The 72,089-nt window shown below is 42.1% G+C and overlaps 1 protein-coding gene across 1 annotated transcript; it reads left to right on the forward strand.

Annotated features, from left to right (window-relative positions):
- The first annotated feature begins 18,719 nt into the window (after positions 1-18,719).
- PPP1R35 (protein phosphatase 1 regulatory subunit 35) lies at positions 18,720-56,996 on the forward strand. Its single transcript, XM_063449801.1, has 5 exons — positions 18,720-18,815; positions 41,053-41,253; positions 41,534-41,759; positions 41,836-41,948; positions 56,512-56,996. The coding sequence occupies exons 2-5, from the start codon at positions 41,083-41,085 to the stop codon at positions 56,683-56,685; spliced, it is 684 nt and encodes a 227-aa protein (XP_063305871.1). The 5' UTR covers positions 18,720-18,815; positions 41,053-41,082; the 3' UTR covers positions 56,686-56,996.
- The last annotated feature ends 15,093 nt before the right edge of the window (positions 56,997-72,089 follow it).

Genomic DNA, 72,089 nt, shown 5'->3' on the forward strand with positions numbered 1-72,089 from the left:
TCGCGAGAGCCGCGGCTCTCGCGAGACTTACACTGTGAGCTGACGGAGGGAGCTGCACGGACGGCGCGGAGGAGGAGAGAGCTGACAGGAGCTGCAGGAAAGGTAAGTAACATCTCTCTGCAGCCCCCACAGCCCCCAGTCTGTATTATGGCAATGCAAATTGCCATAATACAGACAATTGACTCGAGTATAAGCCGAGTTGGGGTTTTTCAGCACAAAAAACGTGCTGAAAAACTCGGCTTATACTCGAGTATATACGGTATCATCCAACCTCCAAGTTGTATTATTACTGCTCTTTAATCTATTGTGTAATTCCAGGCACACACTATCATGGTCTGACCATATTACTGGTTTGATTTCTACTTTATATGTTCTGTCTATCAGTTTTGAATCTCCAAAGATAAGATCTATTCGAGAATAAGAATTGTGGGGCCAGGAATACAACGTAAATTCTTTGACTGCAGGATTATTAAGTCTCCATTCATCAAATAGTCCTTCTCTTTTCATCAAGTTATTAAAAGTCCTTGCATTTTTTAGAACTTGTTTGTCCCAGATAGTTTGCTTTTCAGAGAACTTGTCTATTAGGGGATCTTGTGTGCAATTAAAGTCCCCGGCATAGATCTTTATACCTACTCCTACGTTCTCAGCCCTATTTAATACTTTTCTCAAACGGCTTATGGGATTTTTGTTGGCCAGATAAACATTAATTAGAGTAAAGGGTTCGTCATTAATTGTACAACCAAGAATGATAAATCTCGCTTCTAAATCTATTTCCATGAGTTTTATATTTATTTTTAGATCTTTTGCAAATAATATTGCAACTCCTTCCTTTTTTCCCTCCTCTCTAGAGGAACATATTTTTAAAGGAAAAGATCTACTGGTCCATCTTTTTTCATCCTGTTTACGCTGTGGCGAAACCGACCTCGCCACGTGTCCTTGGAGGGGGCTGCTTGCCCGCCTCTTGCCTTTGGACTATGGCCCTGGGAGATTGGGCCCTTTTACAAAACGTATTCGGCCCTAACAGAGTGCATGTCACTCATTCTGGCCCTTTAAACACAGTGGGGGCCATTCGGTACTTGCCCTGTGTGAGCAGTGATACCCCCAGATAGCTATGCCATGGAGCCTATTCATATAATGAAAGACTATGGGAAAGACTTTGGCTCCATGTCAATGAAACTGTATTTGTGTGGTCTGCGTGCCATTCACCTAATAATGTGCACGCAGACCTGAGCTATCTGGGGATATGTTACATGTCTGTGTTTAATGTATAAAAAGTAACTTTATATATTTTAAAACATAATCCTGTATTTAGGTCCCCACATGTGTAATGGAGTTTTGTCTTTGACCTGGGAGATAATTGGATTACTTCTCCAATTATCTCCAGGGCAGAAGGGAGGAAGACATGATGCATTGTGGGGATGTTTTACTTTTACTGTTTGAGCCAGATTTTGCCATGCTGCCAGCCAGGGCCCAAAAGATACTTTTACTAACTTTTGAACCCCTGGTCTGATTCATGCCATGATCCAGACCTGAGATTCTGCTTGACCCTAAAACCGATGTGTTGTCTCGTTTTTGGGGGAATTGGATTGTATGCTGACTGCCAGGAGTGTAAGCGGATTGTATGCTTTTCCTGTTCAGCTGATTCCAGGGTTCGTGTGTTTCCAGTTCGGGAGATTGGTGATTGCTGTAGCTGCTGGTCAATGGAAAAGGGGGATATCGCCTAAACTGGGTTTTATCCTCTTGTAAGTGAAACGGTCCGTTACAATTGGTGGCAGCAGCGGGATCGTTCCTACAGCCAGAAGGACAGCCACAGAACACCAATTCCTTGGAGTTACAAATTGAGGGCAACGTTAGCACTCGTGCAGCGCCCCTGGCAGCAGAGGTATCCAGCGACTTGGAGCAGACAAGTATGGAAGGCTCTGACGCTGAAGATTATGGGCTGGCCGAGGTGAGGCAGCGAGTGGCCCAGTATGGGGGTTATGTATCCCAGGGGATCTGGAAGCAGGTCATGGCTAAGCGAAACTCAAGGATGGACGGAGAGTATGCTCAGCGGAAAGAGTGTTACAGCAGCAGAGTAGAGGCTGCATCCGAGGAGGTTAGCCGTCTTCCCTTGAGGCGGCAGTGTGTAACCCAGGGAGCTAAAGGTGCCGTCCTTCCTCCCCAGCGGCAGAGTAAGTCCCAGGGAGCTAAAGGTGCCGTCCTTCCTCCCCAGCGGCAGATTGTATCACAGGGAGCTAAAGGTTCCGTCCTTCCTCCCCAGCGGCAGATTGTATCTCAGGGAGCTGAAGGTGCCGTCCTTCCTCCCCAGCGGCAGAGTAAGTCCCATGGAGCTAAAGGTGCCGTCCTTCCTCCCCAGCGGCAGTGTGTGTCCCAGGGAGCTGAAGGTGCCGTCCTTCCTCCCCAGCGGCAGTGTGTGTCCCAGGGAGCTGAAGGTGCCGTCCTTCCTCCCCAGCGGCAGTGTGTATCCCAGGGAGCTGAAGGTGTCGTCCTTCCTCCCCAGCGGCAGTGTGTATCCCAGGGAGCTGAAGGTGTCGTCCTTCCTCCCCAGCGGCAGTGTGTATCCCAGGGAGCTGAAGGCGTCGTCCTTCCTCCCCAGCGGCAGTGTGTACCCCAGGGAGCTGAAGGTGCAATCCTTCCTCCCCAGCGGCAATGTGTATCCCAGGGAGCTGAAGGTGGCGTCCTTCCTCCCCAGCGGCAGTGTGTACCCCAGGGAGCTGAAGGTGCAATCCTTCCTCCCAGCGGCAGTGTGTATCCCAGGAAGCTGAAGGTGCCGTCCTTCCTCCCCAGCGGCAGTGTGTACCCCAGGGAGCTGAAGGTGCCGTCCTTCCTCCCCAGCGGCAGTGTGTACCCCAGGGAGCTGAAGGTGCAATCCTTCCTCCCCAGCGGCAGTGTGTGTCCCAGGGAGCTGAAGGTGCCGTCCTTCCTCCCCAGCGGCAGTGTGTATCCCAGGGAGCGGAAGGTGCCGTCCTTCCTCCCCAGCGACAGTGTGTAACCCAGGGAGCTGAAGGTGCCGTTCTTCCTCCCCAGCGGCAGTGTGTACCCCAGGGAGCTGAAGGTGCAATCCTTCCTCCCCAGCGGCAGTGTGTATCCCAGGGAGCTGAAGGTGCCATCCTTCCTCCCCAGCGGCAGTGTGTACCCCAGGGAGCTGAAGGTGCCGTCCTTCCTCCCCAGCGGCAGTGTGTAACCCAGGGAGCTGAAGGTGTCGTCCTTCCTCCCCAGCGGCAGCGTGTACCCAAGGGAGCTGAGGGTGAAATCCTTCCTCCCCGGCAACAGTATGTACCCCAGGGAGCTGAAGGTGTCGTCCTTCCTCCCCAGCGGCAGTGTGTACCCCAGGGAGCTGAAGGTGCAATCCTTCCTCCCCAGCGGCAGTGTGTATCCCAGGGAGCTGAAGGTGCCATCCTTCCTCCCCAGCGGCAGTGTGTACCCCAGGGAGCTGAAGGTGCCGTCCTTCCTCCCCAGCGGCAGTGTGTAACCCAGGGAGCCGAAGGTGTCGTCCTTCCTCCCCAGCGGCAGCGTGTACCCAAGGGAGCTGAGGGTGAAATCCTTCCTCCCCGGCAACAGTATGTACCCCAGGGAGCTGAAGGTGTCGTCCTTCCTCCCCAGCGGCAGTGTGTACCCCAGGGAGCTGAAGGTGTCGTCCTTCCTCCCCAGCGGCAGTGTGTCCTGCAGGGAGCAGAGACCGTCAGTCTCACACCCCAGCAGCAGGACAAAATAATGAAAGGGGAGACAGCTGGTTCCCCTCTCCACCAGCAGAGAGAGTATCAGGGAGAGGAGCCTGTTAACCCCTCTCCCCAGCGGCAGTTGACAGTCCAGAGAGAGGAGCTTGTTACACCCTCTCTCCAGCGGCAGCCTAACCCACCGAGGGGAGATGTTGAGCCCCGCAACTGTGCAGATGGGACCGTAGTCTCTGCACTTACAGCCCAAGGGGTAGGGACGGTCGGTCCTGTTCCCCAGCCACAGAGCAGTGTAGCCAGAGGGGAGACAGTCGGTCTCTCCCTCCCACAACCAGGCTCCAACCAGGCTACTTCCGCGGTAGTACTGGCACCAGGGCAGAGTACCGCTGGTCTCTGCCCACTCAGAAGCCCACCAAGGCAGACTACCAGTCCCCCACGCAGCCGTGGTGAGACACCTGGACCTGGACAAAGTTCTCCTCTACCCAGGTGTAGTAACCAGTTATTGTGGGTGGGCTGTACTGCTGTTTCTGTTTTGTGGGTGGGTTGCTGGACTAAGCAGGGCACTGACCGGCAGGAGGTCAGATACCCTGTTAGTCTGGGGGGTAAAGGGGAGAAGTGTGGCAAAACCGACCTCGCCACGTGTCCTTGGAGGGGGCTGCTTGCCCGCCTCTTGCCTTTGGACTATGGCCCTGGGAGATTGGGCCCTTTTACAAAACGTATTCGGCCCTAACAGAGTGCATGTCACTCATTCTGGCCCTTTAAAGTGGGGGCCATTCGGTACTTGCCCTGTGCGAGCAGTGATGCCCCCAGATAGCTATGCCATGGAGCCTATTCATATAATGAAAGACTATGGGAAAGACTTTGGCTCCATGGCAATTAAACTGTATTTGTGTGGTCTGCGTGCCATTCACCTAATAATGTGCACGCAGATCTGAGCTATCTGGGGATATGTTACATGTCTGTGTTTAATGTATAAAAAGTAACTTTATATATTTTAAAACATAATCCTGTATTTAGGTCCCTACATGTGTAATGGAGTTTTGTCTTTGACTTGGGAGATAATTGGATTATTTCTCCAATTATCTCCAGGGCAGAAGTGAGGAAGCCATGATGCATTGTGGGGATGTTTTACTTTTACTGTTTGAGCCAGATTTTGCCATGCTACCAGCCAGGGCCCAAAAGATACTTTTACTAACTTTTGAACCCCTGGTCTGATTCATGCCATGATCCAGACCTGAGATTCTGCTTGACCCTAAAACCGATGTGTTGTCTCGTTTTTGGGGGAATTGAATTGGATTTTTTAATATGTTGTTCCCCTGAATGGATTGATTGTGGATATGTATTTTTATGTGAATGTGATGTATCGTTTTAAAGTTACAGAGTATGTGTGGAAACTGTATTTTTACTGTATGTAGTAATTATGTTAATTGCTTATCTGAGGGGAGGGGAGTTGTGGGTTGTACTGTTACTTGATTGGTTGTTTTATGCCTCCCCCTGGGTGTGTCCTGTATGTGCACAACTGTAATAAAAAGCAGGCTGGGTGTTCCAGACCTGAGATTCTGCTTGACCCTCAAACCGATGTGTCGTCTCGTTTTTGGGGGAATTGGATTGTATGCTGACTGCCAGGAGTGTAAGCGGATTGTATTCTTTTCCTGTTCAGCTGATTCCAGGGTTCGTGTGTTTCCAGTTCGGGAGATTGGTGATTGCAGTAAATGCTGGTCTATGGAAAAGGGGGATATCGCCTAAACTGGGTTTTATCCTCTTGTAAGTGAAACGGTCCGTTACATACGCCAGTGTGTCTCTTGGACCATAGCAATTTGAACAGTTTCTTTTTTCAAATAATCTTGAAAAGCTTGTCTTTTTTGAGGGATATTTAAGCCTTGAGTATTTATCGTTATTAATTTAACCATTGTCATATATTATTTTCTTGGGTAGTCTAGTGGGCTCTCGTGAACAATCAAAAAAACTAACATTACAATACATACATAAAACAACCTCAAGTACATTCACTATTTGAAGTATACTTTCAGTCAGTCTGAAGACTCTACTCTCCTTGGTGGGTCTTAATGCCCACTTTCATCCTTTGTGAGGTTACGGCAGGGGAGGCTATTTTTTAAACTCCTCAGTAGACGGCTAACCCTGTGTCAGTAGCCAAGAAGTTTGACTAAGCCCTTACTCAGTCCCAGGGCTGCCATCACGGCATGACAACCATAATGGGCCCGGTGGTCCTGGGGGGACCGGACTGCTCTGGGAGTCCCGGGCCCCACATTTCAATTATTGCTATCTATATGTGCACCTGCGGGCCCAGGCTACCTATACAGTGTAGACGGGGGCCAGCCAGCACCATCTTAACTTTCCAGCAGCTCCTGTGTCTGTAACTCTCGCGAGCTGCACGGCCTGCAGAGCGTTGTCATGGGTTACCATGGCAACGCTCTGCGCGGCATGCGGCACAGCTCACGAGAGTTACAGACACAGGAGCTGCTGGAAAGTTAAGATGGTGCTGGATGCCACCAAGGATGCAATCTCCCCCCTCCCTAGTCAGGTAAGAAGCAGGGAGGGGGGAATACAATTGTGTGTTAAGTAGATGTGATACCGGAGAAACTGACGGAAGCCAAGCACAGAGAGATGGACACAGGTTTCTTCAGGAAGGAAGAGATTCTTTATTCGGTTCACCGATCGGGACTCAGAGGGACTAATGTCACCAAAATACAGCAAGTTCTGAGCCCCGGACAATAGTGCAGGCTCCTTATATAGGCACATAACTCCTCCCATATTAAGCTCCACCCGCACATTCTCTTGACCAATCAATACAAATAAGAATTAACTTCCTGCTTGACCGCATGGCTTGTCCAGCACAATGGAGGAGGGGAATACTACATCCTGTATTCTCGCACATGCTCCGTACACTACTGATCGTATCTTGCCACGTGCAACCAACTGATCGATACGTCAGCATATGCACGTACACATGCCACGTGGTAATCTCGGCATACTAAATTTATTTTTACCGAGATTCCACCACATTCCCCCCTTTGATGCCTCTTGATATTTCGCAATTACTTGAGGCATCACTTAACCTTGGTTTGCATACACCTCAGGTTACCATGAACCAGACCAGACTTTTCCCATGATGTGAATCCCTCAACACTCCTCTTCCTGCATTGGTTCTCCCTGATCTAGAGCCTCGTATTTATATATGGACATTATCTGTGCAGCAGCCTTCCTTTCTGCTATATTTTCTATCAGGCTTTGCACAGACCTAACTACTAAGGGGATAAGACATGGCAGGAGTAGACACAACATTAAAATCAGTAGGACTCCGCCTACCAATGCCTTAAGCCCTCCAAACTGCTCATACCAGCTACCAAACCAACTGCTTGGATTGTACCCTTTCCATACCTGAGTAGGCACATGCGCTAGTTTAACCATATGGCTAGTAAGCTCAGCTATTGCTTGCCCTTCGTCATCTATCTGAAGACAGCAATTGCTCAGGTTAAACTTCCCACATACACCTCCCTCTACTGCCAATAGGTAATCCAAGGCTAATCTATTTTGGTACACTGCTGTCCTCATCTTGGTATTATGTTTTGCTAGAAGATTGAGCGCTTGTGAGGTCTCATTAGTAATAATCTCAACCACCGCCTGTAACCTTATAATGCGGTTGAGCATATAAATTGGGGTTCTATATCCAAAAGTACCATCCTCTGCCCACGTGGCTGGCCCATAATAATCTATAATACGCTGGGGAGGCCATTCATTATCTTCCCAGGCGCCTATCTCTATGGGTCCCCTTTTCTTCCTATGATTCACATCATACACTTTAACACCCAAAGTCTCACCTGTTTCAATAGGTAACAAGAAGAAGGATGGTTTGAGCATACCCAACACACATGCCCCTTCCCAGTCCTGTGGCAACTCCGAATAGGCTTTCTTACCACAGATCCAGTACAAATTTGCTGGGGCTCTCCAACTAGATGTGATGGATAAATCAAACCACACGTCCTTTAAATTGGCATATCTTGCAAACGGGTTAGATGGTTCTGAGACATTTGAAGCCGACCACCAAGTTGTATTCTTTGTATCATCATCATAAGCTTTTTGCCCTAGACAAGTTAACTCTCCTACAGAAGTATTATACATCATTCCTTTCCTCGCTATGCAAACATAACCTATGATGGAGGTCTTTAATCTCCACTCAGATTTACCTCTAACACTCATCTGATAATCGGCTTGTGAGGATATTAATTGGTCAACTGCCTCAGAACCGGACATTACCTCCTTTGCTTCCCAAGGCCATTGGTCTCCCATGTTAGTACCTCCACACACATAGCAGTTGGTAACATTAAGACTACCGGCAATACTTTCAGCTAAATCAATGAACAGGTTTTTAGCGTTATGGGGGATCTTATTATCTATACTCATCTCTTCATAAAAGGAATGGTATACCTGATGAGTTTGGGAGGTTACCGTATCGGTCTCTATCCCTATAAACAATACTGTCCCAGGGTCTAAACCCGTCCCGTATATTTGAAACCCAAATAAATTACCATATCTGTCTAAGAAGTGGTCAGGATTATTTATAAGAATATGGACTGGATTGCATTCCATAGACTTACAGTATGGATTGGTAGGCAACTTAGTCACAATCATATCCTTGTCTGCTGTCTGTCCCCAAGTTGCCCACCCCACACAAGACCAATATGGGCAAAAATTATAATCCCTATTTGGGCATCTAGGACTCACATACTTATTTTTACTGCTGGGACATATATATTTATCATTAGACCCATACGTTCTCTCCCATCTAAGATCCCCACATACGTTCCACGGCTTTCTACCACTTGATATCGCCTTACATGCATCAAATAGCAGAACACCCGAAGAATGTACAGATTCTAATACCGTTTTATTTATTAGGGTCCCCTGAGGATCTCCATTCCTGAGAGTCAACCAAATTGTACGGAGTTGATACTCCGGATTGAAGCACCTAGGTTCTCCTACCCCTAGATGGCATACACTATACTCTACATTTAGATATCTACACCTAGATACATCTCCTTTACATTCATATTGCGAATGCCAAATTAGGGTCTGGGAAACATGATTACCTGTTCTTGTAGTCTTAATGCATACCTCACAGCTAGGAGTGTCGGTACCTCTACCTTCCTGAATATAAAAATACATATAAATAAACATTATCATAAGCACATCTTTCGTCGGCATCCTCAGTCTTCGTCCGTGCGATGGCACCTCAGCTTCCAGGATGTAAGGGCTGCAGGGAATGGAGTTCTGCTCGTCTTCACAGGGGTCCCTTCGAGACTTTTCCTGACTTTTAAATCACTCGTTGGTGAGCGGACAGGCTTTATTATGGCCGTCTCACTCACTTACCAATCTCTGAAACAATAAAATTTGTAATCCACAATGTTCCTCGTCACTCCGACTGAGTCGTGCGCTTTAACCGGATCTTGCAGGGATTCTCTGGATCTGCTGTAGCTTGCCAAGAATCGACCGCTGCTGGTTTAACCCTGGAGTGATGTATCCACGGAGTTACTTCGGCCACTTTTATCGCTGTAGGGGTAGACAAAAGAACAACATAAGGACCTCTCCACTTGGGCCCTAACGGTACATTATTCCACTCTTTAATCCACACTTGGTCTCCTGGGTGGTAACTATGAACAGGGGGATAAATATTCACAGGTAATCTATCTTGTACCCATTTCTGTACCTCCTCCATAGTCTTACCCAACTCTACAACCTGCTGCCGAGTAATTCCTACTCCCAACTGACTCAAATCCCCCCTTAAGTTACCAAGTACGGGAGGTGGACGCCCATACATGATTTCAAAAGGAGAGAGGCCCATCCTTCTGGTAGGTGTACTGCGGATTCGTAACAGAGCTATAGGCAAAAGAACATTCCACTTAAGTTGGGTTTCCTGACACATTTTTGCCAACTGGTTCTTAATAGTTCTATTCATTCTCTACCTTACCAGAACTCTGAGGTCTATATGCCGTATGAAGTCTCCACTTTATACCAAGCATATGAGTCAGTTGTTGTAGGCATTGATGAACAAAAGCTGGACCATTGTCCGATCCTATAGAGCAGGGTAGTCCATATCGGGGTATTATTTCTCGTAGCAGGAATCTCACAACTTCTCCTGCTTTCTCTGTACGAGTAGGACATGCTTCTACCCAGCCTGAATAGGTGCACACAACTACTAGTAGGTAGCGATGTCCACCAGATTTAGGCATTACTGTATAGTCAATTTGTAGATCGGACATAGGGAGTCCCCCCATAAACTGAACTCCTGGTGGCTTTACTGGTCCTTGCCTTGCATTATTTTTAGCACACGTCACACATCTTCGTACAATGGCTTGAGTTAAGTTGGACAGTCTTGGTATGTAGAAATGTTTTCTGAGAGATTCTTCTGTACTATCTCTCCCAGAATGTGTCACGGTATGATAGTGTCAATGTATGATAGTTTTGGACAATTTCTACCGCTAGTGATGCTGGAATAACTATTCTCCCATCTTCTAACTGATACCATTTGTTCTCCAAATACTTTCCAGGTTCAGTCTTTAACCACTCTTCTTCTTGAGCTGTATAAACTGGAGTCCATTGAGACAGTGGGGTTGGTATAAGAGCAGCTATATGTTCCACATATTCCTGTCTTCCTGATTCAGCAGCACGCTTAGCTGCATTATCTGCCATCCGGTTTCCTTTGGTTACATCACCATCTCCTCTCAGATGCGCTCGACAATGTATAATACCGACTTCTTTCGGTTCCCATACTGCTTCCAATAGTTGTAGGATTTCTGCTGCGTACTTGATTTCTTTGCCCTCTGAATTCAATAGTCCTCTTTCTTTATACAAAGCTCCGTGGGCATGAGTGGTTAAAAACGCATACTTGGAGTCCGTGTAGATGTTCACTCTTAAACCTTCAGTCAATTGTAACGCTCGTGTCAGTGCTATCAATTCTGCCTTTTGTGCTGATGTTCCTTTTGCCAGTGGCCGAGCTTCTATCACCTTGTCTATCGTTGTTACTGCATATCCTGCATAGCGGATCCCTTCTTTCACATAACTACTGCTGTCGGTGTAATATTGAACATCGGGGTTCTGGATGGAAAATCACGAAGATCTGGTCTACTTGAGAATACTTCATCCATCACTTCCAAACAATCATGTTGACTTTCAGTAGGTTGTGGCAAAATGGTAGCTGGATTTAAGGTATTTACAGTCTCTAAATGCACTCTTGGGTTTTCACACAACATTGCTTGATACTTGGTCATACGGCTGTTACTAAACCAATGATTTCCTTTGTAATCCAACAACGTCTGTACTGCATGTGGGACTCGTACATAAAGTTCTTGACCCAGAGTGAGTTTATCGGCTTCAGCTACCAGCAGGGCGGCTGCAGCTACGGCTCTTAGACAAGGTGGAAGTCCGCTGGCCACTGCATCCAATTGCTTAGACATGTAGGCAACAGGTCTTTGCCATGATCCCAAGTACTGTGTCAATACTCCCACAGCCATTCTTCTTTGCTCGTGTACATACAGGTAGAATGGTCGTGTGTGATCAGGCAGACCTAATGCTGGGGCACTCATCAAAGCCTTCTTCACATCTTCAAATGCCGTTTGCTGTTCTTGAGTCCATAAGAAGGGGTCGTGTTCTGTACCCTTGATAGCTGCATACAGAGGTTTTGCCAATATCGCGTAACTGGGAATCCATATCCTACAGAAGCCTGCTGCCCCCAAGAACTCTCGCACTTGTCTTCTATTCTTGGGTGTTGGTATTTGGCACACAGCTTCTTTTCTCTCTGGCCCCATTATCCTTTGACCTTCAGAGATATGGAATCCCAGATATTTGACAGTTGGCAGACACAACTGAGCCTTCTTCCTAGACACCTTGTATCCTGCCTTCCAGAGAATGTGTAGTAGATTGTGCGTTGCTTGCTGACATATTTCCCTTGTGACTGCGGCTATCAACAAGTCATCTACATATTGTAACAATACACACTCTCCTGGGATGGACTCGAAATCCAGTAGATCTTGACTTAGAGCTGAACCAAATAGGGTCAGTGAATTTTTAAACCCTTGAGGCAGTCTTGTCCAAGTCATTTGGCGTTTCGAGACCGTTACAGCGTTTTCCCATTGGAAAGCGAAGATACATTGGCTTTCTGCGGCAATTCGGAGGCAAAAGAAGGCATCTTTGAGGTCTAAGACTGTAAAATAGGTAGCCCCGCCCGGAATTAAAGCAAGCAGGTTATACGGATTGGGCACAACTGGATGTATACTAACAACCGCATCATTGACTGCTCTCAAGTCCTGCACAGGGCGATACTCATCTGTACCGGGCTTTTGAACAGGCAGCAATGGGGTGTTCCAGGGGGAAGTACAGAATTTTAGGATACCATACCGTATGAACTTATCCAGATAAGATTGAATGTTCTTCTTAGCCTTCTGCGGAATGTGATATTGTCGTAGGCTCACTGGATAAACCCCAAGTTTTAGTTCGATTTTAATAGGTGGAATATTGCGGGGCAGTCCTGGTGGGTTGTTTTCTGCCCAAACTCCTGGTATGTTGAATAAGGATTCATCACTCCTAGGGTTTTGGCTAGTCAACGCTGTATAAAGTCGCCACTCTTCTTCCTTTGGTACGGATAATGTCATAATACCTGAAGGTCCATTAAACTTTAAGGATGTTGTTCCGTTTGGTAGGAACGTAATCTGCGCTTGTAATTTGGATAGCAAATCACGTCCCAACAATTGGACTGGACATTCAGGCATGTAAAGGAATTGATGTTTTACTACGTGGCCTCCCAAGGTACAGAGTCGACTTTTAAGAACCGGTTTTGCAGCACTTCTTCCAGTTGCTCCTATTACGGTAATAGTTCTTCCAGATGGAGGAGCAACTAGGTTAGTCACCACCGAATGTTCAGCACCAGTGTCGATCATGAATGCACTCCTTTTTCCCCCTATTGATACATCGACCATAGGCTCCGCTCGACCAAGGGGGATGGAGCCCGGTCGGTATCAATAGTCCTCCATGACCGTGTCAGCCAATCCTACAAAGTCCCTACCTTCTCTATCGCGGGACCTTTGCGCTGCGGGATAGTACCTGTCTTCTCTTACACTTCCTCTGTTACCACTATTACTCCCTCCGGGGCCTCCTCTACCTCTCGCTCTGCCTCTAAAGTTTCCATAACCTGCCCTGGGTGGGTCTCTCTCGTACTGCTCTCTTTTCGGACACTCGCTTCTCCAATGCCCTTCTTCTCTGCAATACGCGCACTGATTCCTACTCAGGGGCTCCCTATTCCACCTACTATCACCTCTATCTGGGCCCCGTCTATCTACGCCTGAGATCGCTACCGCTAGCATATCCGCCTTTTTACGCATCTTGCGCTCTTCCTCTTTCTTACTTTCTGATTCCCTATTCATGTACACCTTATTTGCTACCTCCATTAGTTGGGTGATGGACATTCCTGCAAACCCTTCTAACTTCTGTAGCTTGCGCTTAATATCCCCGTAGGCTTGGCTGACAAAGGCAGAGTTTACCATTCGGGAATTATCAGTGTCTTCCGGATCAAAGGGGGTATACAAGCGGTATGCCTCCAATAATCGGTCATAAAAGACACTAAGCGCTTCATCACTTTTCTGAATCACCTCAACTGTCTTCGACATATTTATGGCTTTCTTCCCTCCGGCTTTCATGCCAGCAATTATAGCATCTCTATAGGCTTTTAGGTGACGCATGTCTGCGCCATTAACGTTCCATTCGGGATCGGTATTAGGATAATGAGTTGCGGCCCATGCTGCTGGATTGGCTTGATTTAAAGTACGGGCTTCTTCCTCCAGTGCTTTAATAGCCGCTTGATTTATCCTAGTCCTCTCCTCATTGTTAAATAATGTCATTAGTAATTGCTGGCAATCAGCCCAAGTCGGATTATGCGTCGGAACTATCGAGGTGAACAGGTCGGTCATGGCTTGTGGTTTCTCAGTATACGAGGAATTGTGGGTCCAATTCAAGAGATCGGTAGTCGTGAACGGGACATATACGAAGACTGGGTCAGCATACACCATTTGACCTGTGGCATCAAGATAGGCTGACCCAGGATTCAAACGAAGAGGCATCTGATAATGTTTGGGTCGTTGGGTACCGGTCAGTTGTCGGGTTAGTATAGGGCTACGTGGAGGGGCGTCGGTTAGAGGTTCCGGTCGGGGGGTAGTAAGACATGAGGATGTAGAAGCTTGATTTTGGGGAACACAATAACCAATGTGTGAGCGCTAAAATCCCATGCAGATAATATGGCAGCGTTCACAAATACAATGCACAAGAAATTGTGAAAAGCAAAACAATAGTTACCAAAAAGAACGCGCTAAATTAATCTGTAAATATAAAGAAACAAATAATGGTGCAGACCATCTGGTAATAATAATATGGGGAAAAGGTGTTGTATGTAAAAAACTCACATGTCCCAGAGCCCTATCACCCCTGGCTCTGGGTTTGAAATGCTCCTTGGGAGAGGGGATATTCCCACACTGCAGGGTAGTCAGGAGGATATGTCCACTGATGATTCTGTTGTGCTGTATATAAAAGGAAGAAGGGCAGGACCCCCAATTGAATAGTATCACAATTCGTTTTATTGTATAAAATAGGTTAAAAACCCTTACTTTGGATGTGGTGGGTATAAACTCGCAGAGTCACCCACATAAAGGCATAAAACACATGTACTCGAAAAAAACGCTTCCTGGTTGTAGTCCGGTCACGTGATCGCTTCCGGGTCCGCCCTCCAATGACGTCCGTGTCACACGGACGTCATTGGAGGGCGGACCCGGAAGCGATCACGTGACCGGACTACAACCAGGAAGCGTTTTATTGATTTTGGGGAAGGTCGGTGAATAAAATATTCCGGGCCGGGCTAGAGGAAGCCTGACCGGAAGCTTGAAATGGCGCCAAATCGGAATAGATGGACTTAACAGGGGCTGGTGTCGGAAGGGGAGGTTTATTACGGCGTGGGGTGGATTCAGAGCTAGAGGAGGAAGTAGATGGGTGAGGGGGTGTGGAACTTCCTGTACTTGTATCACCTTCCTCTATAGGGAAGTAAGGGGGCGGCATAGGGATCACGGACTCAGGGGGCGTGTCCAAAATGGGCTTAACCGTAGTCCTAGTGGACAAACAAGTCCTGGCCACCATGAGGCGACATTGCTCCTCGTGGCATATCCGGATCCATCTTGGCGAGTCGTTTACGGCCTGCCTCCAACAGTCAATGTATGGAAACTGTCCGTAAAGTTCAGGCCTACCTGATACAGCCACGTGTACACGCTGTACCAGATTTGGATCTAAACTGCCACGTGGCGGCCATGCCGCAACCAAAGTAGGCCACTCCCTAGTGCACAAAGTGACCAAACGTACAGAAGACATTTTAACCCCAAAATCACATTTTGTAAATCCCTTTTTAAAATTCTTCACCATACAACCTAAGGGATCCAAAATCGTCGACTCCGACGCGCCCATACTTATCAATGGAGCGTCGTTGACAACGAATGCTATACACACACTCTATTCAACAGTCACACCCGTTTCTTTCGGCAACAGCACCACGTGGTACAGTTACCAAGTGAAACGTACACAATAACACGATAAAAAACACTCAGGGAATTCCCGTACACACACAGCTGTTACACCAGTCACTAAGTAATCAATATTATGCCCTTTGGCGAAACTATACAGTCACCCACGCTATAATTCTCTATATATGAATTACCCGTCTATAACACACCCCAGTAACATCGTCTTTTACAAACAGCAGTTACAGTACGATTAGCATAGGTCAAAGTACAATTTAAGGTCACAATACAATTATTAGTGGTTATGGTGTTAGACATGCAATAAACGACAATGATTAGTACTTATATACAGTGTCAGTAAATATACAGGGTTATGGTACCGTGCACTATAGTACAGCAACACACTATTAACACTCTCGCTAGACGGCTGAGCTCGCGCTATCTAACAAGATATACACGTTACTAACAATCTTTAACACATATACAATCCCAACTAAACTATTGGCCAGTACCTTGATGGACTACCTAAAACTATCTACATCCGTTTTGGTTAGCCACACTGCCCAAGCACCACATATAGCGAACTAGAGGGCGGAATTTACAACAGAACCCTTTTAGTCTTTCTACTCTATCAATAGTCTAGTGGGTTCCAAATTTACACGCCTTCCCACTTAGAAAAGATAGGTTGAGATCTAGCGGACCGAATTTACACAGACGCCGCTTAGTCTCCCGGTCCCTCCGACCTAGCGAACAAATTGTACACCCTAGAACGCTAGTCTAGACAAGACACCGGTGTCCGGCTAGGGCTATTTACACAGAACCCCGCCTGACTCCAAACCAAATCAAACGGTCTTACTAAAGAGCGTTCGATTGAGCGGTGCGCCTTCGCTCCTTCCCTCCGACAGAGGGGGCAGATTCCATACACAGATTTAACCCCTTATGGGCCTACCGCACAATCGGTATACCCCTAGTGGGTCCGCCGTCTAAAACAGTGGCCGTCTTATCTCCTCGTTCCTGAACCTGAGTTCACACTCATCGACGGGGACACCCCAGCACTTACTACGTAGAGGCCGATGATCTCCTGGACAACAGACCAGTGGCGCCGAGACGAAGGGAGGTCCACGCAGAAGTTCAGGGGTGCAGCCGTAGAGAACGTGGGCAAAGATAGACCGTCTCACGCCTCTGCTTCTCAGCTACCGTTGAACGATGAGCTTCCCGGCCAACGCACCAAATGATACCGGAGAAACTGACGGAAGCCAAGCACAGAGAGATGGACACAGGTTTCTTCAGGAAGGAAGAGATTCTTTATTCGGTTCACCGATCGGGACTCAGAGGGACTAATGTCACCAAAATACAACAAGTTCTGAGCCCCGGACAATAGTGCAGGCTCCTTATATAGGCATATAACTCCTCCCATATTAAGCTCCACCCGCACATTCTCTTGACCAATCAATACAAATAAGAATTAACTTCCTGCTTGACCGCATGGCTTGTCCAGCACAATGGAGGAGGGGAATACTACATCCTGTATTCTCGCACATGCTCCGTACACTACTGATCGTATCTTGCCACGTGCAACCAACTGATCGATACGTCAGCATATGCACGTACACATGCCACGTGGTAATCTCGGCCTACTAAATTTATTTTTACCGAGATTCCACCACAGATGTAACTATCTCCCCCCCAATACAGCCCCCTATTTTACACATTTACACACACTAAAACCACAACACACACACACACACTGCATTCACCATACACACACTAAAACCACAACACAAACACACTCTGCACTCACTACACAAACACACACTTTATCTAAAACACACAAAACTACATCCATTATACAAATGTACACTCTGTATCCATTTTACACACCACACAGACAGGGCATCCTTGTGGGCGGACTCAGAATGGGCCCCGTGGGCAGACTCGGGGCAGGTCCGGGGGGCCCAGAATTTGACCTGTGTCAGGGGCCCCAAAATTTCTGATGGCAGCCCTGCACACACACACACACACTGTACATTATACACAGTGAGTTTTATTGCTGGGGAGCTCTGTGATACACACACTGTACATTATGCACAGTGAGTTTTCTTGGTGGAGCTCTGTGATAAACACACTGTACATTATACACAGTGAGTTTTATTGCTGGAGCTCTGTGATATACACACACTGTACATTATACACAGTGAGTTTTATTGCGGGGGAGCTCTGTGATACACACACACACACTGTACATTATACACAGTGAGTTTTATTGCTGGGGAGCTCTGTGATACACACACAGTACATTATACACAGTGAGTTTTATTGCTGGGGAGCTCAGTGATACACACACACAGTACATTATACACAGTGAGTTTTATTGCTGGGGAGCTCTGTGATACACACACAGTACATTATACACAGTGAGTTTTATTGCTGGGGAGCTCTTTGATACACACACACAGTACATTATACACAGTGAGTTTTATAGCTGGGGTGCTTTGTGATACACACACACTTTACATTATACACAGTGAGTGTTATTGCTGGGGAGCTCTGTGATACACACACACAGTACATTATACAAAGTGAGTTTTATTGCTGGGGAGCTCTGTAATACACACACTGTACATTATACACAATGAGTGTTATTGCTGGGGAGCTCTGTGATACACACACTGTACATTATACACAGTGAGTTTTATTGCTGGAGCTCTGTGATACACACACACTGTACATTATACACAGTGAGTTTTATTGCTGGGGAGCTCTGTGATACACACACTGTACATTATACACAGTGAGTTTTATTGCTGGAGCTCTGTGATACACACACACAGTACATTATACACCGTGAGTTTTATTGCTGGGGAGCTCTGTAATACACACACTGTACATTATACACAATGAGTGTTATTGCTGGGGAGCTCTGTGATACACACACTGTACATTATACACAGTGAGTTTTATTGCTGGAGCTCTGTGATACACACACACACTGTACATTATACACAGTGAGTTTTATTGCTGGAGCTCTGTGATATACACACAGTACATTATACACAGTGAGTTTTATTGCTGGGGAGCTCTGTGATACACACAGTACATTATACACAGTGAGTTTTATTGCTGGGGAGCTCTGTGATACACACACACTGTACATTATACACAGTGAGTTTTATTGCTGGGGAGCTCTGTGATACACACACTGTACATTATACACAGTGAGATTTATTGGTGTATATAATTTGTATTCTTATTATGCTGGCTATGATCAGTCAGTGTTTATTCACTGGGAGCACTGGGCTGAACTCTAAACGGTTTCCTTTGAAGCAATAACCGAGAGTACTAACATGGCTGCCAGGCAGCACTGAGACACTCTGCGGGTGTACCAACATGTAGGTGATACCGGAAGTTGTAATAAACGTGCGCATCCTGCAGTAGTAAACTGTCAGCGGTTGCCACGGTAACGGACAGACTTTCCCAGCATCTCTATGGTTTTAATGGTTGGAGGATCAACGGGAACTGGCTTGTTCTCTCTTTAACTCTATGGTTTTAACGGCTGGAGGACCGAGCAGAGAGCTGGGTGAGAGTCTGACTTTATATATAATAATAATAATAATAATATAATATAAACTGATTATAACATGGGGAGAGATATAATATATAAACTGATTATAACATGGGGAGAGATATAATAATATAAACTGATTATAACATGGGGAGAGATATAATATAATAATATAAACTGATTATAACACGGGGTGAGATATAATATAATAATATAAACTGATTATAACATGGGGAGAGATATAATATAATAATATAAACTGATTATAACATGGGGAGAGATATAATATAATAATATAAACTGATTATAACATGGGGAGAGATATAATATAATAATATAAACTGATTATAACACGGGGAGAGATATAATATAATAATATAAACTGATTATAACACGGGGTGAGATATAATATAATAATATAAACTGATTATAACACGGGGAGAGATATAATATAATAATATAAACTGATTATAACATGGGGAGAGATATAATAATATAAACTGATTATAACACGGGGTGAGATATAATATAATAATATAAACTGATTATAACACGGGGAGAGATATAATATAATAATATAAACTGATTATAACACGGGGAGAGATATAATATAATAATATAAACTGATTATAACATGGGGTGAGATATAATATAATAATATAAACTGATTATAACACGGGGTGAGATATAATATAATAATATAAACTGATTATAACATGGGGAGAGATATAATATAATAATATAAACTGATTATAACATGGGGAGAGATATAATATAATAATATAAACTGATTATAACATGGGGTGAGATATAATATAATAATATAAACTGATTATAACACGGGGAGAGATATAATATAATAATATAAACTGATTATAACACGGGGAGAGATATAATATAATAATATAAACTGATTATAACACGGGGAGAGATATAATATAAACTGATTATAACACGGGGAGAGATATAATATAATAATATAAACTGATTATAACACGGGGAGAGATATAATATAATAATATAAACTGATTATAACATGGGGTGAGATATAATATAATAATATAAACTGATTATAACACGGGGAGAGATATAATATAATAATATAAACTGATTATAACACGGGGTGAGATATAATATAATAATATAAACTGATTATAACACGGGGAGAGATATAATATAATAATATAAACTGATTATAACATGGGGAGAGATATAATATAATAATATAAACTGATTATAACACGGGGTGAGATATAATATAATAATATAAACTGATTATAACACGGGGAGAGATATAATATAATAATATAAACTGATTATAACACGGGGAGAGATATAATATAATAATATAAACTGATTATAACATGGGGTGAGATATAATATAATAATATAAACTGATTATAACACGGGGTGAGATATAATATAATAATATAAACTGATTATAACATGGGGAGAGATATAATATAATAATATAAACTGATTATAACATGGGGAGAGATATAATATAATAATATAAACTGATTATAACATGGGGTGAGATATAATATAATAATATAAACTGATTATAACACGGGGAGAGATATAATATAATAATATAAACTGATTATAACACGGGGAGAGATATAATATAATAATATAAACTGATTATAACACGGGGAGAGATATAATATAAACTGATTATAACACGGGGAGAGATATAATATAATAATATAAACTGATTATAACACGGGGAGAGATATAATATAATAATATAAACTGATTATAACATGGGGTGAGATATAATATAATAATATAAACTGATTATAACACGGGGTGAGATATAATATAATAATATAAACTGATTATAACACGGGGAGAGATATAATATAATAATATAAACTGATTATAACACGGGGAGAGATATAATATAATAATATAAACTGATTATAACACGGGGAGAGATATAATATAATAATATAAACTGATTATAACATGGGGTGAGATAATATAATATAATAATATAAACTGATTATAACATGGGGAGAGATATAATATAATAATATAAACTGATTATAACACGGGGAGAGATATAATATAATAATATAAACAGATTATAACATGGGGTGAGATAATATAATATAATAATATAAACTGATTATAACACGGGGAGAGATATAATATAATAATATAAACTGATTATAACACGGGGAGAGATATAATATAATAATATAAACTGATTATAACATGGGGTGAGATATAATATAATAATATAAACTGATTATAACACGGGGTGAGATATAATATAATAATATAAACTGATTATAACATGGGGAGAGATATAATATAATAATATAAACTGATTATAACATGGGGAGAGATATAATATAATAATCTAAACTGATTATAACACGGGGTGAGATATAATATAATAATATAAACTGATTATAACACGGGGAGAGATATAATATAATAATATAAACTGATTATAACATGGGGTGAGATATAATATAATAATATAAACTGATTATAACACGGGGAGAGATATAATATAATAATATAAACTGATTATAACATGGGGTGAGATATAATATAATAATATAAACTGATTATAACACGGGGTGAGATATAATATAATAATATAAACTGATTATAACATGGGGAGAGATATAATATAATAATATAAACTGATTATAACATGGGGAGAGATATAATATAATAATATAAACTGATTATAACACGGGGTGAGATATAATATAATAATATAAACTGATTATAACATGGGGAGAGATATAATATAATAATATAAACTGATTATAACATGGGGAGAGATATAATATAATAATATAAACTGATTATAACATGGGGAGAGATATAATATAATAATATAAACTGATTATAACATGGGGAGAGATATAATATAATAATATAAACTGATTATAACATGGGGTGAGATAATATAATAATATAAACTGATTATAACATGGGGAGAGATATAATATAATAATATAAACTAATTATAACATGGGGAGAGATATAATATAATAATATAAACTGATTATAACATGGGGTGAGATATAATATAATAATATAAACTGATTATAACATGGGGAGAGATATAATATAATAATATAAACTGATTATAACACGGGGTGAGATATAATATAATAATATAAACTGATTATAACATGGGGAGAGATATAATATAATAATATAAACTGATTATAACATGGGGAGAGATATAATATAATAATATAAACTGATTATAACACGGGGTGAGATATAATATAATAATATAAACTGATTATAACATGGGGAGAGATATAATATAATAATATAAACTGATTATAACATGGGGAGAGATATAATATAATAATATAAACTGATTATAACATGGGGAGAGATATAATATAATAATATAAACTGATTATAACATGGGGAGAGATATAATATAATAATATAAACTGATTATAACACGGGGTGAGATATAATATAATAATATAAACTGATTATAACACGGGGTGAGATATAATAATAATATAAACTGATTGTAACATGGGGAGAGATATAATATAATAATTTAAACTGATTATAACACTGGGAGAGATATAATATAATAATATAAACTGATTATAACATGGGGAGAGATATAATATAATAATATAAACTGATTATAACATGGGGAGAGATATAATATAATAATATAAACTGATTATAACATGGGGAGAGATATAATATAATAATATAAACTGATTATAACACAGGGTGAGATATAATATAATAATATAAACTGATTATAACATGGGGTGAGATATAATATAATAATATAAACTGATTGTAACATGGGGAGAGATATAATATAATAATATAAACTGATTATAACATGGGGTGAGATAATATAATATAATAATATAAACTGATTATAACACGGGGTGAGATATAATAATATAAACTGATTATAACACTGGGAGAGATATAATATAATAATATAAACTGATTATAACATGGGGAGAGATATAATATAATATAAACTGATTATAACATGGGGAGATATAATATAATAATATAAACTGATTATAACATGGGGAGAGATATAATATAATAATATAAACTGATTATAACACGGGGAGAGATATAATATAATAATATAAACCGATTATAACACGGGGTGAGATATAATATAATAATATAAACTGATTATAACACGGGGTGAGATATAATATAATAATATAAACTGATTGTAACATGGGGTGAGATAATATAATATAATAATATAAACTGATTATAACATGGGGTGAGATAATATAATATAATAATATAAACTGATTATAACACGGGGTGAGATATAATATAATAATATAAACTGATTATAACACTGGGAGAGATATAATATAATAATATAAACTGATTATAACATGGGGAGAGATATAATATAATAATATAAACTGATTATAACATGGGGAGAGATATAATATAATAATATAAACTGATTATAACATGGGGAGAGATATAATATAATAATATAAACTGATTATAACATGGGGAGAGATATAATATAATAATATAAACTGATTATAACACGGGGTGAGATATAATATAATAATATAAACTGATTATAACATGGGGAGAGATATAATATAATAATATAAACTGATTATAACATGGGGTGAGATATAATATAATAATATAAACCGATTATAACACGGGGTGAGATATAATATAATAATATAAACTGATTATAACATGGTGAGAGATATAATATAATAATATAAACTGATTATAACACGGGGTGAGATATAATATAATAATATAAACTGATTATAACATGGGGAGAGATATAATATAATAATATAAACTGATTATAACATGGGGAGAGATATAATATAATAATATAAACCGATTATAACACGGGGTGAGATATAATATAATAATATAAACTGATTATAACATGGTGAGAGATATAATATAATAATATAAACTGATTATAACATGGGGAGAGATATAATATAATAATATAAACTGATTATAACACGGGGTGAGATATAATATAATAATATAAACTGATTGTAACATGGGGTGAGATATAATATAATAATATAAACTGATTGTAACATGGGGTGAGATATAATATAATAATATAAACTGATTGTAACATGGGGTGAGATATAATATAAACTGATTATAACACGGGGTGAGATATAATATAATAATATAAACTGATTATAACATGGGGTGAGATATAATATAATAAAATAAACTGATTATAACATGGGGAGAGATATAATATAATAATATAAACTGATTATAACATGGGGTGAGATAATATAATATAATATAATAATATAAACTGATTATAACACGGGGTGAGATATAATATAATAATATAAACTGATTATAACACGGGGTGAGATATAATATAATAATATAAACTGATTGTAACATGGGGTGAGATATAATATAATAATATAAACTGATTGTAACATGGGGTGAGATATAATATAATAATATAAACTGATTATAACATGGGGAGAGATATAATATAAACTGATTATAACATGGGGAGAGATATAATATAATAATATAAACTGATTATAACATGGGGTGAGATATAATATAAACTGATTATAACATGGGGAGAGATAATATAATAATATAAACTGATTATAACATGGGGTGAGATATAATATAATAATATAAACTGATTATAACATGGGGTGAGATATAATATAATAATATAAACTGATTATAACACGGGGTGAGATATAATATAATAATATAAACTGATTATAACATGGGGGGAGAGAGATACTATAATAATATAAACTGATTTATAACACAGGGAGAGATATACTATAATAATATAAACTGATTAGAACATGTGGAGAGATATAATATAATAATATAAACTGATTATAACATGGGGTGAGATATAATATAAACTGATTATAACATGGGGAGAGATATAATATAATAATATAAAGTGATTATAACATGGGGAGAGATATAATATAATATAAACTGATTATAACATGGGGTGAGATATAATATAATAATATAAACTGATTATAACACGGGGTGAGATATAATATAATAATATAAACTGATTATAACACGGGGTGAGATATAACAAACTGATAATAACACGGGGTGAGATATAATATAATATAAACTGATTATAACACGGGGAGAGAGATACTATAATAATATAAACTGATTTATAACACAGGGAGAGATATAATATAATAAAATAAACTGATTATAACACAGGGTGAGATATAATATAATATAAACTGATTATAACACAGGGTGAGATATAATATAATAATATAAACTGATTATAACTCGGGGTGAGATATAATATAAACTGATTATAACACGGGGTGAGATATAATATAATACAAACTGATTATAACATAGGGTGAGATATAATATAATAATATAAACTGATTATAACATGGGGAGAGATATAATAATATAAACCGATTATAACACGGGGTGAGATATAATATAATAATATAAACTGATTATAACACGGGGTGAGATATAATATAATAATATAAACTGATTATAACATGGGGAGAGATATAATATATAAACTGATTATAACACGGGGAGAGATATAATAATATAAACTAATTATAACATGGGGAGAGATATAATATAATATAATAATATAAACTGATTATAACACGGGGTGAGATATAATATAATAATATAAACTGGTTATAACATAGGGTGAGATATGATATAATAATATAAACTGACTATAACACGGGGAGAGATATAATATAAACTGATTATAACATGGGGTGAGATATAATATAATAATATAAACTGATTATAACACGGGGAGAGATATAATAATATAAACTGATTATAACATGGGGAGAGATATAATATAAACTGATTATAACATGGGGAGAGATATAATAATCTAAACTGATTATAACATGGGGTGAGATATAATATAATAATCTAAACTGATTATAACATGGGGAGAGATATAATATAATAATAATAATAATATAAACTGATTGTAACATGGGGTGAGATATAATATAATAATCTAAACTGATTATAACATGGGGAGAGATATAATATAATAATATAAAGTGATTATAACATGGGGAGAGATATAATATAATATAAACTGATTATAACATGGGGTGAGATATAATATAATAATATAAACTGATTATAACATGGGGAGAGATATAATATAATAATATAAACTGATTATAACATGGGGAGAGATATAATATAATAATCTAAACTGATTATAACATGGGGTGAGATATAATATAATAATATAAACTGATTATAACATGGGGAGAGATATAATATAATAATAATAATAATATAAACTGATTGTAACATGGGGTGAGATATAATATAATAATCTAAACTGATTATAACATGGGGAGAGATATAATATAATAATATAAAGTGATTATAACATGGGGAGAGATATAATATAATATAAACTGATTATAACATGGGGTGAGATATAATATAATAATATAAACTGATTATAACATGGGGAGAGATATAATATAATAATATAAACTGATTATAACATGGGGAGAGATATAATATAATAATATAAACTGATTATAACATGGGGAGAGATATAATATAATAATATAAACTGATTATAACATGGGGAGAGATATAATAAAATAATATAAACTGATTATAACATGGGGAGAGATATAATATAATAATATAAACTGATTATAACACGGGGAGAGATATACTATAATAATATAAACTGATTATAACATGGGGAGAGATATAATATAATAATAGAAACTGATTATAACATCGGGGGAGATATAATATAATAATATAAACTGATTATAACATGGGGAGAGATATAATATAATAATAATAATAATATAAACTGATTGTAACATGGGGTGAGATATAATATAATAATCTAAACTGATTATAACATGGGGAGAGATATAATATAATAATATAAAATGATTATAACATGGGGTGAGATATAATATAATAATATAAACTGATTATAACATGGGGAGAGATATAATATAATAATATAAAGTGATTATAACATGGGGAGAGATATAATATAATATAAACTGATTATAACATGGGGTGAGATATAATATAATAATATAAACTGATTATAACATGGGGAGAGATATAATATAATAATATAAACTGATTATAACATGGGGAGAGATATAATATAATAATATAAACTGATTATAACATGGGGAGAGATATAATATAATAATATAAACTGATTATAACATGGGGAGAGATATAATATAATAATATAAACTGATTATAACACGGGGAGAGATATAATATAATAATATAAACTGATTATAACATGGGGAGAGATATAATAAAATAATATAAACTGATTATAACATGGGGAGAGATATAATATAATAATATAAACTGATTATAACACGGGGAGAGATATAATATAATAATATAAACTGATTATAACAAGGGGAGAGATATAATATAATAATAGAAACTGATTATAACATGGGGAGAGATATAATATAATAATATAAACTGATTATAACATGGGGAGAGATATAATATAATAATATAAACTGATTATAACATGGGGAGAGATATAATATAATAATATAAACTGATTATAACATGGGGTGAGATATAATATAATAATATAAACTGATTATAACATGGGGAGAGATATAATATAATAATATAAACTGATTATAACATGGGGAGAGATATAATAAAATAATATAAACTGATTATAACATGGGGAGAGATATAATATAATAATATAAACTGATTATAACACGGGGAGAGATATAATATAATAATATAAACTGATTATAACACGGGGAGAGATATAATATAATAATAGAAACTGATTATAACATGGGGAGAGATATAATATAATAATATAAACTGATTATAACATGGGTGAGATATAATAAAATAATATAAACTGATTATAACATGGGGAGAGATAAATTATAATAATATAAACTGATTATAACATGGGGAGAGATATAATAATATAAACTGATTATAACACAGGGAGAGATATAATATAATATAATATAAACTGATTATAACATGGGGAGAGATATAATAAAATAATATAAACTGATTATAACATGGGGTGAGATATAATAAAATAATATAAACTGATTATAACATGGGGATACTTGGTATCCTGTTCGGGAGTTTGGGGTTCTGCAGTAGCTGTGCCTTTGTCTCTGGAAGGAGAAGATCTACTAAACGGCTTTTAACCCCTTTTATGCCCGGGGTGCCGTTACAGTTGGTGGCAAGCGGCGGGATCGTTCCTGCCGTCAGAAGGACAGCTACAGGAGACACCATTTCTTTGGATTTTACAATTTGAGGGCAACGCATGTCCCAGTACAGCGACCCTGACAGCACCAGGATGGAACCAGTAGTGGAGTACGATGAGGGGGTCATGGATGACCGTGATGCGGTTCGCAAAGGCATCTGGGTATTGTGGAGTACCAGCGGGACGAGAGATTCCCCAAGGAAGACCAGCGGTTGCAGAAGCGAGTAGCCCTGCGGATGCCCTTCCTGGGAGAGCAGCCCCTGGAGGAATGGGTGAAGAAATTAAAACACCTAGTATGGCAGGAAATGTGGCTAGAAGATGCCTACCAGGCGCTCTGGTGGTATGGGGCAGAGTACCTGCCCTGGACAGCCAAGCATGACAAGCCAGAGGGAGAGGAGTTTGATGGTCCTGGCTTGTTATGGGAGTTTTTTTTCAGAGCCCGAGTTGAGAAACCCTACACAAGCCCGGTTCAGTGATGTCTTTGAGTGGAGGGAGAACAGGTATGACTGGGACAACACTCACGAAATAGAGCAAGACCTCGTCCACCTGGTGACCCGGGAGATGGAGCTGGAACAGGGCTACCAGCAGCTGTTCCAATGCAGTGAGAAGGCTCAGCAGGAGAGCAGAGTGACAGACCCAGAGACCGACCAATTCAGCTGAGACGAAATAGTAAAGTTTTACTGGGAAGAACCCCAGGTGGCCGGTGGAGATGGGACCGAGGTCTCTCCACCGGTCCAGCAGGGAATTGGAAGCCCAGTCTCCATTCCCCAGCGACAGTATGATTTATTGGGAATTGGGAGCCCAGTCTCCATTCCCCAGCGGCAGGCTGAGTTACAGGGGGCAGAGATAGTTGCTCTTGTCCCCCAGCAGCAGAGTGAATTGCAGGGAATTGGGAGCCCAGTCTCCATTCCCCAGCGGCAGTATGATTTATTGGGAATTGGGAGCCCAGTCTCCATTCCCCAGCGGCAGACTGAATTACAGGGGGCAGAGATAGTTGCTCCTGTCCCCCAGCAGCAGAGTGAATTGCAGGGAATTGGGAGCCCAGTCTCCATTCCCCGGCAGTGTGATTTATTGGGAATTGGGAGCCCAGTCTCCTTTACCCAGCGGCAGTGTGATCTGCAGGGATTTCGGAGCCCAGTCTCCATTCCCCAGCGGCAGTGTGATTATACAGGGAGTTGGGAGCCCTGTCTCCATTCCCCAGCGGCAGTGTGATCTGCAGGGAATAGCGAGCCCAGTCTCCATTCCCCAGCGGCAGTGTGATCTGCAGGGAATAGCGAGCCCAGTCTCCATTCCCCAGCGGCAGTGTGATCTGCAGGGAATAGGGAGCCCAGTCTCCATTCCCCAGCGACAGTGTGATCTGCAGGGAATTCGGAGCCCAGTCTCCATTCCCCAGCGGCAGGTTGAGCTACCGGGGGCAGAGACGGTTGGTCCTGTCCCCCAACAACAGGACTGTTTAGCCAAAGGGGTGACAGTCGGTCTCCCCCTCCAGCAGGAGAGCGGTGTTTCTAAAGGGGAGACAGTCTGTCTCCCCCTCCAGCAGCAGAGCTGTGTATCTAAAGGGGAGACAATCTGTCTCCCCCTCCAGCAGCAGAGCTGTGTATCTAAAGGGGAGACAGTCGGTCCCCCAGGGCCGGAGCCAGGGTCAGAGGCAGGGCCGGAGCCAGGGTCAGAGGCAGGGCCGGAGCCAGGGTCAGAGGCAGGGCCGGAGCCAGGGTCAGAGCCAGGGTCAGAGGCAGGGCCGGAGCCAGGGTCAGAGGCAGGGCCGGAGCCAGGGTCAGAGGCAGGGCAAGGAGAGAGCCAGGGGCAGGGAGAGAGCCAGGGGCAGGGCCGGAGCCAGAGGCAGGGCCAGAGCCAGGTTCAGAGGCAGGGTCAGAGGCAGGGTCAGGGGCAGGGAGAGAGCCAGAGGCAGGGAGAGAGCCAGAGGCGGAGCCGGATCCAGAGGCAGGGAGAGGGCCAGAGCCAGAGGCAGGGCCGGAGCCAGGGGCAGCGGAGCCAGAGGCAGGGCCGGAGCCAGAGACCGGGAGAGAGCCAGGAGCAGGGCCGGAGCCAGGGGCAGGGAGAGAGCCAGAGGCAGGGCCGGAGCCAGGGTCAGAGGCAGGGCCGGAGCCAGGGTCAGAGGAAGGGCCGGAGCCAGAGGCAGGGCCGGAGCCAGAGGCAGGGCCGGAGCCAGAGGCAGGGCCAGGGGCAAGGAGAGAGCCAGGGGCAGGGAGAGAGCCAGGGGCAGGGCCGGAGCCAGGGTCAGAGGCAGGGTCAGAGGCAGGGGCAGGGAGAGAGCCAGATGCAGGGAGAGAGCCAGAGGCGGAGCCGGATCCAGAGGCAGGGAGCGGGCCAGAGCCAGAGGCCGGGAGAGAGCCAGAGCCAGAGGCCGGGCCAGAGCCAGAGGCCGGGAGAGAGCCAGGGGCAGGGTTGGAGCCAGAGGCAGGGCCGGAGCCAGGGGCAGCGGAGCCAGAGGCAGGGCCAGAGCCAGAGGCAGGGAGAGAGCCAGAGGCAGGGCCGGAGCCAGGGGCAGGGAGAGAGCCAGAGGCAGGGCCGGAGCCAGAGGCAGGGCCGGAGCCAGAGGCAGGGCCGGAGCCAGAGGCAGGGCCGGAGCCAGGGGCAGGGCCGGAGCCAGGGGCAGGGCCGGAGCCAGGGGCAGGGCCGGAGCCAGGGGCAGGGCCGGAGCCAGGGGCAGGGCCGGAGCCAGAGGCAGGGCGAGAGCCAGGGGCAGGGCCGGAGCCAGGGTCAGAGGCAGAGCCAGGGGCAAGGAGAGAGCCAGGGCCGGAGCCAGGGGCAGGACCGAGGGCAGGGCCGGAGCCAGGGGCAGGGCCGGAGCCAGGGGCAGGGCCGGAGCCAGGGGCAGAGCCAGGGTCAGAGGCAGGGCCAGAGCCAGGGCCAGGGGCAGGGAGAGAGCCAGAGGCAGGGAGAGAGCCAGAGGCGGAGCCGGATCCAGAGGCAGGGAGAGGGCCAGAGCCAGAGGCCGGGAGAGAGGCAGGGCCAGAGCCAGAGGCAGGGCCAGAGGCAGGGAGAGAGCCAGAGGCAGGGAGAGAGCCAGAGGCAGGGAGAGAGCCAGAGGCAGGGCCGGAGCCAGAGGCCGGGAGAGAGCCAGGGGCAGGGCCGGAGCCAGAGACCGGGAGAGAGCCAGGAGCAGGGCTGGAGCCAGGAGCAGGGCTGGAGCCAGGAGCAGGGCTGGAGCCAGGAGCAGGGCTGGAGCCAGGGGCAGGGCTGGAGCCAGGGGCAGGGCTGGAGCCAGGGGCAGGGCTGGAGCCGGGGCAGGGCTGGAGCCAGGGGCAGGGCTGGAGCCAGGGGCAGGGCTGGAGCCAGGGGCAGGGCTGGAGCCAGGGGCAGGGCCGGAGCCAGGGGCAGGGCCGGAGCCAGGGGCAGGGCCGGAGCCAGGGGCAGGGCCGGAGCCAGGGGCAGGGCCGGAGCCAGGGGCAGGGCCGGAGCCAGGGGCAGGGCTGGAGCCAGAGAGCCAGGAGCAGGGCCGGAGCCAGGGGCAGGGCCGGAGCCAGGGGCAGAGCCAGGGTCAGAGGCAGGGCCGGAGCCAGGGCTGGAGCCAGGGCCAGGGGCAGGGAGAGAGCCAGAGGCCGGGAGAGAGGCAGGGCCAGAGCCAGAGACCGGGAGAGAGCCAGGAGCAGGGCTGGAGCCAGGAGCAGGGCTGGAGCCAGGGGCAGGGCCGGAGCCAGGAGCAGGGCTGGAGCCAGGGGCAGGGCCGGAGCCAGGGGCAGGGCCGGAGCCAGGGGCAGGGCCGGAGCCAGGGGCAGGGCCGGAGCCAGGGGCAGGGCCGGAGCCAGAGAGCCAGGGGCAGGGCCGGAGCCAGGGGCCGGAGCCAGGGGCAGGGCCGGAGCCAGGGGCAGGGCCGGAGCCAGGGGCAGGGCCGCAGGGCCGGAGCCAGGGGCAGGGCCGGAGCCAGAGGCAGGGCCGGAGCCAGAGGCAGGGCCGGAGCCAGGGGCAGGGCCGGAGCCAGGGGCAGGGCCGGAGCCAGGGGCAGGGCCGGAGCCAGGGGCAGGGCCGGAGCCAGGGGCAGGGCTGGAGCCAGAGAGCCAGGAGCAGGGCCGGAGCCAGGAGCAGGGCCGGAGCCAGGAGCAGGGCCGGAGCCAGGGGCAGGGCCGGAGCCAGGGGCAGGGGATTCAGATTTTTCCTTTTTTTTTTGCTGGGTGTGGGTGGCCCTGGGTTTAGGGCTGCCTGGGGGGCAATTGCCTCCCTGCCCCCCTTCCCAGCACGCCCCTGTACATTACTATAGTGGAATAGACACTTACCAGCTACGTTTTTATTCCCTTATTTGGCTGGCGTACCCCCCCTGTTACAGTACTGTGTCTTTTCCCCTATTCTTTCGAGTGCCCCATTAGAACGTTGACACCAGCCCCTTAAGTGTGAGAACTGCAAGGGAAACAATAAATTAGTGCTTTCTCTCGGTGGCCGGCATTTAGTATATAACTGATTACGTGGCAGAGAGAATGGCGGCGATCTTGTCTCCCGAACGAGGGCAGCGGTACTTGGTTGTCGAGTGCCTGGAATTCTTTTTGGCCAGGCACTCGTGCGAACATCAGTAAACTTTCGATCACTGCCCGTTCCTGTTCCCGACCACCTACACGAACGGCGTTCGGGATATTTGTATTACCGAACAGGGGGAAAAAAAGCTATCGATTCCCTTGTATGGTTTTCGCACAGGAACCTCACGAACAGAGACCGGCCAGGACACCTATTTCTCTAGAACTATTTTGGGCTAGCGCCTCGTGTCTGGATGGTCAAAACCTCATTACGATGGCATCTGCTGAACCGATCTGAGCGATTCTTGCATATGTTGGTCACTCAGATAGGGGCTATCGGGGAATGTACTATTATGGTTGGGGTACAGGATATTTTGTGGATTTTCTGTGCCTGAGAGATAATTAAATTATAAGAGTTTACTCAGGCAATTATCTCTCAGGCTAGAGGATCTTGGGATTGAAACCCCTGCGTTTTCTGGGCATAAAAGCCATGTATGTGTCAATAAAATTCAGATATACCCCCAGAGCTGTGTGTCGCCCAGTTGCTGGGGAGGAGGTGGGAGATTCTTGGATTATTTTACTGTGCCTGACTGCTCCATTGGATTGTTTTACTTGTTTCTGATTGTACTTTGGTGTAACCCTGCGGAGTAGAGTCCCTGCTAGGACTAGGGCTCCACTACAATTACCCCATGTTATAATGAGTTTATATTATATTATAGTTTATCACACCCCATGTTATAATCAGTTTATATTATAGTTTATCTTACCCCCATATATAAACTATAATATAAACATTATGATATATAAACTCATTATAACATGGGGTAATGTAATATAAACTTATTATAATATATAGAAACTCATTATAACATGGGGTAATGTGATATAAACTCATTATAACATGGGGTAATGTAATATAAACTTATTATAATATATAGAAACTCATTATAACATGGGGTAATGTAATATAAACTTATTATAATATATAGAAACTCATTATAACATGGGGTAATGTGATATAAACTCATTATAACATGGGGTAATGTGATATAAACTCATTATAACATGGGGTAATGTGATATAAACTCATTATAACATGGGGTAATGTGATATAAACTCGTTATAACATGGGATAATAATAATAATGGGATTGGGGCAGATTGGAAGAGGTCACCAGTAATATTAATCTCCGCATTGGGGGAGGGAAAGAAGTGGGGTTATTGGGGACTCGTGTTTCTGCCTGTGAGGATTGTGGTAATTATTACTGTTTTATTTTTAGGCCTTTATATTGTCACTTGTTGTACAGTTGTGCCTTCTGCTTATTATGCCAATTGTTGGTCTATTAAAGTATTTGCGTAACTTTCTTTGTTGTTTCTAGTGTGCATTCTCTTTAATATCATTTATGGTTGTTTGGTACTTGAGGGAGTAACTGTGAGTAACAGCACCAAGTGGTATATTGTTTCTATATATTCTCTCCATACGGTGTTATTGTGATTGTAATGTAAACTCATTATAATATATAGAAACTCATTATAACATAGGGGAATGTAATATACATTCATTATAACATGGGGTAATGTGATATAAACTCATTATAACATGGGGTAATGTGATATAAACTCATTATAACATGGTGTAATGTGAAATAAACTCATTATAACATGGGGTAATGTGATATAAACTCATTATAATATATATATAAACTCATTATAACATGGGGGAATGTGATATAAACTCATTATAATATATAGAAACTCATTATAACATGGGGATGTGATATAAACTCATTATAACATGGGGTAATGTGATATAAACTCATTATAACATGGGGTAATGTGAAATAAACTCATTATAATATATAGAAACTCATTATAACATGGAGTAATGTGAAAAACTCATTATAATATATAGAAACTCATTATAACATGGGGGAATGTGATATAAACTCATTATAACATGGGGTAATGTGATATAAACTCATTATAACATGGGGATGTGATATAAACTCATTATAACATGGGGTAATGTGAAATACACTCATTATAATATATAGAAACTCATTATAACATGGGGTAATGTGATATAAACTCATAATATATAGAAACTCATTATAACATGGGGTAATGTAATATGAATTCATTATAACATGGGGTAATGTGATATAAACTCATAACATGGGGTAATGTGATATAAACTCGTTATAACATGGGGATGTGATATAAACTCATTATAACATGGGGTAATGTGATATAAACTCATTATAACATGGGGTAATGTGATATAAACTCATTATAATATATAGAAACTCATTATAACATGGGGGAATGTGATATAAACTCATTATAACATGGGGGAATGTGATATAAACTCATTATAACATGGGGGAATGTGATATAAACTCATTATAACATGGGGATGTGATATAAACTCATTATAACATGGGGTAATGTGAAATAAACTCATTATAATATATAGAAACTCATTATAACATGGGGTAATGTGAAATAAACTCATTATAATATATAGAAACTCATTATAACATGGGGGAATGTGATATAAACTCATTATAACATGGGGTAATGTGATATAAACTCATTATAACATGGGGATGTGATATAAACTCATTATAACATGGGGATGGGATATAAACTCATTATAACATGGGGTAATGTGAAATAAACTCATAATATATAGAAACTCATTATAACATGGGGTAATGTGATATAAACTCATAATATATAGAAACTCATTATAACATGGGCTAATGTGATATAAACTCATAACATGGGGTAATGTGATATAAACTCATTATAACATGGGGTAATGTGATAGAAACTCATTATAATAAATAGAAACTCATTATAATATATAAAAACTCATTATAACATGGGGTAATGTGATATAAACTCATTATAACATGGGGTAATGTGATATAAACTCATTATAACATGGGGTAATGTGAAATAAACTCATTATAACATGGGGTAATGTGATATAAACTCATTATAATATATAGAAACTCATTATAACATGGGGATGTGATATAAACTCATTATAACATGGGGGAATGTGATATAAACTCATTATAACATGGGGGAATGTGATATAAACTCATTATAACATGGGGTAATGTGATATAAACTCATTATAATATATAGAAACTCATTATAACATGGGGGAATGTGATATAAACTCATTATAACATGGGGTAATGTGATATAAACTCATTATAATAAATAGAAACTCATTATAATATATAAAAACTCATTATAACATGGGGTAATGTGATATAAACTCATTATAACATGGGGTAATGTGATATAAATTCATTATAACATGGGGTAATGTGATATAAATTCATTATAACATGGGGTAATGTGATATAAACTCATTATAACATGGGGTAATGTGATAGAAACTCATTATAACATGGGGGAATGTGATAGAAACTCATTATAACATGGGGGAATGTGATAGAAACTCATAATATATAGAAACTCATTATAACATGGGGGAATGTGATATAAACTCATAACATGGGGGAATGTGATATAAACTCATTATAACATGGGGGAATGTGATATAAACTCATTATAACATGGGGTAATGTGATATATACTCATTATAATATATAGAAACTCATTATAACATGGGGGAATGTGATATAAACTCATTATAACATGGGGTAATGTGATATAAACTCATTATAACATGGGGTTATGTGAAATAAACTCATTATAATATATAGAAACTCATTATAACATGGAGTAATGTGAAAAACTCATTATAATATATAGAAACTCATTATAACATGGGGGAATGTGATATAAACTCATTATAACATGGGGTAATGTGATATAAACTCGTTATAACATGGGGATGTGATATAAACTCATTATAACATGGGGTAATGTGATATAAACTCATTATAACATGGGGTAATGTGATATAAACTCATTATAACATGGGGTAATGTGATATAAATTCATTATAACATGGGGTAATGTGATATAAATTCATTATAACATGGGGTAATGTGATATAAACTCATTATAACATGGGGTAATGTGATAGAAACTCATTATAACATGGGGGAATGTGATAGAAACTCATTATAACATGGGGGAATGTGATAGAAACTCATAATATATAGAAACTCATTATAACATGGGGGAATGTGATATAAACTCATAACATGGGGGAATGTGATATAAACTCATTATAACATGGGGGAATGTGATATAAACTCATTATAACATGGGGTAATGTGATATATACTCATTATAATATATAGAAACTCATTATAACATGGGGGAATGTGATATAAACTCATTATAACATGGGGTAATGTGATATAAACTCATTATAACATGGGGTTATGTGAAATAAACTCATTATAATATATAGAAACTCATTATAACATGGAGTAATGTGAAAAACTCATTATAATATATAGAAACTCATTATAACATGGGGGAATGTGATATAAACTCATTATAACATGGGGTAATGTGATATAAACTCGTTATAACATGGGGATGTGATATAAACTCATTATAACATGGGGTAATGTGATATAAACTCATTATAACATGGGGTAATGTGATATAAACTCATTATAATATATAGAAACTCATTATAACATGGGGGAATGTGATATAAACTCATTATAACATGGGGGAATGTGATATAAACTCATTATAACATGGGGTAATGTGATATAAACTCATTATAACATGGGGATGTGATATAAACTCATTATAACATGGGGTAATGTGAAATAAACTCATTATAATATATAGAAACTCATTATAACATGGGGTAATGTGAAATAAACTCATTATAATATATAGAAACTCATTATAACATGGGGGAATGTAATATAAATTCATTATAACATGGGGTAATGTAATATAAATTCATTATAACATGGGGTAATGTGATATAAACTCATAACATGGGGTAATGTGATATAAACTCGTTATAACATGGAGATGTGATATAAACTCGTTATAACATGGGGATGTGATATAAACTCATTATAACATGGGGTAATGTGAAATAAACTCATTATAACATGGGGTAATGTAATATAAACTCATTATAACATGGGGGAATGTGATATAAACTCATTATAATATATAGAAACTCATTATAACATGGGGGAATGTGATATAAACTCATTATAACATGGGGTAATGTGATATAAACTCATTATAACATGGGGTAATGTGATATAAACTCATAATATATAGAAACTCATTATAACATGGGGTAATGTAATATAAATTCATTATAACATGGGGTAATGTTATATAAACTCATTATAACATGGGGTAATGTGATATAAACTCATTATAACATGGGGGAATGTGATATAAACTCATTATAATATATAGAAACTCATTATAACATGGGGAAATGTGATATATACTCGTTATAACATGGGGTAATGTGATATAAACTCATTATAACATGGGGATGTGATATAAACTCATTATAACATGGGGTAATGTGATATAAACTCATAATATATAGAAACTCATTATAACATGGGGTAATGTAATATAAATTCATTATAACATGGGGTAATGTGATATAAACTCGTTATAACATGGGGTAATGTGATATAAACTCGTTATAACATGGGGATGTGATATAAACTCATTATAACATGGGGTAATGTGAAATAAACTCATTATAACATGGGGTAATGTGATATAAACTCATTATAACATGGGGTAATGTGATAGAAACTCATTATAACATGGGGGAATGTGATATAAACTCATTATAACATGGGGTAATGTGATATAAACTCATTATAACGTGGGGGAATGTGATATAAACTCATTATAATATATAGAAACTCATAACATGGGGTAATGTGATATAAACTCATTATAACATGGGGGAATGTGATATAAACTCATTATAACATGGGGGAATGTGATATAAACTCATTATTGTGGCAGAAGCAGCCACCAGAGACTATTATTTACAATGTATTTATCCGTAGCTCTATATGTCAATGCACATAATGTATATTGTACCAGCATGTTAATGTAATCGGTTCCCGAGCCCGATATACTTACCCGGTTCGGGAACCGATTAAAAGTACCGAATGCCAGACCACCCTGCTGTGGTCGTGTGTCTCCTATTAAGAAGGAAACAAAGTTACACATATCGTTATTGGGTTTGTGGGTGGCCGCCGTTCGCCTAATCTCCACGTGGCGGCGGCCATCTTAACTGCCGAACAGCGGTGTTTGGTCGTCGAGCGTCTGGAACTAAAATCGGACGCTCGACTAACCAGACACCGCTCAGACCTCCAGGATCGCCAAACCGTATGATTCAAACTGCCGAACGGCCTGCCGTTCGGTAGTTTGGATTCCCCAGACTAGGGGATTCATCCGAACGGAAGATTGGGGTCGGATGGCTGAGATGTTCGGCACTTTCTAGTCAGTGAAATAGACCGACTACAGGGCCAGAATCTATGGAGCTGTTTTCGGCTACTGTGTCCCTGCAGTCGGTCAAATCTTTAAATGTCTGTAACTCCCGAACCCCTGGTCTGATCTGGGTGAAATTTGAATATGTTACTCACCCAGAGCAGACCTACCAGGGGACCCCTTGTCATCGTACCCCCCGTATTTAGGGGACATTCAGAAACTGGGGAAAACTCGGTTCCCACTAATGAATTTACCTGCTAATCTAAGGGGAGGAGAGGGAGGGGAGGTGATTGTGAGGTGATTGGTTGTTTTGAGTTACCTCCCTTGCATGGGAAAAAGCCATAAAAGAAATTGTGTGAATAAAGCTGACAGTTGACCTCCAAGCTATGTGTCGTCTAGTTCTTGGAGGGAAGGGATTGTGACTACGCTACCCGTTTGATACCTGTCTTGGATTGCTGTTCCTGTCTACCAGCGGAGCTACCTTGGATCATACCTCTACTCCGCTACAATTATAACATGGGGTAATGTGATATAAACTCATTATGATATATATAAACTCATTATAACATGGGGGAATGTGATATAAACTCATTATAATATATAGAAACTCATAACATGGGGGAATGTGATATAAACTCATTATAACATGGGGGAATGTGATATAAACTCATTATAACATGGGGGAATGTGATATAAACTCATTATGATATATATAAACTCATTATAACATGGGGGAATGTGATATAAACTCATTATAATATATAGAAACTCATTATAACATGGGGTAATGTGATATAAACTCATTATAACATGGGGTAATGTGATATAAACTCATTATAACATGGGGTAATGTGATATAAACTCATTATAATATATAGAAACTCATTATAACATGGGGGAATGTGATATAAACTCATTATAATATATAGAAACTCATTATAACATGGGGGAATGTGATATAAACTCATTATAACATGGGGGAATGTGATATAAACTCATTATAACATGGGGTAATGTGATATAAAATCATTATAACATGGGGTAATGTGATATAAACTCATTATAATATATAGAAACTCATTATAACATGGGCTAATGTGATATAAACTCATAACATGGGGTAATGTGATATAAACTCATTATAATAAATAGAAACTCATTATAATATATAAAAACTCATTATAACATGGGGTAATGTGATATAAACTCATTATAACATGGGGTAATGTGATATAAACTCATTATAACATGGGGGAATGTGAAATAAACTCATTATAACATGGGGGAATGTGATATAAACTCATTATAATATATAGAAACTCATTCTAACATGGGGTAATGTGATATAAACTCATTATAATATATAGAAACTCATTATAACATGGGGGAATGTGATATAAACTCATTATAATATATAGAAACTCATTCTAACATGGGGTAATGTGATATAAACTCATTATAATATATAGAAACTCATTATAACATGGGGTAATGTGATATAAACTCATTATAATATATAGAAACTCATTATAACATGGGGTAATGTGATATAAACTCATTATAATATATAGAAACTCATTATAACATGGGGGAATGTGATATAAACTCATTATAACATGGGGTAATGTGATATAAACTCATTATAATATATAGAAACTCATTATAACATGGGGTAATGTGATATAAACTCATTATAATATATAGAAACTCATTATAACATGGGGGAATGTGATATAAACTCATTATAACATGGGGTAATGTGATATAAACTCATTATAATATATAGAAACTCATTATAACATAGGGGAATTTAATATAAACTCATAACATGGGATTGGAGCAGATTGGAAGAGATCACCAGTAATATTAATCTCCGCATTGGGGGGAGGGAAAGAAGCTTTAGAAGAGTTACAGGGGCGGCCAGGAGTCCCTCTAACATTGGACGTACAGGTTTGGCTGCTTTGAGCTTGTGATCACTGAATTTGTGTTTGTTGGTATTCTGTTTAGCACATTGAGCTTTTCTTTCTTCCCAGGTGTCCCAGGACAGACCGTACATTGCCAGAATGTATGAGGAAGACGGAGCACTTCTCCCTGCCTCTTCTGCCCCGCAGCCCTTCACTGTGGGCCCAGATTTAATGGCCCCTCACCCACTACTAGACATTTCACTAACACCTGACAAAGGAGGAGGAATCCTGCGGAGGGGAAGCTCCCATCGCAGACACAGCAGGAGGCAGGTAATCATAATGAGTGGGTATCCCTTAAAGGGACACGACAGCCTGCAGATCACCTGGTTTCAATGTATTACAATACAGACACCTGGTGGTAACTTACTGCTCATACAGAGACAGAAATCTAAACACAGATTGTATTTTTATTTTAATGGAGTCTCTAGTGTGCTGTTCAAATAAGGAAGTCTGTGAACTCAGGCACGGCACTCCCATTATGGGAAATCAGGCTGTGAATTTGTGAAATAAGTAACTATGGTTGAAAGAGACTTGTTCCCCTTGTTTCAAGGTGCGCTTTGATGTCAGCGATCAATTCAAAAACAGGACAAATGTCCAGATAGCTGAGAGGCCATCTCTGGGGCCCCTGGAGTTACCCAGAATGCATAGCACAGAAGCCCTGAAGCAGGAGGTAGAGAGAGAATCTGAACAGGAGTTTGATGCCGAGAGCGCGTTGCGCAATCAGCTGGGCCGGTCATTCAAAGCAAGGCGCAGTGTGGACAGCGAGGCGGCCAAAGGTGAGCACAGGACAAATTTAATGACGTTGTGACTAAAGGTATTCCATGTTCTGATGTCGTTTTCCTCTCTTGGTAGCTCTCAATGTGTGTCGCGTGCAGAATCTTTATCAAGGCCTGGTCAGTGTAGAGCCTCCTGCAGAACAAATACAAAGACTGACTGAGAAGCCAAGGAAAGCAGAGCTTAAAAATGTGAGTACCAGAACTTCGGCTCCTATTACTAACTGCTGACAAAGATCTCCACCACTTCAACACTCTCCCCGGGTGCTGCAGAGCTCTATCCGTTACAGCCCACCCTAGAGTGCCATCTGCCGTCTCCTGCTCACAGAGATCAGATGCAGCGCGGGGACCTAGTGGGAGCCATTTAAATGTCAAACTATACTACAACGGTTTGACAGGTCATGCCGGACTCCTGCCACCATAATCACTAGAGCAGGCTGTAGTTGTTATGGTGCTTTGTGTGTTCCTTTAACCCTCTGCCCAGTCAATGAAGAACTCCACCACCGTAAAACTGGCATTTAGATACATCCTAACCCGTGGTAAAATAGTATAATACTGTATATGATCTAACCCTCTCTGTATTGCCGTGTTCCCTCTAATCACTGCTATGTTATACTATTTACAGTGAGGGGAAAAAGTATTTTCAAACATTTGTCCACTGACAAAGAAATGATGCATCTATAATTTTAATGGTAGGTGTATCTTAACAGCATGTCATTGAGTGCTCGTTACCTGTATAAAAGACACCTGTCCACAGAAGCAGTCAATCAGATTCCAAACTCTCCACCATGGCCAAGACCAAAGAGCAGGATGTCAGGGACAAGATTGTAGACCTACACAAGGCTGGAATTGGCTACAAGACCATCGGCAAGCAGTGTCGTGAGAAGGTGACGACAGTTTGTGCGATTATTCGCAAATGGAAGAAACACAAAATAACTGTCAATCTCCCTCGGTTTGTTGCTCAATGCAAGATCTCACCTTGTGGAGTTTCAATGATCATGAGAACGATGAGGAATCAGCTCAGAACTACACGGCAGGATCTTGTTAATGACCTCAAGGCAGATGGGACCATAGTCACCAAGTAAACAATTGGTAACACACTATGCCTCGAATCGTAGGACTGAAATCCTGCAGCGCCCGCAAGGTCCTCCTGCTCAAGAAAGCACATGTACAGGCCTGTCTGAAATTTGTCAATGAACATCTGAATGATTCCGAGGAGAACTGGGTGAAAGTGTTGTGGTCAGATGAGACCATAATCGAGCTCTTTGGCATGAACTCGACTCTCCATGTTTGGAGGAGGAGGAATGTTGCCTATTACCCCAAGAACACCATCCCCACCGTCAAATATGGAGGTGGAAACATTATGCTTTGGGGGTATTTTTCTGCTAAGGGGACAGAACAACTGCACCACATCAAAGTGACGATGGGCCATCAAATCTTGGGTGAGAACCTCCTTCCCTCAGCCAGGGCATTGAAAATGGGTCGTGGATGGGTATTCCAGCATGACAATGACCCAAAACACAACCAAAGCAACAAAGGAGTGGCTTAAGAAGAAGCACATTAAGGTCCTGGAATGGCCTTAATCCCATAGAAAATCTGTGGAGGGAGCTGAAGGTTCGAGTTGCCAAGCGTCAAGAAACATCTGACCTCTGTGACTGCCAACAAGGGTTTTGCCACCAAGTACGAACTCGAAGGGGTCAAATACTTATTTCACTCATTGACATGCAAATTAATTTATAACTTTTTGACATGCGTTTTTCTGGATTTTTTTTTTGTTATTCTGTCTCTCACTATTTAAAATACATCTACCATTAAAATTATAGACTGATCATTTCTTTGTCAGTGGACAAATGTTCAAAATCAGCAGGGGATCAAGTACTCTCTCTCTCTGTATTGCCGTGTTCCCTCTAATCACTGTTATACTATATACCTTCCTTCCCTCTATCTCTCTATTGCCGTGTTCCCTCTAATCACTGTTATACTATATACCTTCCTTCCCTCTCTCTCTCTGTATTGCCGTGTTCCCTCTAATCACTGTTATACTATATACCTTCCTTCCCTCTATCTCTCTGTATTGCCGTGTTCCCTCTAATCACTGTTATACTATATACCTTCCTTCCCTCTATCTGTCTGTATTGCCGTGTTCCCTCTAATCACTGTTATACTATATACCTTCCTTCCCTCTATCTGTCTGTATTGCCGTGTTCCCTCTAATCACTGTTATACTATATACCTTCCTTCCCTCTATCTCTCTGTATTGCCGTGTTCCCTCTAATCACTGTTATACTATATACCTTCCTTCCCTCTATCTGTCTGTATTGCCGTGTTCCCTCTAATCACTGTTATACTATATACCTTCCTTCCCTCTATCTGTCTGTATTGCCGTGTTCCCTCTAATCACTGTTATACTATATACCTTCCTTCCCTCTCTCTCTCTGTATTGCCGTGTTCCCTCTAATCACTGTTATACTATATACCTTCCTTCCCTCTATCTGTCTGTATTGCCGTGTTCCCTCTAATCACTGTTATACTATATACCTTCCTTCCCTCTATCTCTCTGTATTGCCGTATTCCCTCTAATCACTGTTATACTATATACCTTCCTTCCCTCTATCTCTCTGTATTGCCGTGTTCCCTCTAATCACTGTTATACTATATACCTTCCTTCCCTCTATCTGTCTGTATTGCCGTGTTCCCTCTAATCACTGTTATACTATATACCTTCCTTCCCTCTATCTCTCTGTATTGCCGTATTCCCTCTAATCACTGTTATACTATATACCTTCCTTCCCTCTATCTGTCTGTATTGCCGTGTTCCCTCTAATCACTGTTATACTATATACCTTCCTTCCCTCTATCTGTCTGTATTGCCGTGTTCCCTCTAATCACTGTTATACTATATACCTTCCTTCCCTCTATCTGTCTGTATTGCCGTGTTCCCTCTAATCACTGTTATACTATATACCTTCCTTCCCTCTATCTCTCTGTATTGCCGTGTTCCCTCTAATCACTGTTATACTATATACCTTCCTTCCCTCTATCTCTCTGTATTGCCGTGTTCCCTCTAATCACTGTTATACTATATACCTTCCTTCCCTCTATCTGTCTGTATTGCTGTGTTCCCTCTAATCACTGTTATACTATATACCTTCCTTCCCTCTATCTGTCTGTATTGCCGTGTTCCCTCTAATCACTGTTATACTATATACCTTCCTTCCCTCTATCTGTCTGTATTGCCGTGTTCCCTCTAATCACTGTTATACTATATACCTTCCTTCCCTCTACCTCTCTGTATTGCCGTGTTCCCTCTAATCACTGTTATACTATATACCTTCCTTCCCTCTATCTGTCTGTATTGCCGTGTTCCCTCTAATCACTGTTATACTATATACCTTCCTTCCCTCTATCTCTCTGTATTGCCGTGTTCCCTCTAATCACTGTTATACTATATACCTTCCTTCCCTCTATCTGTCTGTATTGCCGTGTTCCCTCTAATCACTGTTATACTATATACCTTCCTTCCCTCTATCTCTCTGTATTGCCGTGTTCCCTCTAATCACTGTTATACTATATACCTTCCTTCCCTCTATCTCTCTGTATTGCCGTGTTCCCTCTAATCACTGTTATACTATATACCTTCCTTCCCTCTATCTCTCTGTATTGCTGTGTTCCCTCTAATCACTGTTATACTATATACCTTCCTTCCCTCTATCTGTCTGTATTGCCGTGTTCCCTCTAATCACTGTTATACTATATACCTTCCTTCCCTCTATCTCTCTGTATTGCCGTGTTCCCTCTAATCACTGTTATACTATATACCTTCCTTCCCTCTATCTCTCTGTATTGCTGTGTTCCCTCTAATCACTGTTATACTATATACCTTCCTTCCCTCTATCTGTCTGTATTGCCGTGTTCCCTCTAATCACTGTTATACTATATTCCTTCCTTCCCTCTATCTCTCTGTATTGCCGTGTTCCCTCTAATCACTGTTATACTATATACCTTCCTTCCCTCTATCTCTCTGTATTGCCGTGTTCCCTCTAATCACTGTTATACTATATACCTTCCTTCCCTCTATCTCTCTGTATTGCCGTGTTCCCTCTAATCACTGTTATACTATATACCTTCCTTCCCTCTATCTGTCTGTATTGCCGTGTTCCCTCTAATCACTGTTATACTATATACCTTCCTTCCCTCTATCTGTCTGTATTGCCGTGTTCCCTCTAATCACTGTTATACTATATACCTTCCTTCCCTCTATCTGTCTGTATTGCCGTGTTCCCTCTAATCACTGTTATACTATATACCTTCCTTCCCTCTATCTGTCTGTATTGCCGTGTTCCCTCTAATCACTGTTATACTATATACCTTCCTTCCCTCTACCTCTCTGTATTGCCGTGTTCCCTCTAATCACTGTTATACTATATACCTTCCTTCCCTCTATCTCTCTGTATTGCCGTGTTCCCTCTAATCACTGTTATACTATATACCTTCCTTCCCTCTATCTGTCTGTATTGCCGTGTTCCCTCTAATCACTGTTATACTATATACCTTCCTTCCCTCTATCTGTCTGTATTGCCGTGTTCCCTCTAATCACTGTTATACTATATACCTTCCTTCCCTCTACCTCTCTGTATTGCCGTGTTCCCTCTAATCACTGTTATACTATATACCTTCCTTCCCTCTATCTCTCTGTATTGCCGTGTTCCCTCTAATCACTGTTATACTATATACCTTCCTTCCCTCTATCTGTCTGTATTGCCGTGTTCCCTCTAATCACTGTTATACTATATACCTTCCTTCCCTCTATCTGTCTGTATTGCCGTGTTCCCTCTAATCACTGTTATACTATATACCTTCCTTCCCTCTATCTGTCTGTATTGCCGTGTTCCCTCTAATCACTGTTATACTATATACCTTCCTTCCCTCTATCTGTCTGTATTGCCGTGTTCCCTCTAATCACTGTTATACTATATACCTTCCTTCCCTCTATCTCTCTGTATTGCCGTGTTCCCTCTAATCACTGTTATACTATATACCTTTCTTCCCTCTATCTGTCTGTATTGCTGTGTTCCCTCTAATCACTGTTATACTATATACCTTCCTTCCCTCTATCTGTCTGTATTGCCGTGTTCCCTCTAATCACTGTTATACTATATACCTTCCTTCCCTCTCTCTCTCTTTATTGCCGTGTTCCCTCTAATCACTGTTATACTATATACCTTCCTTCCCTCTATCTCTCTGTATTGCCGTGTTCCCTCTAATCACTGTTATACTATATACCTTCCTTCCCTCTATCTCTCTGTATTGCCGTGTTCCCTCTAATCACTGTTATACTATATACCTTCCTTCCCTCTATCTGTCTGTATTGCCGTGTTCCCTCTAATCACTGTTATACTATATACCTTCCTTCCCTCTATCTCTCTGTATTGCCGTGTTCCCTCTAATCACTGTTATACTATATACCTTCCTTCCCTCTATCTCTCTGTATTGCCGTGTTCCCTCTAATCACTGTTATACTATATACCTTCCTTCCCTCTATCTGTCTGTATTGCTGTGTTCCCTCTAATCACTGTTATACTATATACCTTCCTTCCCTCTATCTGTCTGTATTGCCGTGTTCCCTCTAATCACTGTTATACTATATACCTTTCTTCCCTCTATCTGTCTGTATTGCTGTGTTCCCTCTAATCACTGTTATACTATATACCTTCCTTCCCTCTATCTGTCTGTATTGCCGTGTTCCCTCTAATCACTGTTATACTATATACCTTCCTTCCCTCTATCTGTCTGTATTGCCGTGTTCCCTCTAATCACTGTTATACTATATACCTTCCTTCCCTCTATCTCTCTGTATTGCCGTGTTCCCTCTAATCACTGTTATACTATATACCTTCCTTCCCTCTATCTGTCTGTATTGCCGTGTTCCCTCTAATCACTGTTATACTATATACCTTCCTTCCCTCTATCTCTCTGTATTGCCGTGTTCCCTCTGATCACTGTTATACTATATACCTTCCTTCCCTCTATCTGTCTGTATTGCCGTGTTCCCTCTAATCACTGTTATACTATATACCTTCCTTCCCTCTATCTCTCTGTATTGCCGTGTTCCCTCTAATCACTGTTATACTATATACCTTCCTTCCCTCTATCTGTCTGTATTGCCGTGTTCCCTCTAATCACTGTTATACTATATACCTTCCTTCCCTCTATCTGTCTGTATTGCCGTGTTCCCTCTAATCACTGTTATACTATATACCTTCCTTCCCTCTATCTGTCTGTATTGCCGTGTTCCCTCTAATCACTGTTATACTATATACCTTCCTTCCCTCTATCTCTCTGTATTGCCGTGTTCCCTCTAATCACTGTTATACTATATACCTTCCTTCCCTCTATCTGTCTGTATTGCCGTGTTCCCTCTAATCACTGTTATACTATATACCTTCCTTCCCTCTATCTGTCTGTATTGCCGTGTTCCCTCTAATCACTGTTATACTATATACCTTCCTTCCCTCTATCTGTCTGTATTGCCGTGTTCCCTCTAATCACTGTTATACTATATACCTTCCTTCCCTCTATCTCTCTGTATTGCCGTGTTCCCTCTAATCACTGTTATACTATATACCTTCCTTCCCTCTATCTCTCTGTATTGCCGTGTTCCCTCTAATCACTGTTATACTATATACCTTCCTTCCCTCTATCTGTCTGTATTGCCGTGTTCCCTCTAATCACTGTTATACTATATACCTTCCTTCCCTCTATCTCTCTGTATTGCCGTGTTCCCTCTTATCACTGTTATACTATATACCTTCCTTCCCTCTCTCTCTCTGTATTGCCGTGTTCCCTCTAATCACTGTTATACTATATACCTTCCTTCCCTCTATCTGTCTGTATTGCCGTGTTCCCTCTAATCACTGTTATACTATATACCTTCCTTCCCTCTATCTGTCTGTATTGCCGTGTTCCCTCTAATCACTGTTATACTATATACCTTCCTTCCCTCTATCTCTCTGTATTGCCGTGTTCCCTCTAATCACTGTTATACTATATACCTTCCTTCCCTCTATCTGTCTGTATTGCCGTGTTCCCTCTAATCACTGTTATACTATATACCTTCCTTCCCTCTATCTGTCTGTATTGCTGTGTTCCCTCTAATCACTGTTATACTATATACCTTCCTTCCCTCTATCTGTCTGTATTGCCGTGTTCCCTCTAATCACTGTTATACTATATACCTTCCTTCCCTCTATCTGTCTGTATTGCCGTGTTCCCTCTAATCACTGTTATACTATATACCTTCCTTCCCTCTATCTCTCTGTATTGCCGTGTTCCCTCTAATCACTGTTATACTATATACCTTCCTTCCCTCTATCTGTCTGTATTGCCGTGTTCCCTCTAATCACTGTTATACTATATACCTTCCTTCCCTCTATCTGTCTGTATTGCTGTGTTCCCTCTAATCACTGTTATACTATATACCTTCCTTCCCTCTATCTGTCTGTATTGCCGTGTTCCCTCTAATCACTGTTATACTATATACCTTCCTTCCCTCTATCTGTCTGTATTGCCGTGTTCCCTCTAATCACTGTTATACTATATACCTTCCTTCCCTCTATCTCTCTGTATTGCCGTGTTCCCTCTAATCACTGTTATACTATATACCTTCCTTCCCTCTATCTCTCTGTATTGCCGTGTTCCCTCTAATCACTGTTATACTATATACCTTCCTTCCCTCTATCTCTCTGTATTGCCATGTTCCCTCTAATCACTGTTATACTATATACCTTCCTTCCCTCTATCTCCCTGTATTGCCGTGTTCCCTGTAATCACTGTTATACTATATACCTTCCTTCCCTCTATCTCTCTGTATTGCCGTGTTCCCTCTAATCACTGTTATACTATATACCTTCCTTCCCTCTATCTCCCTGTATTGCCGTGTTCCCTCTAATCACTGTTATACTATATACCTTCCTTCCCTCTATCTCTCTGTATTGCCGTGTTCCCTCTAATCACTGTTATACTATATACCTTCCTTCCCTCTACCTCTCTGTATTGCCGTGTTCCCTCTAATCACTGTTATACTATATACCTTCCTTCCCTCTATCTGTCTGTATTGCCGTGTTCCCTCTAATCACTGTTATACTATATACCTTCCTTCCCTCTATCTGTCTGTATTGCCGTGTTCCCTCTAATCACTGTTATACTATATACCTTCCTTCCCTCTATCTGTCTTTATTGCCGTGTTCCCTCTAATCACTGTTATACTATATACCTTCCTTCCCTCTATCTGTCTGTATTGCCGTGTTCCCTCTAATCACTGTTATACTATATACCTTCCTTCCCTCTATCTGTCTGTATTGCCGTGTTCCCTCTAATCACTGTTATACTACATACCTTCCTTCCCTCTATCTGTCTGTATTGCCGTGTTCCCTCTAATCACTGTTATACTATATACCTTCCTTCCCTCTATCTGTCTGTATTGCCGTGTTCCCTCTAATCACTGTTATACTATATACCTTCCTTCCCTCTATCTCTCTGTATTGCCGTGTTCCCTCTAATCACTGTTATACTATATACCTTCCTTCCCTCTATCTGTCTGTATTGCCGTGTTCCCTCTAATCACTGTTATACTATATACCTTCCTTCCCTCTATCTCTCTGTATTGCCGTGTTCCCTCTAATCACTGTTATACTATATACCTTCCTTCCCTCTATCTGTCTGTATTGCCGTGTTCCCTCTAATCACTGTTATACTATATACCTTCCTTCCCTCTATCTCTCTGTATTGCCGTGTTCCCTCTAATCACTGTTATACTATATACCTTCCTTCCCTCTCTCTCTCTGTATTGCCGTGTTCCCTCTAATCACTGTTATACTATATACCTTCCTTCCCTCTATCTGTCTGTATTGCCGTGTTCCCTCTAATCACTGTTATACTATATACCTTCCTTCCCTCTCTCTCTCTCTCTGTATTGCCGTGTTCCCTCTAATCACTGTTATACTATATACCTTCCTTCCCTCTATCTCTCTGTATTGCCGTGTTCCCTCTAATCACTGTTATACTATATACCTTCCTTCCCTCTATCTGTCTGTATTGCCGTGTTCCCTCTAATCACTGTTATACTATATACCTTTCTTCCCTCTATCTGTCTGTATTGCTGTGTTCCCTCTAATCACTGTTATACTATATACCTTCCTTCCCTCTATCTGTCTGTATTGCCGTGTTCCCTCTAATCACTGTTATACTATATACCTTCCTTCCCTCTATCTGTCTGTATTGCCGTGTTCCCTCTAATCACTGTTATACTATATACCTTCCTTCCCTCTATCTGTCTGTATTGCCGTGTTCCCTCTAATCACTGTTATACTATATACCTTCCTTCCCTCTATCTCTCTGTATTGCCGTGTTCCCTCTAATCACTGTTATACTATATACCTTCCTTCCCTCTATCTCTCTGTATTGCCGTGTTCCCTCTAATCACTGTTATACTATATACCTTCCTTCCCTCTATCTCTCTGTATTGCCGTGTTCCCTCTAATCACTGTTATACTATATACCTTCCTTCCCTCTATCTGTCTGTATTGCCGTGTTCCCTCTAATCACTGTTATACTATATACCTTCCTTCCCTCTATCTCTCTGTATTGCCGTGTTCCCTCTAATCACTGTTATACTATATACCTTCCTTCCCTCTACCTCTCTGTATTGCCGTGTTCCCTCTAATCACTGTTATACTATATACCTTCCTTCCCTCTATCTGTCTGTATTGCCGTGTTCCCTCTAATCACTGTTATACTATATACCTTCCTTCCCTCTATCTCTCTGTATTGCCGTGTTCCCTCTAATCACTGTTATACTATATACCTTCCTTCCCTCTATCTCTCTGTATTGCCGTGTTCCCTCTAATCACTGTTATACTATATACCTTCCTTCCCTCTATCTGTCTGTATTGCCGTGTTCCCTCTAATCACTGTTATACTATATACCTTCCTTCCCTCTATCTCTCTGTATTGCCGTGTTCCCTCTAATCACTGTTATACTATATACCTTCCTTCCCCCTATCTCTCTGTATTGCCGTGTTCCCTCTAATCACTGTTATACTATATACCTTCCTTCCCTCTATCTCTCTGTATTGCCGTGTTCCCTCTAATCACTGTTATACTATATACCTTCCTTCCCTCTATCTGTCTGTATTGCCGTGTTCCCTCTAATCACTGTTATACTATATACCTTCCTTCCCTCTCTCTCTCTGTATTGCTGTGTTCCCTCTAATCACTGTTATACTATATACCTTCCTTCCCTCTCTCTCTCTGTATTGCCGTGTTCCCTCTAATCACTGTTATACTATATACCTTCCTTCCCTCTCTCTTTCTGTATTGCCGTGTTCCCTCTAATCACTGTTATACTATATACCTTCCTTCCCTCTATCTCCCTGTATTGCCGTGTTCCCTCTAATCACTGTTATACTATATACCTTCCTTCCCTCTATCTCTCTGTATTGCCGTGTTCCCTCTAATCACTGTTATACTATATACCTTCCTTCCCTCTACCTCTCTGTATTGCCGTGTTCCCTCTAATCACTGTTATACTATATACCTTCCTTCCCTCTATCTGTCTGTATTGCCGTGTTCCCTCTAATCACTGTTATACTATATACCTTCCTTCCCTCTATCTGTCTGTATTGCCGTGTTCCCTCTAATCACTGTTATACTATATACCTTCCTTCCCTCTATCTGTCTTTATTGCCGTGTTCCCTCTAATCACTGTTATACTATATACCTTCCTTCCCTCTATCTGTCTGTATTGCCGTGTTCCCTCTAATCACTGTTATACTATATACCTTCCTTCCCTCTATCTGTCTGTATTGCCGTGTTCCCTCTAATCACTGTTATACTATATACCTTCCTTCCCTCTATCTGTCTGTATTGCCGTGTTCCCTCTAATCACTGTTATACTATATACCTTCCTTCCCTCTATCTCTCTGTATTGCCGTGTTCCCTCTAATCACTGTTATACTATATACCTTCCTTCCCTCTATCTCTCTGTATTGCCGTGTTCCCTCTAATCACTGTTATACTATATACCTTCCTTCCCTCTATCTGTCTGTATTGCCGTGTTCCCTCTAATCACTGTTATACTATATACCTTCCTTCCCTCTATCTCTCTGTATTGCCGTGTTCCCTCTAATCACTGTTATACTATATACCTTCCTTCCCTCTATCTGTCTGTATTGCCGTGTTCCCTCTAATCACTGTTATACTATATACCTTCCTTCCCTCTATCTCTCTGTATTGCCGTGTTCCCTCTAATCACTGTTATACTATATACCTTCCTTCCCTCTATCTCTCTGTATTGCCGTGTTCCCTCTAATCACTGTTATACTATATACCTTCCTTCCCTCTATCTCTCTGTATTGCCGTGTTCCCTCTAATCACTGTTATACTATATACCTTCCTTCCCTCTATCTGTCTGTATTGCCGTGTTCCCTCTAATCACTGTTATACTATATACCTTCCTTCCCTCTATCTCTCTGTATTGCCGTGTTCCCTCTAATCACTGTTATACTATATACCTTCCTTCCCTCTACCTCTCTGTATTGCCGTGTTCCCTCTAATCACTGTTATACTATATACCTTCCTTCCCTCTATCTGTCTGTATTGCCGTGTTCCCTCTAATCACTGTTATACTATATACCTTCCTTCCCTCTATCTCTCTGTATTGCCGTGTTCCCTCTAATCACTGTTATACTATATACCTTCCTTCCCTCTATCTCTCTGTATTGCCGTGTTCCCTCTAATCACTGTTATACTATATACCTTCCTTCCCTCTATCTGTCTGTATTGCCGTGTTCCCTCTAATCACTGTTATACTATATACCTTCCTTCCCTCTATCTCTCTGTATTGCCGTGTTCCCTCTAATCACTGTTATACTATATACCTTCCTTCCCCCTATCTCTCTGTATTGCCGTGTTCCCTCTAATCACTGTTATACTATATACCTTCCTTCCCTCTATCTCTCTGTATTGCCGTGTTCCCTCTAATCACTGTTATACTATATACCTTCCTTCCCTCTATCTGTCTGTATTGCCGTGTTCCCTCTAATCACTGTTATACTATATACCTTCCTTCCCTCTCTCTCTCTGTATTGCTGTGTTCCCTCTAATCACTGTTATACTATATACCTTCCTTCCCTCTCTCTCTCTGTATTGCCGTGTTCCCTCTAATCACTGTTATACTATATACCTTCCTTCCCTCTCTCTTTCTGTATTGCCGTGTTCCCTCTAATCACTGTTATACTATATACCTTCCTTCCCTCTATCTCTCTGTATTGCCGTGTTCCCTCTAATCACTGTTATACTATATACCTTCCTTCCCTCTATCTGTCTGTATTGCCGTGTTCCCTCTAATCACTGTTATACTATATACCTTCCTTCCCTCTATCTCTCTGTATTGCCGTGTTCCCTCTAATCACTGTTATACTATATACCTTCCTTCCCTCTATCTGTCTGTATTGCCGTGTTCCCTCTAATCACTGTTATACTATATACCTTCCTTCCCTCTCTCTGTCTGTATTGCCGTGTTCCCTCTAATCACTGTTATACTATATACCTTCCTTCCCTCTATCTGTCTGTATTGCCGTGTTCCCTCTAATCACTGTTATACTATATACCTTCCTTCCCTCTATCTGTCTGTATTGCCGTGTTCCCTCTAATCACTGTTATACTATATACCTTCCTTCCCTCTATCTCTCTGTATTGCCGTGTTCCCTCTAATCACTGTTATACTATATACCTTCCTTCCCTCTATCTGTCTGTATTGCTGTGTTCCCTCTAATCACTGTTATACTATATACCTTCCTTCCCTCTATCTCTCTGTATTGCCGTGTTCCCTCTAATCACTGTTATACTATATACCTTCCTTCCCTCTATCTGTCTGTATTGCCGTGTTCCCTCTAATCACTGTTATACTATATACCTTCCTTCCCTCTATCTCTCTGTATTGCCGTGTTCCCTCTAATCACTGTTATACTATATACCTTCCTTCCCTCTATCTGTCTGTATTGCCGTGTTCCCTCTAATCACTGTTATACTATATACCTTCCTTCCCTCTACCTCTCTGTATTGCCGTGTTCCCTCTAATCACTGTTATACTATATACCTTCCTTCCCTCTATCTCTCTGTATTGCCGTGTTCCCTCTAATCACTGTTATACTATATACCTTCCTTCCCTCTATCTGTCTGTATTGCCGTGTTCCCTCTAATCACTGTTATACTATATACCTTCCTTCCCCCTATCTCTCTGTATTGCCGTGTTCCCTCTAATCACTGTTATACTATATACCTTCCTTCCCTCTATCTGTCTGTATTGCCGTGTTCCCTCTAATCACTGTTATACTATATACCTTCCTTCCCTCTATCTCTCTGTATTGCCGTGTTCCCTCTAATCACTGTTATACTATATACCTTCCTTCCCCCTATCTCTCTGTATTGCCGTGTTCCCTCTAATCACTGTTATACTATATACCTTCCTTCCCTCTATCTCTCTGTATTGCCGTGTTCCCTCTAATCACTGTTATACTATATACCTTCCTTCCCTCTATCTGTCTGTATTGCCGTGTTCCCTCTAATCACTGTTATACTATATACCTTCCTTCCCTCTCTCTCTCTGTATTGCTGTGTTCCCTCTAATCACTGTTATACTATATACCTTCCTTCCCTCTCTCTCTCTGTATTGCCGTGTTCCCTCTAATCACTGTTATACTATATACCTTCCTTCCCTCTCTCTTTCTGTATTGCCGTGTTCCCTCTAATCACTGTTATACTATATACCTTCCTTCCCTCTATCTCTCTGTATTGCCGTGTTCCCTCTAATCACTGTTATACTATATACCTTCCTTCCCTCTATCTCTCTGTATTGCCGTGTTCCCTCTAATCACTGTTATACTATATACCTTCCTTCCCTCTATCTCTCTGTATTGCCGTGTTCCCTCTAATCACTGTTATACTATATACCTTCCTTCCCTCTATCTGTCTGTATTGCCGTGTTCCCTCTAATCACTGTTATACTATATACCTTCCTTCCCTCTATCTCTCTGTATTGCCGTGTTCCCTCTAATCACTGTTATACTATATACCTTCCTTCCCTCTATCTGTCTGTATTGCCGTGTTCCCTCTAATCACTGTTATACTATATACCTTCCTTCCCTCTATCTGTCTGTATTGCTGTGTTCCCTCTAATCACTGTTATACTATATACCTTCCTTCCCTCTATCTCTCTGTATTGCCGTGTTCCCTCTAATCACTGTTATACTATATACCTTCCTTCCCTCTATCTGTCTGTATTGCCGTGTTCCCTCTAATCACTGTTATACTATATACCTTCCTTCCCTCTATCTCTCTGTATTGCCGTGTTCCCTCTAATCACTGTTATACTATATACCTTCCTTCCCTCTATCTGTCTGTATTGCCGTGTTCCCTCTAATCACTGTTATACTATATACCTTCCTTCCCTCTATCTGTCTGTATTGCCGTGTTCCCTCTAATCACTGTTATACTATATACCTTCCTTCCCTCTACCTCTCTGTATTGCCGTGTTCCCTCTAATCACTGTTATACTATATACCTTCCTTCCCTCTATCTGTCTGTATTGCCGTGTTCCCTCTAATCACTGTTATACTATATACCTTCCTTCCCTCTATCTCCCTGTATTGCCGTGTTCCCTCTAATCACTGTTATACTATGCGTTCTATCATTCCAGGTCACTCCTATGGAAGGCCCTGATCTGTTTGCCTTCTACAAGCCCAGTGACTGTCACACAGAAACTCCTTACCTCAATGTGGATGGACTACCTGCGCTCACTGCTCTCCCCCGTTCCAGGCCTCCACGGTGCTCTTTTGATATGGTTTACAAGCTGGGAGAATGGGCATCCTAGCTGCTATCACTGGATCACAGAGCTAGCACTCATAGCGACATTGTAACCTTACTCTAGACTTTTCAATTAAAGATTATTTAACCTGCATCATAGCGTGTACATTGCACGGCATCGTGTACATTAACATGGATTGCTATAGCTGGGCAGTATCGTGTAACGTGTACAATGTGATAGAATGCTATAGCTGGGCAGTAACGTGTACAATGTCATGGGATGCTATAGCTGGGCGGTAACGTGTACAATGTCATGGGATGCTATAGCTGGGCAGTAACGTGTACAATGTCATGGGATGCTATAGCTGGGCGGTAACGTGTACAATGTCATGGGATGCTATAGCTGGGCGGTAACGTGTACAATGTCATGGGATGCTATAGCTGGGCAGTAACGTGTACAATGTCATGGGATGCTATAGCTGGGCAGTAACGTGTACAATGTCATGGGATGCTATAGCTGGGCGGTAACGTGTACCATGTCATGGGATGCTATAGCTGGGCAGTAACGTGTACAATGTCATGGGATGCTATAGCTGGGCAGTAACGTGTACAATGTCATGGGATGCTATAGCTGGGCAGTAACGTGTACAATGTCATGGGATGCTATAGCTGGGCAGTAACGTGTACAATGTCATGGGATGCTATAGCTGGGCGGTAACGTGTACAATGTCATGGGATGCTAAAGCTTGGCAGTAACGTGTACAATGTCATGGGATGCTATAGCTGGGCAGTAACGTGTACAATGTCATGGGATGCTATAGCTGGGCAGTAACGTGTACAATGTCATGGGATGCTATAGCTGGGCAGTAACGTGTACAATGTCATGGGATGCTATAGCTGGGCAGTAACGTGTACAATGTCATGGGATGCTAAAGCTTGGCAGTAACGTGTACAATGTCATGGGATGCTATAGCTGGGCGGTAACGTGTACAATGTCATGGGATGCTATAGCTGGGCAGTAACGTGTACAATGTCATGGGATGCTATAGCTGGGCGGTAACGTGTACAATGTCATGGGATGCTATAGCTGGGCAGTAACGTGTACAATGTCATGGGATGCTATAGCTGGGCAGTAACGTGTACAATGTCATGGGATGCTATAGCTGGGCAGTAACGTGTACAATGTCATGGGATGCTATAGCTGGGCAGTAACGTGTACAATGTCATGGGATGCTATAGCTGGGCAGTAACGTGTACAATGTCATGGGATGCTATAGCTGGGCAGTAACGTGTACAATGTCATGGGATGCTATAGCTGGGCAGTAACGTGTACAATGTCATGGGATGCTATAGCTGGGCAGTAACGTGTACAATGTCATGGGATGCTATAGCTGGGCAGTAACGTGTACAATGTCATGGGATGCTATAGCTGGGCAGTAACGTGTACAATGTCATGGGATGCTAAAGCTGGGCAGTAACGTGTACAATGTCATGGGATGCTAAAGCTGGGCAGTAACGTGTACAATGTCATGGGATGCTATAGCTGGGCAGTAACGTGTACAATGTCATGGGATGCTATAGCTGGGCAGTAACGTGTACAATGTCATGGGATGCTATAGCTGGGCAGTAACGTGTACAATGTCATGGGATGCTATAGCTGGGCAGTAACGTGTACAATGTCATGGGATGCTAAAGCTGGGCAGTAACGTGTACAATGTCATGGGATGCTAAAGCTGGGCAGTAACGTGTACAATGTCATGGGATGCTAAAGCTGGGCAGTAACGTGTACAATGTCATGGGATGCTATAGCTGGGCAGTAACGTGTACAATGTCATGGGATGCTAAAGCTTGGCAGTAACGTGTACAATGTCATGGGATGCTATAGCTGGGCAGTAACGTGTACAATGTGATAGAATGCTATAGCTGGGCAGTAACGTGTACAATGTCATGGGATGCTATAGCTGGGCAGTAACGTGTACAATGTCATGGGATGCTATAGCTGGGCAGTAACGTGTACAATGTCATGGGATGCTATAGCTGGGCAGTAACGTGTACAATGTCATGGGATGCTATAGCTGGGCAGTAACGTGTACAATGTCATGGGATGCTATAGCTGGGCAGTAACGTGTACAATGTCATGGGATGCTATAGCTGGGCAGTAACGTGTACAATGTCATGGGATGCTAAAGCTGGGCAGTAACGTGTACAATGTCATGGGATGCTATAGCTGGGCAGTAACGTGTACAATGTCATGGGATGCTATAGCTGGGCAGTAACGTGTACAATGTCATGGGATGCTATAGCTGGGCAGTAACGTGTACAATGTCATGGGATGCTATAGCTGGGCGGTAACGTGCACAATGTCAAAGAATTCGCGGTAGGGTCATTCTTACAGCTGTAGCAGGATTTCTGGTTTGGGACCAGTGAATCACCTCCGTCCTCGCATCACGCACACATGAAGTCCTGGGGTGTGACTTACTGGTTACTGACTGTCATACGAATTTAACCCAATTGTGAGAATGATTAACTGAAAATATTACTTTTGGGATGAAATTATGAGTTTTATTTTTTTTATTTTTTTATTTATTCATTTTATAAGACACCTGTTTAATTGTGGCATAAGAGATCTGTAAAAGCTATTTTATTGCAAAAAAATAAAACAAAATATATATATCCTTATTTGCGTAGGTTTAGATTATTAAAGGGACACTCCAGGCTCCCACACACGTTAGATGCACTGTGTAGGTTAGGTTACAGTTGGTTATACTGGGGGGGGGGGGTTAAATTATTAAAGGGACACTCCAGGCTCTCACACACGTTGGAAGCACTGTGTAGGTTAGGTTACAGTTATACTGGGTGGGTTTATATTATTAAAGGGACACTCCAGGCTCCCACACATGTTGGGTGCACTGTGTAGGTTAGGCTACAGTTAGTTATACTGGGTGGGTTTATATTATTAAAGGGACACTCCAGGCTCCCACACACGTTAGGTGCACTGTGTAGGTTAGGTTACAGTTAGTTATCCTGGGTGGGTTTATATTATTAAAGGGACACTCCAGGCTCCCACACATGTTAGGTGCACTGTGTAGGTTAGGCTACAGTTAGTTATACTGGGTGGGTTTATATTATTAAAGGGACACTCCAGGCTCCCAGACACGTTAGGTGCACTGTGTAGGTTAGGTTACAGTTGGTTATACTGGGTGAGTTTATATTATTAAAGGGACACTCCAGGCTCCCACACACGTTAGATGCACTGTTTAGGTTAGGTTACAGTTAGTTATACTGGGTGGGTTTATATTATTAAAGGGACACTCCAGGCTCTCACACACGTTAGATGCACTGTGTAGGTTAGGTTACAGTTAGTTATACTGGGTGGGTTTATATTATTAAAGGGACAGTCCGGCTCCCACACACGTTAGGTGCACTGTGTAGGTTAGGTTACAGTTAGTTATACTGGGTGGGTTTATATTATTAAAGGGACACTCCAGGCTCTCACACTCGTTAGGTGCACTGTGTAGGTTAGGTTACAGTTAGTTATACTGGGTGGGTTTATATAATTAAAGGAACACTCCATGCTCTCACACACGTTAGATGCACTGTGTAGGTTAGGTTACAGTTATACTGGGTGGGATTATATTATTAAAGGAACACTCCAGGCTCCCACATACGTTGGGTGCACTGTGTAGGTTAGGTTACAGTTGGTTATACTGGGTGGGTGTAACGGACCGTTTCAGCATATGAGGGGTTAAAATCCGTTTAGGCGATAATCCCCTTTTCTCAGAAAGGCACAGCTACTGCAGAACATCAGAACTCACGAACTGGATATAGGTGAATAAGGTAGCACTCCAGCTTGGAACCTCTCAAATAGCTGGTAGCAGATGAATAGGAAAAGCAGACATCGGCTTACACTCCTAGCAGTCAAATCTCCAACAGCATACAGTGAATCCCCCCAAGAACGAGACAAGGCTCCGTGTTGAAGGTCAAGCAGTGGTCTTGATGTGGGATTATTTAAAAAAACCTTATTGTATTTGTATTCAATTATTGCACTAACTCCATTTTAACTTTATACTGTGACAATCCTCCATTTTGTCCCCCTAACCTGACTTCTTCAATCCTCCATTTTGTCCTCATAACCTAACTTGTTCATTTTAAAATCACCTTACATGACAGAATTTCCCAGCACATCTAATACAATAGAACAAAGACTGTATTTTCTATAAAGATATGATTAACACAGGAATTGCTGACTTTTCCTTAGATTTGCAACAAAGTATAATTTGAAGGCCATGCGAACACAGTAGTAATGAAATGTTCTATTCATAAGAGACCTTGCACCTGGCCACGAGGCCTGAGATCACCGACCGTGTAAAATGACGCTCAAGACCCCTTGTCCCCCACCCGTGTCCAGAACAATCCCACCTCTTGGTGGGTGGACACGGGATTAACCACTTAGTCTTTTGAGCCAATTAATAATATTGATAGGTGGACACTAATCCCGACACTTGACAATTAATCCAATTAATGATGTTTATTTACTGATATTCTAATAAGCAATGATGACGTAAAATGTCTCTTAAAAGGACCTGCGTGTCCGCTTTTTAATCACTTGCCAATAAATTTTCTCGAAGTTATTTTAACCTGAACCTTGTGTGTCAGACTTAATTACTTCAGCGTATATACGCAATTTATTTTATTGATTTGGACAGGAACAGATAGACATTTAAACATTTTGGTTTACTGCAAAAAGTACCATAACAACTTGGCTGCCCAACGTGGGGCATCGGGCTATGTCCGGCCGGTGAGCCGTCCTAAGGAAGACAAGGGTGGACGGAGGAATCCAGGGGGAAGGAAGGGAGATTGATCACCTCCAGATACACGGTAGAGACTTCTGCAGAGCCACCGGTACGTTCCGGCCCCTTTGATTGACCCGTCCACGTGTCTGTGACTGCTTCCCGGGAGGACATCAAAGACAGGTAATATCTTGCCCGGTGTCTCGTTACTCATTTGTTTACCTGCATTTTAGTCTATCTGTTGCCTGGGTGTGTTTGAATTGTGTTTGAATTGTTTGCCTGTTTCCCCATTTTGAGATAAAGGGGGGGTGGACCTGCAGGGGATTTGCCTGGGGTTCTGTCTTGCTTGTTTTCCCCTTTTTGGGATAAAGGGGGGTGGACCTGAGGGGATTTGCCTGGGTCTTCTGTTTTGTCTGTTTATCTGTTTGTATTTTACCTCTTTTGGGATAAAGGGGGGTGGACCTGAGGGGATTTGCCTGGGTCTTCTGTTGCCTGTTTTACCCCTTTTAGGAACCACGGTGCTGTGGTTGTAGGGAAAAAGGGGGGTTGACCTGTGGATGTGTTCCTGGGGGTCATCTTTTCCTGTTTAACTCTTTTAGGAGCCTCGTGGCTGGGGCTGTAGGGAAAAAGAGGTGTGTTGGATCTGTGGAGATTGTGTAGACTCATAGTTTCCTGGGGATCCTTCTTGTGTCACTTTGATAGCCTTGCTAGCTTCTCTGTGCACGTTACTCTGCTTGCAGAGTGGTGGTACCCTCCAGCTTTGAGCGCTGAGCTGGAGCTATTCCAATTTTTATTTTGTGGTGTGTGAATTCGGGCAGGCATTGCTGTCTTCATCACCACGGAGTAGTGGGACTTATAAAGTGGGTTTTTATAGGGGCACTACAAGGGTGAGGGTAGCGCAGACACCATTAGTGGGCTGCTGTGACGAGGGAGGCATATGGATTTCGGACCGGTGTTAGCTGTTATCCTTGGCCGTTGGTAGTAAGATACTACGGGATTGAGGGAGGTGACTTTGGAGTAAGCACACGAGTAAAGGAAAGGAATTACTGTTGATTTTATTTGAACTGTGATGCATGCACTGTATTTCAACTGTATTGTTGTCTTGGTTGTTTAATGAGGAGTCTCATGTACTCCTGTGTCTGTCTCTAAGGATTTTTCCTTGCCTTTCATCTTTTCTACACTTTCTATATTATTATACTATCCACTCCCATTCCTCTTAAAAGAGAAGTGATTGGTCACACACTTCTCACCTCGCTCCAATCCGTGTCTACCACCCCGGGTAGGCGGATTCAGTGACTAGTCTACGTTTTGGGAAGACGCACCTGAGAAAGTCCCACGATTCTCGGGTGGCAGTCGAGCATTGTAGACGTTCTTGTTCAAATTTCCCTCTCTCTCTCTATATCTAGGACGCTGGTATAGGGGTAAAGGGACTATGGGACAGGATTTAGATAAGCCCAGCAAGGGCTGGTTAGCATGTGATTTGGTAGAGAACAGAGAGGGTGAAGAGATGGTTAAAGGTGTTGAAAAGATTGCAAAAGTATGTAAAATTGCTGTACCGACATGTGGGAGATTGCAACCAGAAAGTTGGCGCAAGTTACTAGCAGAAATGAAAGGCAAGCTTACAGATAATGGTTTATTAAAGACTGCTGAAGCATGGTACAGAGTAGCGAAGGCTATTCAGTTAGAAGGTTGGGTTGAGGAAGAAGTAAATCACAAAGGTGTAAAATTGTTTGTGTATCATAAAAATTGTGTTGCTGGGGTTTACCCTCAGCCAGCGCCCCAAAATGGCGCCCAGGGGATGTCCGTCCCCAAGGTTCAGTCAGCCATAGGTGATAGCCAGCTGACTATGTTCCCCACTCCCGATCCTCCCGAATCCCATCCCATCACCTCCCCTGTCTGCCCGGTCCTGAATTCTGATGGATCTTTCTTTACCCCTTCCCTTTCTCTAACGGTCCCATCATCCTCAGCCATCCCCACGCTTCCTTCCATGCCTAATCCTAACATCTCATCTGCCGCCTCCTCCCTGCAATCCCTCTCTATGGTTAATCCCCTTCCATCAGCACCCGTCCAGCTAACTACCCCTCCCTCCCATGCTACGACTCCTCTTTCTGCATCCATCCCTACTAATCCTGTCCTGTCTCCTCCGATAACCAGCTCCGCCCCAGTCCAATATCCTACCTCCTTAACCGTACCTGCCCACCCTACTCTTTTGCCCTCCCCTGCCTGGCCCTACCCCTTCCCATATCCCATGGCCCTGCCCTACCCCGGTTACCCTCCCTTTCCCCAAGCCACTCCCCAGGTTCCGGTCATGCCCAGTCCGGCCCAATCTACCCCGGAAGTGCCCATATCAAATATGGCCGCCGCTCCTTCCCTTAATCCTGAAGCAACTCCTTTCCCCGCCTCCAATATGGCGGCTCCCAGTTCAGCCCTGATGCCAGTAATTCCCGGCGACTACCTGTCCCCAGGTTACGACTCGCTAGCCACCCCTGCATCTGGGGCTCATTCCCAGCCACCGACCCTTTCACCTCACGCGGGACCTGCACCGCGTAGAAGAGTCAATATCATAGAATTCGATGATGACGAGATGGACAGGGTGTCCCATGTCTCATCGGAACTTGCTGCGGGAGCCCCATCTCATCGTTCTATCGATGATCCCTTCGGCCACAAGGGTCGGGGAGAACAGGCCCCTCCTAAATATGTAGCTTTTAACCCCACTCAAGCTAGTGCTCTGATGAAATCACTCCCGGACCCAGAAAAGCAGCCCATGCCCTTCTACCGAGGGATAGTTCAAATTCAAAAGACTTATTCAGCCGCATGGCGTGATCTATTGAGCATTTGTGCTATTAAAGCAGGGGATGCATATTGGCCAAGTATGGCCCGACACCTCAGTACAGATCAGCTCAACAGTGATGTTGATTACCCCTCTGGAGTAACTTTTTGCACCCAATTAAAAGAATGGGCTAAGGACAAACTTGCAGATCAGGCTGCTGGCCTTACTGATGTTATTCAAGATAAAGGAGAATCAGTGGAAAGGTTTCATGCAAGACTGTATCAAATGTTTACAGATTTGGGGTTTGATCTTACTGACAAAATTCATTCACAAATGCTGTCAGGTGCGTTTGTCCAAGGTGTTAAGGACTCTATACGCAAGGGAATCATTGCTGCACGCCCTGAATATAAGGTTGTTCCCCTGGATACCCTACTTTTAGTTGCTAGGGGCTTAGAATCTGCCCAGACCCCCAGAAGGCCAAGCTCTGCCCCTCTTATGGTATCACGCAGTACCCCTGTCCCCAGGGGCACCAGACCAGAGGATGGTTTCTGCTTTAATTGTAAAGCCAAGGGACATTTTAAAAGTGACTGTCCAGAACCCAAGAGAGAGCCAAGAAAGCCATCCAGGCCTGCCCCGGCCCCTAAGGCCGAAAAAGAGGTTCCGATAATTGAGGAACCCGATGATTAGGAAATTGGCAAGCCTGTGTCTGTAACCCCTGTAATGGCAGTGTCTACAGGGGATAAAGGGGGGCCACTTGCCACAGTGACTTTGCCCATTGAAGGCCACCCTACCACCTTTCTAGTTGACACAGGTGCAGCCCGTAGTGTTCTCCGTGAACAAGACCTGCCAGATCCATCCTTTCTGTCAAATATTGATGTCTCTTGTGTCGGAGTGGATGGCCAGCCAAGACATAGCCCTTTAACAACTCCACTCCGAGTTGGCTCCAGCCTGCTAGCTCGCTTTGTGGTATCCTCCACATGCCCAATTAACCTGTTAGGTGCTGATGTTCTCTCACGCCTGCAAGCATCCATTACCTTCACCCCGGATGGGCAGGTAGAAATGTCCACACCTCTATCTGAATCAGACATCTCAGCCTTGTGCTCCTTGCCTCTAATGCTGCATTTAGAAAAGCCCCGTGAGAAAGCAGCAGAATTAAGGTCCAATTTCCCAGAGGCATTAAAAACACAGGTGCCCGCCAAGTTATGGTCCTCAGGCCCAGAGGACATAGGTCACCTAAATGTTCCCCCTGTGGTGGTAAAGCTTATTCCAGGGGCTAAATTACCAAGAAAACCACAATATCCATTAAAACCAGCACAGGCTGCTGCCATTTCTACCCACATCAAGGCACTCTTGGAGAAGGGTGCCCTAGTGAAATGCAAATCTGAATGCAACACCCCATTATTCCCTGTGAAAAAGAAAACTCCAAAAGGTGAGCCAGAGAAGTACAGGATGGTTCAGGATCTCCGTGCTGTTAATGAAGCTACCGTCCTGGACACCCCTCTTGTACCAAATCCCCATACTCTGCTCTCTGGAGTCCCACCATCTGCAAAATTTTTCACAGTCATTGACCTAGCAAATGCCTTTTTCAGTGTTCCACTGGACCCATCCTGCCAATACCTGTTTGCTTTCACCCATGAGATGCAACAGTATACCTGGACTGTCATGCCCCAAGGGGCACAAAATTCACCAAGTCAATTTGCAAAGGCCATGGCCACCATCCTTGACCCATGGCAAGCCGAGCACCCAGAAGTTGTTCTGCTTCAGTATGTGGATGATTTGCTGCTCTGTGGAGATGATATACCCACTACTGAAAAGTGCTCAATTAGCCTGCTTTGTTATTTGGCAGAACAAGGATGCAAAGCTTCACTCATCAAGCTACAGTTCTGCCAACCCTCAGTAATTTTCCTTGGACATTGCCTATCTCAAGGTACCAGACATCTTACCCGGGACCGGGTAAGAGCCGTACTGGATATTCCAACTCCAAGAACTTCAAAATCTCTCCATGCCTTCCTAGGCCTCATTTCCTACTGCAGAGCATGGATCCCAGAAGCCTCCCTGCTCATGCAACCCCTCTATGACGCACTTAAGTCTGACCCTTTCTGTTTAACTAATGAAGCTCTGGACAATTTCAATGCTCTCAAGCGTGCCATTGCTTCTGCTCCTGCCTTGGGCCTACCTGATTACTCCAAACCTTTCAAATTATTTGTCTCTGAAAGACAAGGCCACGCAACAGGAGTTCTCACCCAAACTAATGACTTAAGAGGCCGCCAGAGGCCTATTGGATATTTCTCATGTCAACTGGACATTGTGGCCAGAGGGACTCCTTCCTGTCTCAGGGCTGTTTTTGCTGCAAGAGAGCTCATAGAAAGAACCTCAGACCTGGTCCTTGGCCACCCCCTGGTTGTTTTGGCCCCTCATGACATTTCTGCCATCATCAACCAAGTCCAGCTCAAGCACGTGTCTCCAGCCAGACACCTACGCCTCCAGTGCCATCTTCTTCTACCTGACAACATTTCCATCCAAAGATGTCAAGTTCTTAACCCATCCACTCTTCTTCCACTCCCTGAGGGGGGTATCTATTATGGATTTATCACAGATGAAACCTACATTTACCTGCTTTGTGGATGTATCAAGAAAGTCATGCATCCACATTTGACATTTTATGAAGGTGAAAAGCCTCTCTGTGAAGGCCCAGATCACGCCTTCTGTACCATGTGGTACAAACCAGACATTACTCCCGAGCCTTGCTATGAAGATGAGCTCTACCATTGGACTGATGTTAAGCTCACTGCTCAAGATTTCTATTGTGACTCTGAAGGCAATAGCATGGTCTTGGTCCAACTACCTCAACAACTTAACTACCTCTACCGCCATTGGGATACTGCTATCCCACATATTCCTGTTACCAAATTGAAGACAAAGTCATGGAATGATCTTGGGCCCATGGCAAAGTTATGGGCCACCATGGATGAAGAACAGCTACAGGAAAATGGTATTGTCAAATACCCAACAACTGACCTTCTGGAAGCATGGCCACGCCACTTCCTAGAAAAAGAATTTCAAGATCTGGTCATAGTGAATGATTATGACCCCGAAACACCTCATGACTGTTTTGAACAGATGAAAATGGAGACAGTGCACCTACCAACCGTGCACGAGAATCCATTACCAGATCCGGATTTTACCCTGTTTGTGGACGGTTCAAGATATGCTGATGAAGAAGGAAGATACCATACAGGATATGCCGTAACCACAACAGATGAAGTTATCAAATCATCATCCTTACCACCAGCAATGTCTGCGCAAGAAGCTGAATTACAGGCTCTGACTTCAGCATGCAAAATTTCCGAAGGAAAACGTGCCAATATCTATACAGATTCAAGATATGCTCTAGGCGTGGCACATGACTTCGGCCTAATCTGGAAGACAAGAGGATTTCTTACCACCGCCGGTACGCCAGTCAAGCATAGTACTGCAATCAAGGAGCTAATGGATGCCCTCCTACTCCCTAAAGAAGTGGCCGTCTTGAAGGTAAAGGCCCATGGGAAGTTGGATACAGATGAAGCAATGGGCAACCATTTGGCTGATCAGGCTGCTAAGCTAGCAGCCAGGGATTTGCAGGAAGTGGATGAAGACGTGTCCGGACAAGAAGAAGAAGAAGAAGTCCCTATTTTTGCTCTGCAAACTCTTCCTACTGATTTGCGAATTTTGCGAGAACAGCAAGCTGCAGTCACTCCTGAAGAAATCCAGAAATGGAAAAAGAAAGGAGCTGTCCAAAAGGACGGAGTATATTACAACAACTTCAAATTCTGTCTCCCCAAAAATTTATATCCAGCAGTTGTCCAATGGGCACATGGGCCTGCACACTTGTCAAAGGAATTAATGGCCGCCCTCATACAGAAGTATTATGAAGCACCCGGAATCACAACATTGATCAGCAGCTTCTGTAAGGCCTGTGTCATTTGTGCAAAATGCAATCCAGGAAGACCAATCAAGGTGCCTGCAAAACACCTGGCAAAGCCCATGTACCCCTTCCAGCGAATTCAAATTGACCACATCCAGATGCCCAAGAGTGGGCCCCATGAATATGCACTAGTCATAGTGGACATGTTCTCAGGATGGCCAGAGGCCTACCCAGTGGCCAATATCACTGCGAAAACAACCGCAAGACGCCTACTTACAGAGATAGTATGTAGGTTCGGACTCCCAGAAGTCATTGAAAGTGATCAAGGCCCAGCCTTTACAGCAACAGTGACTAAAGAAATTTGGACTGCTCTAGGGGTGACCTTAGCCTTCCACACCCCTTACCACCCACAAAGTAGTGGTAAAGTAGAGCGCATGAATGGCACTCTAAAGGCCAGAATGTTAAAAATGTCACAAGAAACAAAGATGCCCTGGCCAGAAAGCCTGTCAATAGCTTTATTTAGTGTTAGGCACACACCTAGAGGGAAGCATTCACTGTCCCCATATGAGATTCTATTTGGGACAGCACCCAGACTAGGTTGTTATTATCCGCAGCAGTTACAGCTCCAATCAGATGTTTTAGTAGATTATGTAACTGAACTTGCAAGTGCCTTAAACAAAATACATGCCCAAGTTTTCTCTTCAATTCCAGATCCCGAATTGGATACAGGTGCCCATAACCTGCTCCCCGGAGATTGGGTTCTGGTCAAGAAGTTTGTGCGGAAAAATACCCTGGAACCAAGATTTGACGGTCCATTCCAAGTTCTCCTGATTACCGCAACTTCCGTCAAACTGGCCGGTAGGCCAAATTGGATCCACGCTTCCCACTGCAAGAAATCTCCTGCCCCAGAGGAAGCAGATACCGCACAAGCATGTACCTCTGGCACATCTTCTCCTTAATCAGCCTCATAAAGGCCCAACAAGTAGCCATCACCAAAGATATTAGTGGGTATACCTTCTGGTACAATTCATCATGCACCCATGTGGCTACTTACACCTTTGACTATTGTGATATTGTAGAATGCCCGTTCCCCACATCACAAATCCAGAGTATTTACAGAGATATCCCTCATTCAAAAGATCCATATGTTTGTGTAGTTGACAAGCAATGGGGGCACAATTGTAATCATTGGGGGGCGGCGGGATGGAATGCCGGGCCTGCCTGGGGTTACAAGCCAAAAAGTGCCTTATCTAAAGTAGATGATCAAGGTAGATCCCTTCTCCAGAGAATGACTTTGAGAAAGCCTGGGGGGGGTACACCAATGAAATTAATCCTTAACATTGAGCATCCAAGCCCAACGGATGCAGACCAGTATGTGATGGGAATGTATTGGAAAAAGGGTTCCTACCGTAAATTAGGGCATTTCTTCTTAAAAGATATGTGCAACTCTTCTGAGTGGCAAGGGGCCACCCATATGGTCCCTAACCCATTAAAACCTCACATCCAGACCTTTCAAGACATGATGGCCATTGCTAACCCCACCTTTGAAGATACCATGGCCGCTGAAACAGGTTTTAATGATGTAAATTTATGGTTAGAATGGATGAAATATAATGCTAATAAGCATAATAAGACTGCATGCTATGTGTGTGGTGGTGCCCGGCCTCACCTGGGTACTGTACCTCTAATCCTGCCAGTAGATATAGAGGAATGTGTTTTAAGCCTTTTTGCCTATCACTATGATTTTAACAGGTCCATATGTATTGCATGGACAAAGGAGTATCCTCTCCTAACCAAGGATGTCAAACCCCCAGATGGTATTACCGTGTATAAAGGTAATTACACTTGTTATGCTAATTATGATGGAATTGGTAAATTCTTGGGTAACTTCTCTAAGGGGTATTGTGCTACCTACAGGAGTGTCTCTATGAACTTGTTGCAGTTTCACACCAGGTCATTAGGGGATATCTACTGGTTGTGTGGGGATTTACAGCTAAGATCCAGAATGGACAAGGAATGGTGGGGGGAGTGTACTTTGGCTAAAGCTATTATGCCTATACATATCATCTCTGACACACACCTCGTCACCCATGAGTCCAGGCACACTAAGGTTAAGCGTGACGCCCCAGTAAAAGGAAGTTTTGATCCTCATGTTTATATTGATGCCATTGGGGTGCCTAGGGGGGTGCCCAATGAATTTAAAGCGAGAGATGAAGTTGCTGCAGGATTTGAATCACTTTTTGCCATAGTTACCACAAACAAGAATTTAAATTGGATAAACTACATTTATTATAATCAACAGCGTTTTGTTAATTATACCAGAGACGCCCTCCAGGGATTGGCCGAACAATTGCAGGCCACATCCCAAATGGCTTTCCAGAATAGAATGGCCCTAGATATGATCTTAGCCGAAAAAGGAGGGGTTTGTAAAATTTTGCCCGACACCTTGACATGTTGTACCTATATCCCAGAAAACACAGGCCCTAATGGTAAAGTTACATTAGCCATAGAAAAATTAAATGACCTGTCTATAGAGTTGAAAAGGAATTCTGGGATACAAGATCCCTGGGAAAGATGGTTTGGCTGGATGACGGGATGGCAAAAGGCTTTAATGCATATTGGTATGGCTATACTAATTTTTCTTTTTCTCTTTGCTCTTCTCTTTTGTTGTATTCTCCCATGTCTGAGAAAATCCCTCCTGAAGACTGTTGACCAAGCGGCACCCACTTTCGCCCATCTTGAAGTTGATGGCCAAGATTTCCAAGACATCAACTCACCCTGTCTGCCGCTGCAAACAATCCCTTTTGTTGATAAAGTGCAGGAATTCTAGGAAGGGACTAGCTCAGGGACAGCATCTGTCAGTGAATGGTAAAGGCCCCATGTGGAGAAGTGGTGGGTTAGCTGCCATGGGATACCCTTGGGTGTGAAGTGTTCGAGAGCCATACTGACGGATGAGTTAGCCTATTAGGGTCAGATCTAGGGACAGCCTTGCACTTTGCATTAACACCTAGCTAGCGGCCACGGGGTTTCTGTGCCTTTGGGTTAACACGTCTTCCTGGTACTAACTTAATAAAGTTTTATCTCTTAGAATCTAACATTTCATAGGGGGGACTGATGTGGGATTATTTAAAAAAACCTTATTGTATTTGTATTCAATTATTGCACTAACTCCATTTTAACTTTATACTGTGACAATCCTCCATTTTGTCCCCCTAACCTGACTTCTTCAATCCTCCATTTTGTCCTCATAACCTAACTTGTTCATTTTAAAATCACCTTACATGACAGAATTTCCCAGCACATCTAATACAATAGAACAAAGACTGTATTTTCTATAAAGATATGATTAACACAGGAATTGCTGACTTTTCCTTAGATTTGCAACAAAGTATAATTTGAAGGCCATGCGAACACAGTAGTAATGAAATGTTCTATTCATAAGAGACCTTGCACCTGGCCACGAGGCCTGAGATCACCGACCGTGTAAAATGACGCTCAAGACCCCTTGTCCCCCACCCGTGTCCAGAACAATCCCACCTCTTGGTGGGTGGACACGGGATTAACCACTTAGTCTTTTGAGCCAATTAATAATATTGATAGGTGGACACTAATCCCGACACTTGACAATTAATCCAATTAATGATGTTTATTTACTGATATTCTAATAAGCAATGATGACGTAAAATGTCTCTTAAAAGGACCTGCGTGTCCGCTTTTTAATCACTTGCCAATAAATTTTCTCGAAGTTATTTTAACCTGAACCTTGTGTGTCAGACTTAATTACTTCAGCGTATATACGCAATTTATTTTATTGATTTGGACAGGAACAGATAGACATTTAAACATTTTGGTTTACTGCAAAAAGTACCATAACAGTCTGAGGTGCTGGGCACCCAGCCTGGTTTTTATTACATGAGTACACATACAGGCCACACCCAGGGGGAGGCATAAAATAACCAATAACATAGATGTTACCTCCCACACATCCCCTCCCCTTAGTGTGACAC

This window comes from Pelobates fuscus, chromosome 3 (genome assembly GCF_036172605.1).
Source record: "Pelobates fuscus isolate aPelFus1 chromosome 3, aPelFus1.pri, whole genome shotgun sequence".
NCBI classification, from domain to species: Eukaryota; Metazoa; Chordata; class Amphibia; order Anura; family Pelobatidae; genus Pelobates; species Pelobates fuscus.

Coding starts and splice junctions, on each gene's coding strand:
- PPP1R35 (XM_063449801.1), top strand. CDS start 41,083: ATGTATGAGGAAGACGGAGCACTTCTCCCTGCCTCTTCTGCCCCGCAG. Junction 41,254..41,533: donor GCAGACACAGCAGGAGGCAG/GTAATCATAATG, acceptor CCTTGTTTCAAG/GTGCGCTTTGATGTCAGCGA. Junction 41,949..56,511: donor GGAAAGCAGAGCTTAAAAAT/GTGAGTACCAGA, acceptor CTATCATTCCAG/GTCACTCCTATGGAAGGCCC.